At 39.4% G+C, this 72,089-nt stretch overlaps 2 protein-coding genes across 2 annotated transcripts in view; both read right to left on the bottom strand.

Annotated features, from left to right (window-relative positions):
• The window catches only part of znf407 (zinc finger protein 407), a 202,337-nt gene extending 194,931 nt beyond the window's left edge, over positions 1 to 7,406 (bottom strand). The window contains exons 1-2 of the mRNA XM_077527742.1: positions 7,316 to 7,406; positions 4,169 to 4,835 (exon numbers count right to left, since the gene is read on the bottom strand). Of these exons, the coding sequence (XP_077383868.1) occupies positions 4,169 to 4,730 (562 nt within the window). The 5' untranslated portion in view covers positions 4,731 to 4,835; positions 7,316 to 7,406. The remainder of the gene's footprint in view (positions 1 to 4,168; positions 4,836 to 7,315) is intronic.
• Positions 7,407 to 29,877: 22,471 nt separating this feature from the next.
• On the bottom strand, positions 29,878 to 53,266 carry has2 (hyaluronan synthase 2). Its single transcript, XM_077527504.1, has 4 exons — positions 53,209 to 53,266; positions 33,203 to 33,829; positions 30,912 to 31,013; positions 29,878 to 30,807 (listed from the first exon to the last, which is right to left on the bottom strand). The coding sequence occupies exons 2-4, from the start codon at positions 33,827 to 33,829 to the stop codon at positions 29,878 to 29,880; spliced, it is 1,659 nt and encodes a 552-aa protein (XP_077383630.1). The 5' UTR covers positions 53,209 to 53,266.
• Between the last annotated feature and the right edge of the window lie 18,823 nt (positions 53,267 to 72,089).

The raw sequence follows: 72,089 nt of genomic DNA on the forward strand, positions 1-72,089 counted from the left end.
GTGGTTTTGTTCGTACCTCTCGGAGAGAACGCACCGTGTAGTCCATGGCAATGCGACCTCTGAGCTCTGAAACGTTACGTGTGGAGTCCCACAGGGGTCGGTACTTGGCCCTCTCTTGTTTAATATTTATATGCTTCCGCTTGGCAATATTATACGCAAATGTAACAAACTTTCACTTTTATGCTGACGATACTCCATTATATTTGCCTATAGAAATAACAAATCCGCAAAAATGCAGTAATCTGGAGGCATGCCTTGCTGACATTAAACAATGGATGTTGTTTAATTTTTTTGCTTCTTAACCCTGATAAAACCAAGATGTCAGTCCCGCTCGTCATCGGCATCTGTTTACGAACACCTCTCTAAACCTTGATAAATGTACTATTAGCCAAAGCGACTCAGGAAAAAATCTCCGCGTTATTGTTGACCCAACTCTCTCTTTTCAAATGCACATTAAACATATTACTAAAACTGCTTTTTTTCATCTTCGTAATATTGCTACAATTCGTCCTACTTTGTCTGATGGTGAATGCAGAGATTATAATTAATGCATTTGTTACGTCTCGCCTCAACTACTGTAATGTATTACTCTCTGGTCTTCCCATGACCAGGCTTAAAAATCTGCAGTTAGTTCAAATTGCAGCAGCTAGACTTTTGATGCGGACGAGAAAGTTCAATAATATTACCCCGATACTAGCCAACACTGGCTTCCGGTCCACCTGAAATTTGATTTTAAGGTCTTGTTACTTATATACAGTGGTACCTCTAACTTACGAACGTCCCTTCATACGAAATTTTCAAGTTACGAAACTCCTCAACAGGAAAATATTGCCTCTTGTTACGAAAGAAATTTCAGTATACGAAAGGTAAAAATACCGTATGGGCTGCTACTCGCAGCTCCCAGATTTTACTGAACGCAACATACTTACAGCTGCTCTGCCATTGGCTATTAAATTAGCATGTATCTATGTGTGTAAAATAATTATGTGTCTGTGTGTTAATACGTAGATAGATAATAGATATGTTTCTATGTGTGTTAATACGTAGATCGATAATAGATATGTGTGTATGTGTGTTAATACTTAGATAGATAATAGATGCGTCTATTTAGCGTCCTCGTCATTCGCCCCTCAGGCCATGAGGTGTTTAGATAGTTTTACGTAAATGTATTAACTAACGGACGACACATTTGTGCAAAAATTCAAACAATTGGTGATTGATAAAGGCTATGTTGCACAGTAAGTTTTTAATTGCGATGAGACGAGCCTTTTTTGGAAAAAGATGCCTCGCCGTACCTGAAGTTTCCATGAAGTTTGGGAATTTGTTGAAAAGAATCACCCAGAAAGTGTTCACCAGTCGGGCAATCGCTCACTATGATGATGTTTGCTTTGGACATTTTCGAAGGATTGTTTTAAAAAAAAAAAAAAGAAAAAAAAAAAGCAAGCATCCTTGGATCCATTCTTTACAAAACACCAGGCAAAAAACACTTCTGAGAGAGAACATGAACCAAAGAGGGCAAAAAACGATGAGGACAGCAGTTAAAAAGATAAATGACCATCATTTTTATTCTTTATTCTTTGTTTTTTTAAATTATGCACAACTCTCATTTATTGTGCAATAATCTAATTGTAACATGTACTTGTTACATGTTTTGATGCATTTTTATGCTTGATAAAACATTCATCCATTTTCTTGACCGCGTATTCCTCACAAGGGTTGCGGGGGGTGCTGGAGCCTATCTCAGCTGGCTTTGGGCAGTAGGCGGGGTACACCTTGAATTGGTTGCCAGCCAATCGGAGGGCACACAGACACACGCGGGCATGGGGAGAACATGCAAACTCCACCCAGGAAGGCCGGAGCCTGGACTTGAACCCGAGTCCTCTTTATAAAACATTTATGTCTGAATTTTGGGAGGCTTGGAACGGATTAGCCATTTTACATGTAAATTGCTGTTCGTTTTACGATTTTTTTCATTATACGATGACGGGTCAGGAATGGATTAAATTCGTAAGCCAAGGTACCACTGTACAAAGTATTACATGGCGTGGCGCCTTCCTATCTTGTCGACTTAATAGCACCTTACGTTCCGAAACGAAACCTTCGCTCGCAACACATTGGTCTTTTGGTGATTCCAAGAGCCAAAAAGGGGTCAGCGGGTTCAAGAGCGTTTTCGATCTGTACTCCAGTGCTCTGGAACGCCCGACACTCGGAAGTCAAAGCTGCTACCTCTGTAGAAACGTTTAAATCGCGTCTTAAGACACATTTGGCTGAATGATGTGGGCCTGGTGACTGTCGCTGCTTTCTTTCCCTCCCTTCTCCGCGGCTTGTAGAGGGAGTTAGGTGTCAATGACCGTTTTGGATGCTGTTTTACCGGTTCTGCGCTGGTTGGTCGGGATGAGCTGACCATCACCTTGAAGTTGCCACCGTGGAGATAGCTGCCCCGACCGACCGGGCTGGTTTTGGATGATGACCCACTTGCCTGACGACGTCTTCTTGCAGTGCTTCAACTTCCTCAACGGAGGGAGTTTTGCACTATTCTAGTTAATATTTTTTAGTATTATAAACTAGGGCTGCACGATATTGGAAAAACATGCGATATACTTGCTGAACATAGCGATATCGATATTTTTGCGATATTTAACATGTACCTCAAGAAATTACATTTTTATTACCTAATGAAAGAAAAACATTTTTCATGGGGCAAAATAAGCAACCTTCATGTAATCTTAGTTAATTAATTGTAAGTATGTCTTGATAATTTATTTACTATTGATTGGTGATGCACATTTTAGTTAGCATCTGACAGGTCAAATTCATATAAAAAGCATAAAATTCCATATAAAACTTATTGTGTGCCTTTGTGATATGCATATTGCAAGGGCCAATATCGCGATATCGAGACAGTGAAACTTAATGATAGGTTAACTTGCGGGCTAGTCAAGACTCATGAGGCAGTGGACTGGAAAGACCAGCTGCCAATCAGGTAATAGGAGGTGGGATTTTTTTTCCAAGATGTTTGCCCTCACACAACTGTGCTTAACCCGGGCGGCATAAAACACAATCTGCATTGATGAATATACACTAGGGGTGTGAATTGCCTCGTACCTGACGATTCGATTCGTATCACGATTCACAGGTCACGATTCGATTCGATACCGATTAATCCCGATACGAATTTATAAGTCGATTATTGCGATTTTTTTTCATTAAAATTTAGAAAATACTAATCAGTAAGCTTGTAGAGTGTAAGATTTATATGAAAATGTATTATTTATTTATCTGAAATTTCAGTCTTATAGAGGTTGTAATTTGTTTCATGTTTGAACAGCATTGAAATAAAATATTAAGGCTTAATGTTCCGTTCATATAACATTCTTCCATGCTTAAGGTGTGAATCCTAAAAAAAAAAAAAAAATCGATTTTGCCGATTATTGAATCGATTCGAGAATCGCGCGATGTAGTATCGCGATATATCGCCGAATCGATTTTTTTTTAACACCCCTAATATACACACTACTTTTCTAATTCAGAAAACATCATTTTTAGAACAGTCGTAGTATTATGGAAACATTTGTATTTTTCCACACTTTTTAATACCTAGATGATCAAATGTTCCATACCTGATTAGGAATCCTGATATTTAGTGTCGGTGACTGGTTATTTAAGCCTTTAAGAAATATGATTTCTGTGTTGTTGTTTTTTTTGTTTGTTTGTTTGTTTTTTTGTTTGTTTTTTTGCTTGTTATGATGATTTGTTTTCTGTAGTATAAAATTTAAATGAATATTTAATATTTGACACTCTGGGCTTTACATCTTAAGTGAGCCATTCTTTATGGAAAGATTTAACATGACTGAAAATATGCACAATGCAGAAAAAAAAGATTGATGATAATTCATGAATTTAAGTGGATAAAAATAACATAACATGGATAAAACATAAAAAATATTGAACACTTGAGTGGCCCTGTTAATGTAGATACCCTAGCCCTCAACTCTGACAATTCAGCGCAGCTTTTCCCTTGCATTGTGGCATGTGGAGACAATTTTAGACAAAATTCAAAGATACTTGCAGCAAGGAGCCCAAGTTGTTTATGCCGCACTAAAAATTGTTTAAGAAGGTACCGGCATTCAATCAAAGTCAAGACACAATGCACAGAGAAAATACTCACCTATGCGTGGGCTGTCTTTGCTGTGATATCGCTGGACATGAACATCAAGAGGAGATTTATCCCTAAACTCAAGTCCGCAGTAGTTGCATGAATAGATAATCTTGGGTTTGGGGGTTCGTTTGCTCACTCTTCTGGCGTGCGCTTCTTTCGGGTGCTTGTCTGACATTGCAATTTTATTACAACCATCATCGAGAGAAACAGATCTTGGATCATCCAGGTCTGGACATGGATTTAACTCAGCAGAACTTTCTGTCTCCATGTCCATCTCTTTATGAACTTCACCAGGGCCACCATCAGGAATGGTTTGCATGTTATCAGCAGGTTTTCCAGCTTTATCTAAGCTGTTTTTATGTTTCCTTGCATAGTGAATCTTCAGTGATCTTGGGCATTTTGCTGAAAAGTCACAAACTTCGCAACGCGTATTAACATCTTCAGTCACAGTGTCTGCCTGCAGCCTATGAGTTGGTCCCCCATCTTCTTTTTCCGGTGTCATAGTCTTACTGGGTGAGCTGGCTTGTACATCATCCATGTGCATCTTATCTTGGCGACCCCTTTTTGGCATTTTGTCCAAAGAAGCCTCCTCTTTGGTATTTGTTTCTGGTCTATGTCTGACCTTGCTCCATTTACATAAAACTGAAATCTTGGTTTGGATGGATGGATGAATCACCTACACAAAATGAGACGGCACAAAATATCAATTTGGCAACTTTAATTGCCCAAATACATAAGTCAGAGACAAATAAATTAAAACTAGGTAAACAACTGCAGTAAGTACACAGGACAAACCTCCCAGTAGCAAAAACAAACATGTGTAAATGTCGCCATCTAGTGTTTCCTAAAGCACATTGTTTAAAAAGTAATGTAGGTGGGTTCCTTGATCAAGTAAGCTTTTTCTATTTGTTATCCTTGCACGCAATTTCTTACTTAAGACAAATGTATGTATAAGTTCGATACAAGCTTACGAGTGGGACAACTGGCACATTGATGTCGAATAAAAACAAATAAAAAAAATATATATATATAAGGCCTTGTTTGATGCGCCTATACTGGGGAGAGCCACTAAAAGAGCTACTAAAATTATAATTATCATAAACCTCAGCCGCTCTTGATAATCAGTTATGGCAGTTATAAATGTAACACAACCATGTACAAATATATTTGTACAATGCTTTCTGCTGCTCTTTTGAAGATTTCAAATAAAGGGGAAAAAAAAAAAAAAAACGCATTTTGGCAGGAGACATATATCTAACATCCAGACACCCAGACGAAACCGTAATAATTTTGTTGTCGGTTATTTTTTATTATTTATTTATTTATTTATTTAACGTGCAAAATGAGCCCTAGGGGAAGAGTGTTCACAAATTTACTAACGATAAACCCATTGAAGCACAGCTCAAGACATCGTACCGGTTGCTGATGACGCCCAACGGGTGATCCGTTTGATAATATTGTACAGTATGCGTACAGTATGCTGCCTTCATGTGGTATCCACATTATGTATGCCTGTACATTATAGTTATTTTAGTTAACTAAAACTAATGAAAAAACTAAAACTAAAATTTAAAAAAAACAATATTGTTACCGAAATAAAATGAAAACGAAAATGCTTTTTAATAAACGAAAACTAACTGAAACTACATTTTATGTTTACAAAACTAACTAAAACTAACTATAATTATAGCAAACATGTCCTTAGTTTTAGTCTTTGGTAATTAATTTAATACATGAGCCTTTGGGGATGATTTTAAATGTGATTTTTAGAAGATTTATTTTGATATGAACAGGAATAATGACATTTGAAAGTATGTCACACAGAAGTGACGTCATCTAGCAGCAGCCAATAGAAAAGCACCTTCAGATGACGTTGCTCCCATGGTGTTTTTTTAATATTACGCACAAGTAATACACTTAAAAAAAAAAAAAAAACTAATACTAATACGGAAACTAACAAACTAAACTCAAACTAAGCATTTTTAAAGAACTAAACTAATAAAAACTAACTGAACTACCCTGAAGACTAATAAAAACTAACTCAAATGAAAAATTCCAAAACTATAATAACCCTACTGACATATTACAAATACATTGGTTCATACTGTAGCATTTTTCTAAATATGCAAAAGCACAAATAAATCATTTGTACAATTTTTAGGACTAAACACAATTTCTCTTCATAACATTATGTGGCCCTTGCGTCCTTCTGATTTTCTGTATGTGGCCCTCAAATGAAAAAGTTTGGACACCCCTGTTATATACCATATGTCGAGCACTTGAACGCCCCTTCATGTCGGAATTTCGACTGGAGAAGTGAGAATGTATTTTGAGTGAGAGAACTTTTCAACTTTCAGCATGGAGAGCGCCCAAGGATTCGTAAATATAATATTAAGGGTTATGAGGTTGTTTTCGAATCAATACAATTACGTAGCGTACACAACTCAATGTCCTGTCCTTTTCCAACTCTTTATTTGCCCTAATTGTTCGGGTTCAAATGAAAAGACGGCGGCAGCTGCAACGTTTTCGTTTGTTTTTGTTTTTTTTAACAAAAAACAAACGAAAAACACATAAACAGGCCTCAATCAAAAATGTGAGTGGTGAGGGCCAACTTTCCCATAGCACGTGAAGGCAGGGTCACTTTTGATACGACGCCCCATTAGTTGTGCTAACCCTGTTGTCAAGAGCATTAGCTTAAAAAGTAACTTCGAGTTGACCCAACTAACGCCCGATATTTGGAGAACCACGAGACATGATCAACAACCAACACTGCTTAAAACTCATAGCGGTGAAAATAATGTATTTTTTTATTTAAATTCATTATTTTGGCAATCGAATGTAGAAGTCGTGGACCATGGCGAGCTAACAACATATTCCCGAACGGTTATGGAAAGACTAGCCAATCGAACTTCGTCATTGGCCGTATAAACCAATCACAGCGAAGCGAAAGGAGGGTCTTATCATATAAAACGAAGCAAACGACGGCGGCACAGAGGCCCAAAAAGTACGCTAACGTTGGCTGCCTGAAAACGTGCAATAATAGTGCCTACATCGCTGTTAGCAAACAACTGCGGTGCGCTCAGCCAACTCGCGATGTAGGACAGGAGTCACAGGACCATTATTGCTCCAAAAACACCACCAATAAGACAAACTCACCTTTGACTATCCAAATACCGCCACCATCCGCGCGTTTTGTTGCTAGACACAAATGGCGTACCGTAGCATGAGCGTTACGTCACATTAAAGGCGGAACTTCTGCCCGCGTTTTTTCAGACCTCAGCTGATGAAAACAATGCTGCCTTCATGATCATGGGAGAAACAAGATCGTCAAGTGTTCGAACCTCAAACCCATTTTGAAAGTTACAGGGTGTGATGTAATTTGAAATTATGGGAAGGGAAATTACTATTTTATTTTCTCTATTGGTTAAGCAGCTCTCTGCAGTTTGTAGTCGCACATATAGACGGAACTACTCATTAAAAAGATTATCATTTGCAGTGTATTCAATTGTATATCGGTTGAAAAGGCAGAAAAACGTCTTTAAGAAAGAAAGAAAGAAAGAAAGAAAGAAAGGAAGAAAGAAAGAAAGAAAAAGAATAAATCGTAATTGGGGGTATATATGTGTATCTGTAATTATTATTGCATATTGTGTCTGCAGATTTTAATTCCAAGTGCCGAAAGATATACTGTTCAGCTGACTCTTAAAACTTGGATAATGTATTAGTGTATTAAAAATCAAATGGCAATTCAAATCGTTCAGCTTTGATTTTAAATACTGTACAAACAGGACATTTTACGTCCCATCCATCAAATTCTAAATAATCCATGTACAAAATACTAAAACATACAGTTTCTACATAAATTTACTTGTCCCTAGACAAAAAAAAAAAAAAAAGAGAGAGAATTTTTGAAAATAGTTTTAAAACTACCAAATGAGTCTGGATTACCCCACCCTAAATGCTATTTTCCGCTTATCCCCCCCAATCTCAAAAGCTCTATCTTGTGGTTCAGTAGCGCAGATTCCAGCATTATGTATGTATATATCACGTGTGTGCGTGTGTATAAATACTAAAAAAAATAACTCCTTACAACTAAATACAGAAACAGGCAAGAGATTTTTTTTTAATTTTTATTTTTATTTTTTATTTTTATTTATTTATTTTTTTTATGACAGTTACAACCAGTTCAGGGTGTACCCCGCCTGCCTGAAGCCGGCTGGGATAGGCTCCAGCACCCACGCGACCCTTGTGAGGAGTAAGAGGTTCTAACAAAATGGATGAAGGGATAACTGACAGTTACAGAAAGTAACCTTAGCTGCACGTTCCTCCACTAGAGGGCAATGTCTACACATTTATTTGACATACACCACTACACCACATGTCGCTACGTGTAAACTGCCGGGCATTCTGCTTGTCAAAAATGTTTCATGGAAGGGGGGGGGGGGGGGGGGGGGGACAGCAGAGTGATGATGGGGAACTCTTTGACCAAATAAAAAGTGTTCATTCATTTTCTAGTACTTATCCTGTTTAATGGATGACCTGGAGCATGTCCCAGGTGCAAGGGCGGTTCAAGGGTCAGAGGTTTTACGGGTGCTGACTGCTGAGCTCCTGTCTAGGCAAGATGAATTTAACCGTTTTATACTTTTAACACAATCTCATTCATACATTTATGAAAGAGAAGCATACCACTTTGTGTTCATGAGCATCCAATCAAAATATAAAATTTTAACAAAGTACTGTATGTTAATACACTTCTATAGCATGTATACAAAGGACATACATTGAAAAATAAACACATAATATCTTGAAATTTAGGGGGTCTCTATATTGAGAAATATAAGACGAGTAGCACTAGACATTCTGCGCTCCACTGTTATGTGTGGTGGATGTCATCGATATTTTGTCATATGACAACAGAGGTCATCGAACCCTATCAATCATTGTTGAAATAAATTCATTGAACACATTATTGTTATCTGTCACACATAAACACAAACTATCAGGGTGGAAGGTGGTCTCATCTCCTGCTCTGAAATTAAATGGAAAAAGTGGAGCCGCATTCATTAGCCAGGAAGTGAGTCGGCTGTGTTCACTCCCACAATGGTGCAAATACTTAAAATAATTGCTACAGAAACACCAAAAGAAAGAAACGTGCATCCATGCGCACAGTTACACTGCACTTTGCGGAAGACTTACGCTGAGTACAAAAATATAGGGCCCATGGTTTTAAAGCTACTATATGGAGGATTTCCCAAAAAATATCTTAACAATAGCCTTTTTATTTAACCATTTATGATTAAAACATATTCTAATTAGTAGATCAACATCTTAGCTGTTCACAATGGGTACTCCTACAAGCCTCTGCCCAATATTTTTCAGGAAGCACCCGGTCCGATTCGTTCAAATTTCCCGCCCTCCGTCTGCAATGTGACGTCATGCGCGTTCTCGTCCATTGTTTCCTGTAGTCGCAAAGACGGAACTAATACAGATTTCCGCTGCCCCAAACATCCACTGTTACTCCACAGAAGGCTAAAAAAAAAAAAAAAGTCAAGCGCCACGAGAAAAAAAAATCTAAAGTTGATAGTGACCGACGCCAGGCAAGAACGAGAGTGAACATCGGTTTGACATTTCATCGGTGGAGAGTTGAGATCGGACTTGGATTAGAAAAATGATTCACAGCTGGCTTTCCTTCTACTCCACAAGGTAAGAAGCAAGTATCTTGACATTTAGAAAAAAAAATGTGTTGTTTTCAAATGGCAGTAACTTCAAGATCGATCCCTTCTCGGTCGTAACTAGGGTTGAAAGGAAGTGGACGGCAACATTTAGCGTGAAGGGGGCGGCAAGATTGAATTAAATAGAAAAGAATGACTTTATGAAGAACATACGTTCCATTCCGCGGAGTTTCAATCAGGCTAAATGTTGCCTTATTTTCCTCAGTGAAAACAGCCTATTGTAGCTACATTATGCTAGCAGAATGTGAACGCTACTACTGAATGGCGATAACATTCACGGCCGTATCACACTAAGCAGTGAATGGGTCTATATGTTTTTCTCAATCGTCAAAAACCTTTTCAGCTAATGCACAATGACACAAGCCTGGGGGCGACAAACTAATAATAACTCGAATCAGGTTCACGTCTGTCGAGCGGGGTGACTACAATATGTAACTGCATATTAACATCGGAATGAGGTCCAATTAATTGACGTAATTTGCACATCGTTTTGGAGTACAGCACAGGACTGGACTTCGACCGACTAAAGCAATATGATCTGCATGTCCCGTGGACATCAATTGTTTAGTGGTGATTGAGAGTCTCATCCCGTGAAGTGGCCAGCTTTGTATAACAATTATAAAACTTCTTACCTCTGAAAACATAGTTTAATTGGATATGAAGAGCCCAGTCTTCAGTAATGAGGTCGTGCACGTACGAGTGGGCGCAGCATGTACGAGCATACAGTTTGTTTTCGGCCACAGGTGGCGGTAGCGATTTCCATCCATCCATCCATTTTCTTGACCGCTTATTCCTCACAAGGGTCGCAGGGGGAGCTGGCGCCTATCTCAGCTGGCTCTGGGCATTAGGCAGGGGACATCTGGACTGGTTGCCAGCCAATTGCATGGCAGACAGAGACGAACCATCCACACTCACAAGCACACCTAGGGACAATTCGGAGCGCCCAATTAACCTGCCATGCATGTCTTTGGGAGGAGACCGGAGTACCCGGAGAAGACCCACGCAGGCACGAGGAGAACATGCAAAGCAGTAGCGATTTGAAATTTTAAATCTTCCATATAGCTGCTTTAAAGGGATGAAATGATCTTTCAACTGTATAAAACGACAGACTGCAGATTGCAGAATGCACTGCATAAACAGAGCCATATTTAAAAGGCAATCTTTGAGTTTAAAGTACATGCTGGGAGAATCAGAGATGGGAAGTAATGAAGTACAAGTACTTTGTTACTTTACTTGAGGCGTTTTTTTCAGTACTTTGTACTTTACTGTGTATTTATTCTTTAGACTACTTTTTACTTTTATCCGTTACATTTTAACATATCCTTTTATCTGTACTTTTTACTTGATACATTTTCAAATTAAGGTCATTAATTTTTTGTTTTGTTTTTTAATACATGAATACGATTAAGAAGAAAGAGCAGCGTCGATGTCTCTTGGCTCAGCCAATCATATGTGTTACACAGGGCCCCCAACATCCCAGCTTGTGATTGGCTCTACGGCATGCTATCACATGACATGCAATTGACTCGATTATTAGAACAACCCGGTAAATATGAGGGCAATACGCGCCACCACTACAGAGGATCATTTGAACTTGATAAGAAGAACATTGCAGACTGCCAATTAACAACATGAAAGAAGGTTCAATCATGTCAGCGAGTGATACTCAACAACGATTCGATGCAGGGCAAGTCAGAGTCAACTAGCTGATGTATACCCATTTTTGCTCTATTAACTAATATCTTTCAAACTGACGTAGGAGAAAACATACGGTAAAATATACTTTTTACTTTTACTCAAATACATTTCAGAGCCTTTACCTTTTTACTTTTACTTGAGTAATTATTTGAGTGAGTATTTTTACTTTTACCAAAGTATTTTTTTTTACACAAGTAATTGTACTTTTACTCAAGTAGAGAATGTCAGTACTTTTCCCATCTCTGGGGAGAATATACATCTTTAGAAATGTAATCCAGAGTTACACTTGAGACGTCTTGTTAGGGATTATCTGTACGTAAATCTGAAGGTTTGGTTGACAGTTTTCATTTCCATTGTCATCCTCTGCTTTGATATGATTCTATTTTTTACTGTTCTGTGTGTAAATTAACCTATCATTTCCTTACTTGTCTCTGCTACTATGCCATCTGTAGTAAATGACAATCCATAAAGCAAATGAATTGCACATGCAGAATCACTCCCATGGAGTAGTTCCCTTCATCACTTACACATGAGTTAGGATTTTTGCTTTCTACTACATATCAGGGTCAAACTCGGGCTTGGTTTCAGTGTAAATACAACAGCTTTAGGACCTGTATAGATACAGTATGTCAAGGCAAAGACAAAGAAAAAGAATAGGCCACTTCCCCTATAGAAATAACTGAAATAATATATAAGTGGAGTGACTAGATTTGAAAGTATTGCTTTGAGTTCTGTGCTGGCTGGGAGTATCCGAGTTGAAACAATGTGTTGATGGACGCAAGGGAGAAGCGCCTTACTTTTCTGGAATCAAACACAACAGTGCACCACACAGCTGTGGGATACTCCTATAAAAGGGTCACTCTCTGTCTCAACCCCGCCCGCCAACCCTCTCGATCCTTCGTCACTCTCATCCCTCCCGTTTCATCCATTCCTAGAAGCATTACCTCACACCACATTAGGCAGAGCCAGAGGTGTCACCTGGGGAGTTTAGAAGTATACAGTATTTGCGAGCATGAGGGTGAATTACAGAAAACAAAATCTGCTGCTATTTGACATTTTTAGCACAATGGGTGGAGCACCCCAAACTTAATGATTCTCACTTTCATTCCTTGTATCTAAATTACTTAACCAGCAACTTCAAAGCACAACATAAATAGTGATAATATCATGTCGACAAATCAGTGGCACACGTATATAAAGGGCAACATTGGAAAAAGAAAACAAATGACAATATTTTCACTGATAAATCATCACAGGTGTTTTATCTCACTCTTTACTGTCAAAAGTTCAAATACACATAATGCGCATGAAGGGCCGTGTGCATGAATGTCATGTTGAGCTTTTATTAACTGATTTTAATAATTGATTCCACCCTGGGTGGAGTGACTATATTACATAGTATATTCACTTAGTCCGTTATAGTATTTTTCTTGGTCCAAACTATGCACACTCATGCTCAATATATTAAATACATTAACACTATTATTTAAATAAGTGCTATAGTAAGCTGTAGACCAGTGATTCTTAACCATTGGGCCCAATCTGGCTGGCAACCATTCCAGGATGTACCCCGCCTCCTGCCCAGAGCCAGCTGAGATAGGCTCCAGCACCCCCGGCGACCCTCGTGAGGAATAAGCGGTCAAGAAGATGGATGGATGGATGTGCACAATCTAGTGCGCCAATCAAGACCGCCATCTAGTGGGCCACAAAATAGCAGGGTATTTTTTTAAACCGATTATTTTCCCCCCTTCTAGTGTAGAAAAAAAAAAATCTGTCCACACTGCTTCTAATCTTGTCAGCAATCTGAATATCCGCGGTATTTGTTCACAAATACCATGAGAATCCATCTTGTACTGCTCCTGCTGATCCATTTCCAACTGACCTTTTTTAGGTCGGACCAAAAAGGCATTGTTTAGGGCGGGACACGCAGCTGTGACGAAACCAGGAAGTGCCGACGCCGGGGGAAATGAACAAATTTAATAGACGAATAGAATAGCTGGATCTAGTGTACTGCACGAAGTGGACAGAATCAGGAAGATGGAGGATTACTTTATTTGCCTCTAATCAACAGCTAAATTTGAGTTTTCCAACAAGACTATTATCCCAAACACACATCAAAAGTGGTTATGGAATAGGTAAAGCAGCTTCTGGAGACCTCAGCCTTAATTGAACATTTGTCATCTTAATCTAAAGCTAAAACAACTTAAAATTATTAATAGTGTACACCCAATTAATTCTTGCATAGCATTTAAAACTTATTGAAGGTTGTATAACCATTCCATCTTTACAAACAAGTCTGATGACTGATGCTGATGCTCAATATCAGTAAGATCAGAAAAAAGTGAAAAAAGTCTTTTGTCAAGAAGAACCCAAGCTAAATGGCGGGAGAAAATAGTTGAGTGGTCTTAAGGCCTTGTTATACTTCTGCGTATTCTTCTGTACCATTTTGTTCAGAAAAAGAGGAGACTCAATACTGTAACTATACTTATTGTAGTTTATCACAAAGTTTAAAACAAATAATTACTGTATGGTGAAATTCGTGCAATCGAGTATTGAAAAGTGTAAAGTAAACCTGTCATGAGGGAAGAAAATGTGAAATTTAAAAATCTGCTTATTGAGAAATGGTTTTCTCCTGCATCCATCCATCCATTTTCTTGACCGCTTATTCCTCACAAGGGTCACGGGGGGTGCTGGTGCCTATCTCAGCTGGCTCTGGGGAGTAGGCGGGGGGACACCCGAGACTGGTTGCCAGCCAATCGCAGGGCACACAGAGACGAACAACCATCCACACTCACAAGCACACCTAGGGACAATTCGGAGCGCCCAATTAACTGCCATGCATGTCTTTGGAATGTGGGAGGAGACCGGAGTATCCAGAGAAGACCCACGCGGGCATGGGGAGAACTTGCAAACTCCACCCAGGAAGGCCGGAGCCTGGACTCAAACCGGAGTCCTCAGAACTGGCAGGCAGACGTGCTAACCACCCGGCCACCGTGCCGCCTCTCCTGCATCACAATAAAAAAAATAAATAAATAACAGAACAAATAATTGGACGAGGCATCTGACCAATCAAAATGTCGTCTTAGGGAGAGGCGGGGGAGCACGAACATCTTTACCAGATAAAAATGCATGCAGCGCTTCTTGCTCTTCAAATTTACCAACTAAACTTTGATTTAATTATGAGAGAACAGAATTAATTGCAGTGTCCATTCGTCTGTTAGGTTTGTTTGTTTCTCCCTGCATCGGCGCTTATTGGTTTCGTCCCGCCCTAAACAACGCCTGATTGGTCCGACCAAAAAAAGGTCAGCTGTTATCAGCGGATGCAGTACAAGATGTATTCTCCCGAGTTTGTGAACTCCCAAATACCACGATTCATCTTGTTGGCAAGGTTAGCGCAAATCCACTTCCCGCCCGGGAGACCACGTTTGTGTGTGATTGTGTGTGTGTGTGAGACGAGGGAAAAAATAAATAAATAAATAAAAACAAAAAAAACCTCTGTTCTCAGTCCAAAGCTGTTGTGTTTTGGCGAGTGCTTACAGCAACAAATCGACGTTAAATAATTGCCATGGTGATGAGCCAACTCTTCCCCAATTTTGTTTCGTGTTCCGGAAACAAAAAACAAAACAAAAACAAAAAAACAAGAACAACAAAAAAAAAAAAGACTTCCTGAATTGGTCATAAAATGTAGAGGAAACTCCACTCTGTGGCATTCTAGCCAATAGAAGTCGTAGTGACACCCCGACTTGGAGTGAAACTGCAGCAGAACCCGATATGTACTGTGATGTGTATTGCGCACAAGTACGAAGGCAAACGCATGAGCGGTGCTTAAGCCTAATTTATGCCTCCACGTTTGCTCTCGCGTCGATGAGCGCCGTCGATCACATGATCGACGCGAGCCATGAATTTTAAGTGCTCCGTCGCTCGTGGCCGGCCGACGTGCGCACGTCGCCAATCCTTGGACGCACGTCGATGGCGGGGCGTCGCTCGCTTCTGATTGGTCCGTTCGATGGCGTTTTTTCTTTTTTTTCTCTCTCTCTCTCCCCGCCCCCCGCCCAGATAGTTTCCGTGAAGGCAACTGGCGGCGCAAATCGACTTCCCTACTCGGAGACCACGGCTGTGCATGTGGATATGTGCCTGGGACGAGAGGCGGAAAACAACAATAACAAAAAACAAAACAAAAAAAACTGTGTTCGCTAAGCGCACGGCTGTTGTGTTTTGGCGAGTTTACGGCCGACACCGGTGCAAATTGGCAATAATTAATTGCCACGGTGATGAACTTACTCTCCCCCCGGCTTTGTTTCGTGTTTCTGAATTAAATTGAACTTCCTGAATCCGTCATAAAATGCAGAAGAATCGCCACTCTGTGGCGGCCCAGCCATAGCGACAGCGGGACTTGGTGTGAAACTCCAGCAGACACCGATGTGTATTGCGCACAAGTCGGAAGGCAAACGCACGAGCGGAGCTCCAACGTGACGCCTCGACGCGAGCCTCTCGCAGAAGCATACTGAGGCCTTTAGCCGTGTCTTCGCCGTAGCCTGACGCAGAAGCATAACAGCTCCGTGCTGCGAACCTTTCTTTTTTTTCCCCTCGTCACACAAACAAATCACACACAAACATGGTCTCCCGAGCGGGAAGTGGGTACGCGCCGCCTGCGCTGACTGTTGCCTTCACGGAAACTATCCGGAGTCACCCATCTACGGCGTACAAGAATTGGAGATGTGTGCGCAGCACCCAGCCACGAGCTCCGGCATACTTCTCATTCACAACCAGCGTACATCACGTGATTTCCGCTGGTCATTAATGCAAGCGCAAATGCAGAAGTATAAGCCAGGCTTTAGACCCATCAAATGATGCTGTCGGTTATCTAAACAACCTCGAGGTTGTGGTTTATGAAAGTGGCTTTGTATAACATCAGTCAAACAGCTGTGAGTTTAATCTCAGGGACTCTTCAAGCCCACCCAAAGAGACAAATGAAACAAATGGTGAGTAGTTTACATGTTTCTTGCTTTTCATGATGCTGTCCTTACAAGTTTGACCTACAGGTAATATTATAACTTTTTTCTATGTTGTTTTTTCTATGTCATTTTACACACCATCGTTTGATAGGCTCCAAACTCTGTCTCATAATTATGGATTATCTTAAACCTCTGTGTTTTAAGCATATTGACATATGGCAGCATTAATTATAAGTACAGATGCAAATAACATACCCTGTCACATTTGACTAAGGTAAATTCATATTTATGCGCTGTATCCTTGAAGAACTGGATTGTCCCTGAATAGGGCAATTTGGACTTTCCAAACATTGGCTACAACAGTGCCTGTGCTCTACAATGCAATTAATTGAAAAATATTGAAAGACCATGTTAACTGATGTATATTTTCGACTATGTTTACTTTTTTAATGTGCTTATCTTATAGGATCGCGAGTGCGTGCATGTGTGGGGGTGTGCGTGGGTGTGTGTTGGTGATTCATGCCCAAGTGCGTTCAGGTGATTATGGTGTCATAACATCTGCTGGTGTTCGGGCTGAACCGGTAAAAGCATTTAGGCACTCCAACCCCCGCCCCCAAACATAAACTTGCCTGCTTTCCTCACATACATGTACATATATCTGGAGACTCACACAACATGTACACGCACACACGATTCGTCGAAGACTGGCCTTCAGAGAGTAAATTTAGATGTGACTATTGATCCACACCAGTGGATGTGTGGGGAAATGTGTGGAGTAAAGAGCTGCATCAAATGTCAACTTGTTGAAACGTGTATAAAACCATGCATTTGTTTGAAATTCTGACCTTTTAACACGCTTTCCTTCAAAAATGGATTGAGGAATAAGATTTCTTGTGTACCTTACAAGAAAGAGACCAAAGAGAGATTGTGGAAATGAGTCAATTCCAAAACAGAATCCAAAAGAATACAAAGAATATCAGTACCTACAGCACACAGTAAACACTGGAGCAGAAGAGTAACTTGGTGTACTTTTATTAGACCAAATAAAACCTAATACTTGGAAATACAAGTTTCATGGAACGGAACAGTAATTGCACAATAGCTGTTTATCCTGATCATTGAATAGTGCTATTTTAAAGACGACTCGAGTAGAATCTAGTACTGTATCGTTCTGCTTGTTCTCAGAACTGAGAAGCATTGTGTGAAAGCGAAATAGCACCACTCAAAACTTCATGTTATTCCATCTGGATTAGAGAGTTTATAGATGAGCTCAGAGGACATGACACTTGAAATGACTGTGTAGAGACCAAACCGCTGTTTTATTTGGGCTGTGTCACTGTGATCTTCAATCTGAATGACTGTCTAAGCGAACATATTTAATACAGTGTAATATTTTACCAATTTATTCAGCACTTTTCCAGGCCGCACTGACCTAGTTGAGTATGCGTATACTTCACGAGCTTGATGTCTAGGAGGCATGGATAAAAAACAACAGCAACAATAGGGAAGAACACAGTACTTGCTGTGACAGTGAATTTCAACTTCCTTGTTAACATCAGGAATGGACAGGACGTACATAAACTAACAATGTAAAAATGTTTAATATTTAATAATATATTTGTCATATTAATATATTATTTATATATTTATTATATTATTTAATATTTAATAATACACGATGGAAAAAACATGTTTAATGACTCAATCATTAAAGGCAGTGGAGGCAGAGCCTCCCTGTTCCCTCCTCTGCCTGTGAAAAGTATAATAATAATAATCACATTAAATTATTTTCCATTTTATGTGGTCAGTGCTTTACAATGATTTTTCAATGAAATCATTAAAATAAATAAAAAAGCTGAATTTGTGTATCTCTTTTTCAAATACATGGGTGATAAGGGAAGAATCATAGCAACTTTTGTGCCTCACATGACCATGCACACATTAAATGGTACTTCCACCTTACAAGGCCCTCAAAGCGCTTAACGTTTGACTACTCATTCACCTACTGATGATGCATCAGGAGCAACTAAGGGTTCAGTATCTGTGTCTGTGTCAGCCCTTTGTGGGTGAGTTTTAATAAAATGTCTGGACCTGCTGGGAAGGAAGGGTCTGAAAAAGGTCTCTTCTGATGTCACGCACATGCTGATGGAGTTACAGCTGACAAGCACAGGCCTCTGAGAACCTCAGTAACATGTATGCTTGTACACTCAAAAGCCTCATGTGCACTTCCAGCCCTTTAGGAACCAGGAAGTCCCCTTTTTGTTTGTGAAACATCTGGAGCACAGAATCCCTGAATCCCTTGCTCCCCTGGCAACACTAAATCAGCCAGCCCACTGACTGTCTTCAGTGCAGTTTGTGTGAGTGTGTGCAAACTATTCGAACATACAAAGAAAATGAGAATAGGGGTTGTGTGAAGTCGTCACAGATATAATTTGGGGTACCTTGAAAAATTGATTGATAAGTTCGCATATAAAGTATGAGATTTGGCATGAAGATGGCATTGAAGGAAAAAAATATATATGTTGTAATAGAAGTTACGTTGATTTTCAACCATCTTTTTAGGAATGGGTTTCTATGAGCTTCCTGTACGTAGCTGTCAGACAAACAAAGCGTATCTGACCTTGAAGAAATAAATGCTTGCGGGCAATCCTGTTGTCTGCCCCCGTCCCAGCAAACATGTACAGTTAGGGCCCATATGGGCATCACTTAGGCTAGTTGGACCTTGACTGGGCATGGTTTTAGATTGGGCTTTGTTGTTGCGCCCCATTTGGCAGTAGGTGAGGAGTAGATGGGCAGCTAAGCATGGGCAATAAGTGGGCTCTGGTTGGGCTCCACTCCAAAAATATTGAAAATTGATACTTTGCACAGTAAGCATGACCGATGGAACCTGGACTATATTTCTTTACAATTTTTGTTTACAGGTTTTGGGGGGGGGGGGGAAATAAAAAAATAGCCTGTATTTCAAATATGTATTATTTGGTCCTGTTAGGTTTTCAGTCTGACCGGTGAGTGGATCCCAGAAACAGAACAAAGAGGAGGGTGCGAATGTTTTATTCACCAAACACGTGAATATAAAGATAAAGCGCTGGACAGAAGCCAGGGAAAAAGGTTAACAAAAGGTGCTTGCAAATGCAAGGAGACAAATTAAACAACACAAAAAGACCCGAAGGCTACAAACCGCAAACTAAGAAAGTAACAGATTACTATAGCTATGAAAACACGCCACTCAAAGATGGGAACAAAAAGAGACGTAGCAAAACTTACGTAGACCCAAAACGAGAACTTCAGCGTAGAATTGTAGCGAAGACCAAAAAAACCCCAGTAGATACACTAGGCTATGGGTGTGAGGAGACGGAGCAACGATCCGACAGTGGCAGCTTGGATTCCCAGTCCTTATAAAGTCCTAATGGCTGATGCACTGCAGGTGCGGTGCAAGGAGACACGCCCCCCTCATCAACCAGGCACTGTGAGACAAGGAAAACCACACTGAGAGCCCAGCAACATGACAGGTCCATCCTGCGACCCTTATCCCACTTAGGCTAGTTGGGCCTTGGCTGGGCATGGGTTTAGATTGGGCTTTGTTGTTGGGCCCCATTTGCAGGTGAGGAGTAGATGGGCAGCTAAGCATGGGAAATAAGTGAGCTATGGCTGGGCTCCACGCCAAAAATATTAAAAAATTGATACTTTGCACAGTAAGCATGACCGATGGAACCTGGGCTATATTTCTTTACAATTTTTGTTTGCAGGTTTTGAAAAAAAAAATGCATGCAAAAAAATAACCTGTATTTCAAATAAATATGTATTATTGGGTCGATCCCATGACCCTTGTTAGGAATAAGCGGTTAAGAAAATTGGATGGATGGATATTTGGTCCATTAACGGGCCATTTCACACAAGTTTGATTACGCAAGATCGATATTCAAACCTCAAAGAAAGCACTGCACAGCATTCCGAAAAGCTATGGGAAAACCACTCCCCCTTCAAGTCAATTAAAGGAAGCCTGTCGCCCAGCAACATTTTGCCGCCTTCGCTGTTTGCTGCCCAACACACCCATGTGAAGCCCATCTGGGTTAGATATGGGCTGGTGAATGGGATCCACCTGGGCAACTCAGCTGGGTTCCAGTTAATTTTATCCTGGGGTTCCATGGTGGCCGCATGTGGGGAAGCCCAAAAGGGGTCAAGTTGGGCCTCAAATGGGCCCGAGTTAAATAAATATGAGCATGGAATGGGCTGGCGATAAGGCCCCATCTGAGCTGCCCTGCTGGATCCCAGTTATATTTTTTCGGGGATTCCATGGTGGCCCCATGTGGGCAAGATCACACAGCAAAAACCCCAATGCTGAATTAACTTTAGTTGATTTTAACACTTATCAGAGTTTATATAGCGCCACACGTTTGGTGCGCATATTGCGTGGAGAAAAAAATCGCATGACTGATGCAGCCACTTTATCACTCATCATCCACACACCTGACAATGAGGCGCCGGCGGGTTGCGTGTTTGCCTAATGAGTCACACGTATTTTGAGGCTCATTTATTTCCTTCAAGTCAGTGTGGCAGGGATCACCAAAAAAGAAGAAAAGACACTTTGGGGGACCATTTTCACCTCATAATAGCAAATTTCCTCTTCAGTTTCCATGCCTTCTACAGGGTGCAGGTTGCAGGAAGGTGTGGGCCGTTTAGTTCAACGGATACAGCGTCAGCCTATTAAGGCGTTCGCCAAAAGTTGATGTGGTTTTGATCCCTGGTTGAGGAATGTAATTGTGCTTAAAATTCACGGAACCACATCATTATTATATTTTTTGTTTGTTTTTAGGAGTATACAGTCAGTCATTTTTCTTGACCACCCACAGAGATAGAGTTAAATAGTTATCTCTCATCCATGTATGTGTTCTATTGGAAAATTAAACCATCCATATCACAGCCCTAAATCAAGACTGTACTGACTGAAATTTTATGGGGGTTTTTTGTAATTCAAGTGCCATCACCCAGTGGTGTCTTATTCTTCAAACATTTTGTGGTCAACTTCACTCCAAATCATCCGAATGGTTTAAAATGGGGGGAATGTCCATCCTGAGATGGCTGTTTAACAATTTTGTTTAGAAATCAAACTGTCCACTGCAGAGTCAACTGCATCAAAGCCCTATTGATACATTCTTGCTTTTTGAGTCATTCTTTCATCTGACCTCATCATAGGGATTTTAATTTCTCGGGGATTTCAAATCTGGAGTCAATGGACGGAGACCAAAGTGTGGGTTTGCCATTGTGTGAGTCTTCCCCTCTCAGCCTTAGTATGATTGTGTGATTAATGTGCTTGTTTGTGTTGATTAAGAATTAATATACTTTTCCTTACATAGAGGTTAAATACATATGTGAAGACAAATTCTAAAATACTGTCACTTCAGTCTTTTTATTATATTATTATATTTTGAAGCCAGAACACTGGTAAGCAATATTTTACTGTATGCATTCCATATCATCGCACCTTTTCATCTCCCTGCCATAATCTTATCAGATGTCACCTTGATCAATCCTGAGAAAATGAATAGTGTGTTACGGGTGGCCGGGTGAGGGGGCGGCGGGGGCTGGTTTGTGGTGGGTGGCCAGTGTGGGTGGGGATTTTGTGGGGGTAGCGGGGCCTGTTCGGTTCGAGTGTTTTGTTTTTTGTTTTGTTTTGTTTTTTTAATGCTCCTTGGAACTTCCATTTGAATTGCAATTGGCTGTCCTACAACCACTGTTCTACTCATGAAATACCCACATACAATTTGATGACGAAAAGGATTCAAACTTGAAGATACGAGTGCATAAGGGGGAAAGACCAGAAAATTAACAGAATCATGAAAAGTGCTTTTGCAGAGAGAGAGAGAGAGAGAGAGAGAGAGAGAGAGAGAGAGAGAGAGAGAGAGAGAGCGGTAGGTAGGTAGGTAGGTAGGTAGGTAGGTAGGTAGGTAGGTATTGGTGCTTCTCACTTTAAAAACAAACAAAGGCGCGTCTGGACGATGCAACAAAATATTGATGAGTCATGTCTCTTTTTCTCACAAGTCTTTTTTCACAAGAGTTTTGCTACGTCTGTTTTTGTTCCCACCTTTAAGTGGCGTGTTTTCATAGCTATAGTAATCTGTTACTTTCTTGGTTTGCGGTTTGTAGCGTTCGGGTCTTTTTGTGTTGTTTATTTTCTCTCCTTGCATTTTGCAAGCACCTTTTGTTAACATTTTTCCCTGGCTTCTGTCCAGCGCTTTATGTTTATATTCACGTGTTTGGTGAATAAAACATTCACATCCTCTTTGTTCTGTGTTTCTGGGATTCACTCTCCGGTCAGACCGGAAACCTAACAGTTTGCACCAACAATTTTAGTAGTTAGAACAGCCCTCAAACTTTTTTTTTGTTTTTTTTTTAGACCATGAGGCAATTGATTGTACTGTAATAATTTTAACGTTGGTGGGAAAAGGACCTTACATTTACACACAGCGGGCACAAATCATTGTACATATATTATTGCTAATGTTCAAAAACGGCGATCAATTGGTACTAATATTTAAGTGGACATATCTTATTGCCACTTCAACCACTGAAACCTTTATTAACTTCGCCACGCAATGCAATCCGGCGGCTTTTTGTGAGTTGAATTGTTCACAGTTCATTATATGTGACCATCTCTGGTAAAAGGGTCCTCATGTGTCAAAAAATTGAAATTGAGATATTCATATATTTGAATTCTACACTTAATTCCCTTTAAAATGATATATATAATCCATGGACGCACCTAAAGAATTTGGCACGTATAATGACATAGGTGACTTGAGCTAGGCTGTTGTGTCGCTGTGACCTCTCTTGTACTTCACTGTTTTATCTATGGCCCTCTGTGACACACATTCTGTAGCTAATTGAATCCAGTTAAGACCATAAGACAACCTCTTGTGTGGATGAGGCCAAGACAGTATGTGTAGGAAACATTCTGGGCACGTTACACAAGGGGTGTTCAAACCTTTTGCATATAAATAGTACTGGTAAATGGTACTTCATTTTTATGTTTTTTTTTTCCACCTTACAAGGCCTTCAAAGTGCTTTACATTCGACTATTCATTGACCTACTTCTTTTTTTTTTTTTTTGAATGCTCAGTATTCACCCTGGTGTCACCCATTTAATATAGTGTACCTGCAAACTTAGAAGACATACAATAAAACGATGACTTTGTCATTTCAAACAGGCAACTGAGTTTTCTCTTTAAAAAAAAATAATCTTGCTTTTACACAATATGAAAGCATATGCGCTTCACCTGCACTGTAATGGCAAATTAGTGTATCTCATATTAAAATAAAAACTCTATCGCTTGTGGCTCCTGGAGGCAAAGGAAAACACATGGGAGTTTTTAAAACAATTAGCTTTGGTGAAAGAGCCTCATTATGTTGTTTGGGGGTGGGATCAGGAAAGAGGGCAAGAAAAAAGAGAGGTAGCTTGGCTGGAAACATTATTTTTTGGGGGGTTGGGTGACGTTCAACTTACATCACCTAAATGGAAGTAGCTTTGACCCATTGTGAGAAAGCACTCAGGGAGTGTGTATGGAATACATCTCAGTGTTTAAAATACTCTACCCTGACATTTCAATTTGGGAAGTCAAAAGGGCAAGTCACTATCACATGTTCAATTGCTTCTGAGAAAATTCTTTGTACATGGAAAAAATAGAAATGAAGTCTGAAGCCCGGGGAATAAAAAAATAAGCTAAAATCTCATTTGGAATAGAAACAATGAATAAGGATCCACATTATGGTATTTTTCTCACATCAAATTAACATGAAAGGGGATTATTATTTTATGAAATTCAGTGAGTGTTCAAAAAGATTGTAACCTTAAATGACACTAGTAAGTGCCAACGGGAATAAACTGATTTGTACTGCAAACATTTCACAATTTTAATTTTAGTATTTAAGCGAATTAGGGCTTAACAACAGTGTTCATAGTCTCCTATGAAAAATAAGCTTTTTAGCAATTAGCGAACACAAGAACAATATCAGAGTATTAACTGTTAGAATCATCCACGGTTTAATTAATATATAGTGAATTAAGATTTTTGCTCTATTTTTATGTGTCGAACACACTTCTGCATTTCTTGGATCTCTATAAAGTACTTCTGCTAAAATTCTTTCGTGAATAGTTACTGCATGGGTGTGCAAGGCATTCTGTTTCAGCATCACCACTACAATATACACTGGGTTGTAGTCTCTCATAACACAGACAATCAACTGCAGTGTAAATATGATCTACAAATTGCAAGGTTAATAATCATTCCATCGTGAATCAGATTGCTGATAGAGAAGAGTTTCCAGTTGGGAACCATTATTCCAATCAGAAGGGGTATTGACACTATTTCAATTTCTTACTCAATGAAAGAACAGTGATGGCTACATACAGGAAGTAAAATTGTTGTTACCTCAATAGTCAATAAAATAACTGACAAGTAATGCTAATGAGTAATGATAATTTGAATTAATCCTGATAATCAATATAACAACAGGCATTGCTTATTTTTAATAACCCAGCATGGGCCCTACACAGATTCAAAACAGTGTGAGATGAAGCAAAGCAACCCTGGAAGTTGAGTCTCCTCCAACTTTTACAGGTATGCAGAAAAACTTAAATGAGTTAGTTTTTAAAAAATCCTCCACAGCACGTTGAATCATAATGTTTTATTTGGTACAACACAAAAGTGCTTAATAAAAACATCTTCCCTTGACTATCTGGACATGAAACTAAACTTGAGTTTAGTTGGAAAAAACCCCAAAACAAATCGTATGTATGTAAAAATAATCTGTACTTCTTTATTACTCAGTAAAGAACCATACAACTTTAAAACATTATTTGCATACTGAAATATCTGTGCAAATGCTTTTAAATAACGTTATTACATGTTTCTGTCTGCACTGGCTTCACTGTCAGATCATTCACCAAATTTACCACTGACTACAGGAAGCATAATAATAAATCGCTCTGTATTATTCCAACAATGCAAACAATTAGGACATCCAATTATGTTTCGTCTATTGGAAGCATTTATTCCTCCACTGTCAAACCGTTTAAAATAGTGAATGTTATGAAATTAGTGTCATAATGCTCCATAAAGTCTACAATGTAAAAGTATTTTCTCATTTGTATTTTACCATTGTATCCTTATTACCAAGTACATTCTAACACGTAACATAATGTTGTAATATAAATATGCATATTTTCTACAAAGTCACAGATTAATCATCACTCTTGAATTCAATAACTTACCCCTACAAATTGCATTTTTATTGCTGTTATTGCAGACAAAATCCCCAGCTCATATTTTCACATTGTTTGGTCAGATAAACATGTCAACGTCAGAACAGTTGAGAGCACAAAATACATATTCTTTCACAAAAACATGAATGAGAAGTAAAATACAATTTATAAAAAATGCACATACACTACTAGTCAAAAGGATTTAGGCACGGTTTCTCATTAAAAACCGTGTCCAAACTTTTAACTGGTAGCATATGTATTATATATATATATATATATATATATATATATATATATATATATATATATATATATATATATAAAATGCACAGAAATACAAGAAATAATAAGTAAACAGCTACAGCAAAAGACCGACAAGGCAGACTAACCCAGCTTTAAACTGCTTATAAAAAGGCCACTTTTATATTCAACAAACAAATCATAAATTACATGAGCCCTTCAGAATGCATTACTCTTTGGATGGCATCCTGCATGGGAAACCACTGAGGTATTTCATCTTGATTATGCCATGCATTACAGAGGACGATGGGAGAGCCATACTGTCAAAGTGCATAAGAGTGAAACTTCTTCTGGCTTTACTAGAAAAAAAGTTTCATTCCAGAATTCTGTGTCCCTCCATTCAAGTGCCCTTATTCACTTTCATTTGAATCACCCCACTGAATCCACTCACCAAGCCCCATTTAACACTCCAGCCGTCATTCGGTCCTGAAGCAGATACATGCAGTGAAAGGTCACATGACGAAAGGAAGCGAGCAAGGCCATGAAGGCATAATTCACAATATCATTCGATGTTGAATGTTTCCCGATGATTTTCATTAAACTTGGAAAAATGTGTTGACCAACAATATAGTGTTCAACCCACTGTCAAAATATAATCATCTTAAATACAATTCATTGTTTCTGGAAAAAGATAAAATTGTCACAGCAGCAATGATACACAGTCTCTCTTCTGGTCACATTTTCACCTGATCTGGTGGAAATTATATCTACCAATCAGTGATCAGTTTGAGATTCTTTCACTTTGTAAACTTACAAATACTGAATTCAAGTCATATGGGAATCTGAAAACACTTTTAAGTAGGACTCAAATAAACTGTATTATAGTTGAATTACTGGGAAACGGTTCTTTATGAGAACCAGAATCCAATAATCCAATTCCTAGGAATGATTTGCTTGTCTGAAGTGGCTGCTTATGGATTCCTTTTAGCACGTGGAAATATATTTAACAGATTTGTGAATCGGGTTTTGACTAGTTCCATATCTTAGCCTCCATGTGTTGGGAAAGTTCATTTTCTACACAAACTAGTTCAAAGTTCAGTTCACAAATTTTAAAATGAAGTAGTTCATTTCACAGTTGCATGCATGCATGGAGTACAGTGGGATGGAAGAAGGTCCCATTTGAGCTCTCATCATTTTTCACAGCTTGGGAAAAAAAAGTGCCTTTGAGTAGTGTTATCCTTCCTGTGTGTGTGTGTTTCCAAAGCATTTGTGTGTGAATAACCAATATTTGAAGGAATAGCACTACCAAAGTTGATGCTAATTTCCTGTTAGCATTTGAATGGGATCCGCCATCAACTTCAACTTTTATAAACAAAGCATGTTTTGTATTTAAATTTACAATGTGTGCATTTCGGGTGGCACGGTGGCTGGTTAGCACGTCCGCCTCCCAGTACTGAGGACTTGAGGGTTTGAGTCCAGGCTCCGCCCTTCCTGGGTGGAGTTTGCATGTTCTCCCCGTGCCTGTGTGGGTCTTCTCCGGGTACTCTAGTTTCCTCCCACATTCCAAAGACATGCATGTCAGGTTGATTGGGCACTCTGAATTGTCCCTAGGTCTGCTTGCGTGTGTGGATGGTTGTCCGTCTCTGTGTGGCCTGCGATTGGTTGGCAACCAGATCAGGGCATACCCTGCCTACTGCCCATAGCCAGCTGGGAAAGGCTCCAGCACACCCGCAACACTTGGGAGGAAAAGCGGTGAAGAAAATGGATGGATGGATGTGTGTATTTCTTCTTGTGAGTTACATCGGGAAAGCAAATGTCGCATTTTGATGATGTATGTGCCTTGCAACCGTTTGTCAACGCTGGGTTGCCAGATAATGGCATTTCCCACATAGTTAAGGCCCGTTTATGGTGTCTTTACTCTGGTTTTCTAACAAAAGAAAACCTGACAACCATCCATCCATCCATTTTCTTGACCTCTTATTCCTCACAAGGGTCACGGGGGGTGCTGGAGCCTATCTCAGCTGCCTTTGAGCAGTAGGTGGGGTACACCCTGGACTGGTTGCCAGCCAATCGCAGGGCAACCTAACAACCTTGGGGGAAAAAAAAGAATTTTGTTTAAAGCCGTTCATGTACCCCAGAATGAGCTCGTTCACAGAAACATTCACAAAGCAAAGATCCACTACGTTCAGTTCACGTTTGCCCAAAATATTAACGAGTTCAATGAACGGAAGTTCATTAAACTCGTCCAGGTAGAACACTGTTAGCCACTTATCTTGCTGGTTGGTGCACTCTACTCTCAATTCAGGGGATGATGATAATGTGGGTTTAAGCCTCGAGCAGGAATGCATCGGAGGACACAGTATTGATAATGTCACAACTAAATTCTTATCAATTCTCATCCCTACTTCTGCGTGGGATATTAAAAAATCTGTTATAGATGTTGTTATGGATAAAGTGCCCTGTGATTGGCTGGCGACCAGTCCAGGGTGTACCCCGCCTACTGCCCAAAGCCAGTTGAGATAAGCTCCAGTACTCCCCGCGACCCTTGTGATGAATAAGCGGCTAAGAAAATGGATGGATGGATGGATGTTATGGATAAAGAATATTTCTTTTACACAAGCCCAACCTCCATAGCATTTTTGATGAACAAAAGTATTTGTATGTAAACACAGTATACTTTACGCCATAGGTCTCAAACTCTGGTCCTTGAGGGCCACAGTTCTGCATGTTTGAGAGGTTTCTCTCCTCCAACACACCTGATTCAACAGATCAGCTCATCAACAAACTCCAGAAACCTGATACTGATCCTGATCATGGTAAATAGCGCTTTTCCACCTTACAAGGCCCTCAAAGCACTTTACATTTCTGACTAACTATTTACCTACTGATGACGCAGCATCAGTAGCAACTGGGGGTTCAGTATCTTGCTCAAGGATACTTCAACGCGGTCACAATGGTATGTGATTGAACGCACAACCTCTGGGGTGTGAGACGACCACCATACCACTGAGCCACGCCAACCCCGTTCACCATCCTGAATGATGTGATTCAGGTGTGTTGAAGGACTTGAGTTTGAGTCAAGTGCGGTCTTGTTACAATAAAGATCATCTGTTTCATTAAAGTATTTACTTGAAACAACTCGAGCAAAAATGGTAATTTTACAGTATTGTCCCCATATGACTTGAAAACAATAAACGAAAGAAAGCAGCATTCCGTTTTATAGTTGTTTTTGCAACCTTTCGTATTAAAAATGAACAAAAAAATACCATCAAGGTACAGCAATATATAGCCTCTGGAACGACTACTTAGAAATGGATGAGAAAAACAGTTCCACACACCAAACAAAGTATGGGATAGTTTGGCAATAACTGCACATGATCATTTACATTGCTGTAAGGTAGACTCCTTAGAAAGCAACCTGGTAGATGCTGATTGGTACTTGCGTTTTAGTTAAGGTAAAACAAAGGTTTGCAGACATGCTCTGGAGTTCCTAAAGGTTAAGAAAAACCTTAATGAGCGATATCCACAGTTTGATTGGATGATATATGGTAACTTAGTGAAGCCCAGTGAAGATGACAAGTGTAAGAGGTAGCTAGCTATCCATAAAGCCATACACACTTCCTGCCAACTGAAAATGCTCCCTCTTGTCATACTGAGTCATCATGTGAATGAACACAAATCAGTGCTGTCATTTTTGTATTCTTGTCATTCAAGTATGAACATTTTGGTTTTGCCCATTGCAGTTTAACTTAACACAAAACTCCAGAGATGCTCATCTCATCAGAATGTCTCAAAGAAGAGCATCATTAAGGCTTTTCAGTGGTGTTGTAGGCAAAGTCAAACGTCCAGCACCATGTCATAGTGTGCTTCCTTCTTCCTTTTACCACACTTGTTTATGAGCACTGCATACAAAGTCAACAGTATCACCCAATAACTGGCATAGACGATCGCCCCAACGATCAGAATGATCATTTCTGATTCAGGAAAAGATTTTTTACTCTGCAGGATTGTAGTGTAAATGAACCCAATGAAGAGGATGGTGAACCACACCGATATTGGAATGAGACCAATGAAGTTCACCACTATTGTCTTCCTCCCAGAGGTCCCCCATCCAGATTTGTTGATTGTTGCTATTGCAAACATTTTGGCTGGCAACAGGCTTGACATGTACAGTACGGAATAAAAGGACATAAACACCATCACAATGTTGCCTCTGAGGCAGCTGGCGAATGTCGACTTGATCAGTGCCACTGCCTGGACAATAAGAAGGAACAACAAAATATTCCAAAGCCTTCCTTGGTAGAAGAGTTGGATCGCAGTTGCGATGAGAAAAAATGGGAAGAACCCAGTAATCACAGCCTCATAGGTCATCCAAAGATGATGTTTGTGGAACCACATGGAGTTGTAGAGCCATTCTCGGAAATACGACTTACTCCATCTAGTCTGCTGATTGAGCCACCGCAAGTATGTAATTGGTGTCTCTGTTAGGCACTTGGACCGTGCAGTGTACTTGGTTGCATACCCAAGACTCAGAACTCTGTTCGTAAGATGGCGGTCATCCCCAAAACTGCAGTGGGATCCCATGAAGGTCTGATTGTACCAGTCCTCAAGGAACTCATGCAGGAGTGCGTTTCGGTACATTCCTAAAGGTCCACTGATACACTGCACACAGCCAAAGTAGGACTGGCAAGCCCTCTCCACGTTGAAGGCCATCCAGTATCGCACACTACTCAGGAAGGAGATCCACGACTCATATTTGTTTAGAATCTAGGGAGAGATGTGTGGACAAAAAGAGAAAACGATAGGTATGAGAATATCATCAGAACTAATAGAAAGGAATAACGCTTAAAATTGTAGTTTAGTTACCTTACCTGCACATCTCCTCCAACACCACCCACCATGGGGTCCTCCTCAAGAACCTTGACCATTTCCACCGATGATGCTGGATCCAGCATGGTGTCAGAGTCGCACACCTGGGTTAAAAAACAGACAAAAAAACAAAAACATGATAGTATGTCATCCGTTAAAAAGGCTTGCCCTGCTCAGAGTCGCTGCTGTCATTATGCAGAGTATGCATAATGCTTAGGGCACCATCGTCTGTGCCAGTAGGGTGTGGGGCCCCATTTTGCCCGCGGGGACGAATTGCGACATCAAGTGTGCACGTCATGTGTCAAAGCTCTCCGACATACACTTGACATGTCGTTGAAACATGTCGTTGAAACATCTTTTAGCACCCACCCAGTTGTGCCAATGTATCGAAACCCCCCCAAATTTAAATGACTCACCTCCGGAGCGCACACACATTGGGTGCGACATTACCACGCTTGTTTTAATTTAAAGGACATTCTTTTGTGTTTTTGATTTTCAGTAACATAAACAAGGTGTTGCAATAAAGTGCAGAATGATATTAAATAAAGAATAAAGAATGATATTACAACTATTTTGAAATTTGTTTGGATACACCACTTTATTTTATGCCGGGAAAACTATGTAAAATGTATTACAAGTAATAGAGAAAGAGTTTAAGAATCTTATGAAGTGGTTCAACGACAACAGATTTTCTATAAATATTAATAAAACCAGATTTATGATTTTCAGTTGTAGAAATATAGATGTTGAATCAACACTGACTGTGCAAGGTATAGAAATAGAAAGGACAAATGATATAAAGTTTTTAGGTATTATTATTGATGAACATTTAACATGGAAAGCGCATATAGAATATATCAAATCTAAGGTATCCCAAACCGTAGCTGTGGTACACAAGGTTAAAGAATCATTGAACAGGAGTGCTTTGTTATTGTTATATAATTCATTGATTGTTCCATACCTGATCTATTGCATTGAAGCCAAAACCTACAATGAATCCATGTTTCTCTTACAGAAACGTGCTATTCGTGTCGTTTTCGGTTATGGATACAGAGATCATACTAATCCAATATTCATACTACTAAAAACTTTAACATTTAATGAACTGATGGATTTTAACCACCTTGAATTGTGTAAAGCCCATCTTGAAATGTTACCAATTAACATCCATCCTTGCTTTTTAATAACTACTTTTGAGTTTTAGAATTGATTTTAAGATGCTTATGATTATTATTATTATTTTAAAGCACTAAACGCTAGGAGCTGTTAACTCCAAATGTGGATGACAGCTGCCTGAGACCGTCTGTCGGGTGGAGTTTTACTTGCAGTCCCTAAAGCTTGTCTGGTCTACATGGGATAAATACATGGAGACTTAGCAGTTCAACTCTTCGTCTGTGGAACGTTCTCCCTTGTGGCTTCAGATAGGCTTCCTCATTTTTTTGTTTTGCATCTCTTTTGAAAAACCCATTTTCAGTTAACTATTTGTTGATTTATTTGATCATTTTACTCCTGTCAAATTGTTGTTTTTGTGTGTGGGGGTGTGTGGGGGTGTGTGTGTGGGTGTGTGTAATGCACTTGCAACGTGTTATAAGATGTTCTATAGAAATAAATATATTTCTTTAGGGAGCCTATCAGATAATTCCATGTCAGTACTGGGACCCACATGTCTAGCTACAACCAATGAGATCGATTTACTGTCTATATAAGCTTTCTGAGAAATGTGTGTGGTTGCCGGATTATTGCTCCCTGTTCCTCTGTGCTTCTCCGCAACCCAAAGGGGCTTGGCGTCTTGTGATTCTCGATGCATTCTCGTTGCTTTTCGTTTAGTCAAGTTATGTGAATAAATAGTTAAAACCTTATTTGTGTCTGCGCTTTGGGATCCAACCCTTCAGCACACAACAGAATCAATCCACAAAATGGACTCTTATACAGAAAAAAATCCCCATCAAAAACAAAAAAAATTGGTCATTTTGTACAAAAAAAAAAAAAAAACTGGGAGAAAACCTCATTGACCTAAGTAGTGGCTCAGTCTATTATTGACTCAAATTAGGTTAATTTTGACCCAACTGTTTTTAAAGTTGGATCCAAAACAACCCGATTTGAGTCAAAAACAGACTGATCCACTATACCTGTGTCAATTTGACCCAACATTCTGGCTAACCCACATTCAGTTATTGCCTTTTCTGTGATTCCAGTTTCAGATGGACAAAGACACGAAACATTATATAGTGGTCCATTATATACCATTTACATTTTTCCATACATTCAATTCAATGTAATTTTACATTCTCACCTGGACATAGTCAACGCTCCTACCAAGTGCTTTAAAGGCTGTGTACATGACTTCTCTCTTGCCTCCCCACTTCTGCATGATACACACACACTTGTTGTTTAGGACCAGCCTTGAGACTTGCTGAATGCTCTCAGCATAGCTCTCGTCTGTCTCCTCCGGTCCCCTGCTGTGAAAGTTACTCCTCCACACATATGTGACGACATCGTCCCATCCCATGATTTCTCTGAAAATTTCCATCATATACAAGTCGTCTTCGGAGTTCCCGTCGACCACCAAGATGACTTTGATTCCAGGGTACGTCAGCCTCTTTACTGACACTAGACATTTCCTCAGGTAGTTTGGATCCTCTTGATATGCTGCAATGCATAGCGCTAAAGATTTATTCAGTTTAATTGGTGTCTCTAAGGACCGCCTCATATTACGGTGTTCTAAGAGTGCAAAGATGCTCTGGATAAAGAGATGGATAACCAAGATAGCTCCATACAATCCAAAGGACAGATGATTGTGGGCTGTGGTGAAGAACTGGTAGCCCATGATGTATGCTGTAGAGATGCCCACCAGGAGTGAAACACCAAACATTGTAGTCCCAAATATCCGCAGATAGGTGAGGACTCGTTGGCCGCACATCTGGTTTGGAGGGGAAATGGAAAGTAATTATTGACTGTGATTGAACATTTCACTGGTTTTCTGCAAAATAGGTCTAATGGGGCGCAGACATGTTATGCTTAAATATTATTATACACCATCTAAACAACTCATCTTTATTTCTAAAGCACTTAACCAACAACTGCAGCTGTACAAATTATATAAAAAAAAATGAAAAAATAATATTATATAAAAAAAACAACTAAATAAAATATTCCTGCTGATGAAAATATAAACGAGCTCGCTTAACAGTTCCATTTGGCATGTAGCAGTTGTAGAGTTTTATTCCCTCTTGTGTTGTGTGAAGCTGTTAGTAGATGAGAGGAGCACAATAGAAGACGCCAGCGACCAGTATGAGGGCAATGGGGTCATACTGCAGATGTCTATGGTGGGGATACTGAGACTGTAATCTCACAATCACAACATGATTATGTGGAGTTGTTATAACAGGCTGCTAACTCACAGGCACTGCTCAATCATCTAAATTATTTTGAAGATTATATTCAATTAGATTCATCTACGCAAAGGCCTTCTGCACCGCCTCTCACCCAGATGGCTTTGGGTGAAAGGACTATAAAGCACACCCTGGACTGGCTGCAAGGCACTCGACACCCTTCCTCCTCAACCACATCAACTTGACATGAGACCTTTCGTCGTTACGCTACTCAACGTAACTTTATTTATAAAGCACTTTAAAAACAACCACAGCTGCATACAAAGTGCCATCGCCTACATGAACATATAACAAAAAAGGCGGTTAACACAAATTAAGCATATAAAGACATTAAAACAATAAAACACCACAATAAGAAGTACTTAGGGAACTTTCACACTCACATTTTATCCTATGGGCAATTTTGAGTATTCAATTAAGATAAGAAGCAGGAGCGGACTGGCCATTGGTAATTTGCGCCCAGAACGGCACCTCACCCCAATGCTAATGTCGCCGGCCGCCGTGCATACTATCTTCGCCCGGCGACGAACAGCAATTTGTAATCGCTGGAAACAAAAGACTTAATTTAGGGTGAGGCCAGATAAGGAATACAATAAAATATACATTTTCATCAGTGGTGCAGTGGTGGTCCCTGGAGAAGTGGGTAGACTCTCAACTTTCACTAGTTTTTTTTTTTTTTTTTTTAGTAGTATTCCAGATAAGTCAGGGGTCTTCAAGTTGGGTCCTTGAGAGCCCCTATCCAGCCTGTTTTCCATGTCTCCGTCCTTCAGCACAGCTGAATCTAATGATTAGCTAATCAGCAAGCTTTGCAGAAGCCTGATAACGATCCCGATCATGAATCAGGTGTGTTAGTGGAGAGAAACATGGAAAACAGGCTGGATAGGGGCTCTCGAGGACCGAACTTGGAAACTGATATAAGTAGTCCAGAAAAACGTCCTCTTTGAGAAACGGTGACATCTAAGAATAAAAAATCTGTCATTGTACTTGCTCACAATAATAAAATGATCATGACTTGGGTAACACTTTATAATAACTATCCGTTATAAGTATTTCATAGATCATTAGTTGATTGTTAATTAATGAGTTGTTAATGACATTAAATGTTTGTTAACTGTTTGTTAAGGATTTATACTTATGACTATAAACAGTTAATATGTCATTATTAAACTGTTAGTTATTGAGTTATAAATGACTTGTTAACTGTATATTAATCATTTGTAACTATATATTATAAATGAGTAAGACTAAGTTAACAAACTATTAGTAAATGACTTACTAATTACTTGTTAAGTATCAGTTAATAGTTTATATCTGTTATTAGGACGTTATTCTAAAGTGATAGCTATTCCTCATTTATTAACTGTTAGTAAATGAGGAACGGTGGCAACTTTACAATAACATCCCAATAGTATAAATTAGCTACTTACTAATACTTAACTTATATATTAGATCATTCTTTACATAGTAGATGTTAACCATCTACTAATACCTATGAAACTTTGTCAAACAACAAACAGGTGGAACAAGTTGAAAGTACAGAATTTGAAGGTGAAATTTAAAATATAAAATAACTATGCCTAAATATAAATTTTCCGTACCATTGAACTTTTTCCACTCATTTGCTCTTCTACAAAGTTTCACTGGTATAGTATTAGTAGATGGTTAACAAACTATGAACAACTGCTGTAAAGAAGTGAGTTAATCTACTACTTAAATATTAGTTATTACTCTATTTATGTTATTGGGACGTTATTCTAAAGTTGCAACTACTCCACATTTACTAACACGTAATAAATGAGGAATAGTGGCAAATTTAGAATAACGTCCCAATAACCTATACAAACTATGAAGTAATACTTAACAAGTCATTAGTAATTTGCTAATAGCTTGTTAACGATGTATTACTAATTTATAAAATATATTTATGAATAATTAATATACAGTTAACAAGTCATTTAGAGCTCAATAACGAATAGTTTAATAATATATAGACATAATTTTAAAACCTTAACAAACAGTTAACAAACATTTAATAAGTCATTACCAACTCATTAATTAACAGTGTACTAATGGTCTATTAACTAGTTATTAACGGGTAGTTATTATAAAATGTTACCAGTACAGGTAACACTTTATAAGTTATAGTTATAGTTATAGTTATAGTTATAGTTATAGTTATATTTAGTTAGTGAACAATGAACAAAAATAGTCTGGTTAGACATCACTTCAGTATTGTTTTGTGCTGAATCTTAAACTAGTTGTCCATTCTGTGTTTTAATTTACTGTACTTAAAAATCAAGTACCAGCCTATAGCTACTATAAAACTTAACTAGAGCATGTATTTAGTGTGTAACCGGAAAGCATCCACCCCGGGAATTGAACCCACGTCGTGATCAAGTATCCTGTGTATGAAGGCAAATCAGTTGACCTGAGCTAAATTTCTGGGTCACCATTGTAGCTCGGGGGAGCATTTTAAGGATTATTTTCCTTGACTTGACCCGCCTTACTCTGCCTCCAATGGCTCATCAGTCTTCATGCCAAAAAGTTAGCCATTCCAATCAGTGTAGGCAGGGGGTACCAGCCAATTAGAGGGAGAGGAGGGTAGGCCATGGCTGAACGGTGTGGATGAAGGGTGATTTAGAAGAGGGTATAGTCAATGCTGACTGAAAAAGAAGTGGGTATACTCCATATACCCACGTATACCCTGGACTAGATCACCGATTTTCAAACCCTTTTCAGTTCAAATAACACTCCCCATATTCTCTGTCTTAATTTTGGACATTTGAGTGTCACCAATTGTTTCAACTCATTACAAGACTTTTTGATCTAATTAACAGTGAACATGAAACGTTTAGATTTCAAGTCATATGTGAATGTTTTTTTTTTCTTAACTTATTTTCAATTAAAAGACAAACATCTAACACAGGCGTTAATATCTGAATTAAGGTTGTTTGCCAATCAATCAAATTGCTTTTTATGTATGTACCAATAAAGACAAGTCTCTGTTCATTTGTGTCGACTAAAATGACAGATTTCTATGAAATTGCTCCCTTGCAGTCTTCTTTCCAACAAGTCATTATGTTGCTACCTCCATCTGTTTGGCAGATCAGCGGAGACCCACTCAGCGTGGCTCAGCGCACAGCGGACCACCCTGTGATGTCATCTGTTTATATCTCCGTGGGAAGAAAAAGACAAACTCTTTAGTTTTCTAGCGCTGGAAATGTGCTCAGACTCACTTGCAAAGAAAGTGTGATGAAATCTACTGTGCAATGCAGTTATATACTAGCATGTCACAAAGTGGGGTAAACACAGACCGATTTTTAACATCTTCACTGATTTTTCAAATGTGAGGGACTCCATGACGAGGAAATGAAAACCACCGTGTGTGGTCTATAGTTTATGGTGACAGAGCCTTCAGTGCTCCACCTGTGGAACTCTCCCTTCAAAGATTTGTACTGCTGCTTCCCTGAATATTTTTTTTAAAAGTCATTCAAGCATCTATTCACCATGCCATGCATATGTACACAAATACACAAAGGGTATTTTAGTAAATGAAAATTAATAAATTAACTAAAACTAAAATTGAAAAACGATGGGAATGAAAACTGCTGTTTAAAAAGGAACGAACTGTAACTACATTTTATATTTAGAAAACTCGCAAAAACTAGATAGCAAAACTGTCATTTTGTTTTTGTCTTCGTCAATCAATTTAATTGGGGTTGATTGACACTATTTTTTTCAGACTGATACCAGTACAAGTAGTCAACTCTTGAGATTTGTCATCGATACCAATAACAAGTACTGATACAACTTGTTTAAAATTCCCCCCCCCCAAAAAAAAACCACAATGACAGCCAATTTTAAAGAAAGACCTATGTATTTCCCAATATAGCATTTTTCCTTAAAGGTACACTCAGTATTATACAGTGGCATCTAGTGGTGAAATAAAAAGTCATTCATTTAAAAAAAATAAAATTTTGTGTTAGTAGTAAGTAAAAAGATATGTTGTATCGCATAAACATACTTTTTTAAAATATAACGGTAAGTATATAAATCACAATCATCATAAAATCACAATTTTACATGGCCGCGCCTCGCCTGCTAGTGTCCGCCATGTTTCGCCGCCATCTTTCTGCTACGGGTGCCGTCACAGACAGCGCTCCATTTCTTAACGCGTTTTTGGAACGCCTTTGAAGACGCACTTCCGGTTTGTATGGCGACCGCATGTACACGAAGAAGAAGAGTTTCCGGTCCCCGAAGAGAGCATTATCAAGCATCACAATTGCTTTGGGAATTTATTTTATTTCAGCGCGACAAAACAAGAGGTTATATTGTAGCCGCATTTGCCAGATGGAGAGAAATGAGGAACAGACTAGGTTTGGGACGTGCCGGTGCCTTCGACTGCTTTCTACTTGACCGGTAAGTAAGAGTACATTTGTGTTTACGTTTTGAGAGCGAGAGAAGAAGTATGCACCGTACTAATTAATACGACGTTCGTACCATTGTTTTACGATCACTGTAGCTGTTGATTAGCAACTCCACACCACTCGAACGATGTCGTTATGTAGCTACTTGCTTTGAAAAAAAAAAAAGATTCCCGCTGGCACGTTATATTTAGAGTAAATGCGCAAGTTATTGTGTAATGTAATGTAACTGTGATTTCGGAGGTATATTTGCCCATAACTTCAATGGAGAATCTAAAGCATACTGTATTAGTGGAGGAGTTGAAAATTATTTTCGTTGTGGTTGGTGAAAATAGTGTTCTCGAAATAAATTTTCGGCAGGGAATAACTTTCTGGACTTAAATGCTGGCTGTACCGTAAGCACTGCTAGAGTCTGAACTCTCTCACTCAAGTGTGTACTGGTCCATTGTGTAATTGGGTGCACAAGAATTTACAGGCTGCCACGTTTTCCACGGAAATTCGACAAGCAAGCAGCCTTTGCATATTCTATGCAGTATGCAGTCAAGTTACTTTTATCTAGCTAATACAATGTTTTGGGCCCAAAAACTAAAGATCTTACCTCTATTTTGGGGGCTTTGTTGGAAAGTTGGTGACATATAGTAGTATCATCAATTATTTTTTTTTTTTTTATAATTTTGTTTTTGTTTGTGTCACACTAGATCAACAGCCAAACTTGAGGGGTTCCAGAACCATATTCTGATGTATACAAGCATTCATGCACCGTTTAAATACATCACCGACCTGCAAGAAAAAAAAATATCAAGGGGAAAGTCAGCAGCCAAATTGGAATGCCCCGAATAAGGACACTTCGGTTGGAGAACCCCAGAAGGCTTCGGTGTTGTACCACCAGTATCTCCACCTACCATATCTGAGCTGCAACAAACTGAAGTCAGCCGACGTCTTGGTATGTCATTTACATATGGACGGCATTGCACACTACATTAACTTTTTGTGTGAAGCAATACGGAATGGTCACATGTACAAGCACCACTTGTTTTACACAGGACCTGCTGACCAGGTGTCTGAAGCCATGGAGTGACTCCTCCCTCACTTTCCTCAGCAAGCCTTTGAAGAATATGATATCATCGTAGGTGGGAACATGCCCTCACTCCATAACATGTACTTGTGCAGTCAAGGAGCATGTCAAACTTAATAAAACCAGCAAACATTGAAGTGACTTCATTTTTACTGCAGTCTGTTCACACAATCAATGGACAAGCCTTCCTTAATTTTGCCCCAATAACATCATAGAGTAGGCGAAAAGTCGTGTTACAGATCATACTATGTGTTCGGGAGAGTTTGAGGAATGTTGCAATGTTAATGGGGGGCAATGTCAGCAAAAACCCCCCCAAAAAAACAACAAAAAAAACATTGTGGTATTGAGTTAATCAGATATTTTAGCTGTGTACAACACATACCTGCTCTGTAACACTACTTTTGACCCAAACCTGTATGTCTATTTTCCATATTTTGAAATGCACAGAGTATTGGTAAAATTCTGGAACAACTGCAATTCATGTAGCTCATTATATTCTAACAGCATTTTTTTTTTTTTTTTAGTTAATATGTTCATTTCATGTAGACTTTTATTTTACTTTATTTTATTTATTCATTTTCATGTACTGTACCTTACATTCATTGGACAATGAAGAATTTCTTGTCATTGCAAGCATTTATAATAATTCTCCAGGCTTTTGATGTTTTACATTTCTGGACATGTAAAATAGTGTTAGGTTAGGTGTCGAATGAACACTGCATGTTGACGCCAAAGGAAATAGTATTTTTTAGTTATTCAAAATGTACAAATTAACACACAACAACAATATACAAGTTATACAAACTACAACAACCAGTGTCAGACATGGAGTAATTATATGCCAGGTAAAAAACCTTTATATTGTCCTCGAGGATCTGGGAAAGTGTCACTTATTTGCCACAAGTCCACCAAGGTGCTGCAGTCTGGGATCCAGGTACAGGAAATCATGGTGGTGCTGATGTGCCAGCAATGTGTCAAAAAGTATTTCTTGATGTCAGTCTATCAGCTGGACTTGGATATCTTCATGTTCCTCCATGGTCATTTCCTGTACGAGTCTCTGCAAGAAGGTAACAATTGTATGTCAGATGAGGTACCAAACAATGAACTGAAAGTCACTGAGCCAATGAAGTACACATTACATGAGCAAGACTATTTGTGAAAGCCATGTAAATTCCTGCACATCGAAGTACAAGGAAGCTGTTGTATCTTCAATCAAAACTAATTAAGTTGCTTAGTGATATTTATTAGGTAAAATTGTTCAACATGGTGACAAATCGATATCTGAGTAAAGGGTTTCAAATGTTTTTGTAAGCAGCACTTTTCTGAGTGGTTAGTAGCAACAAGACACGGGGGGAGATTGACGAGTCTGAGTTGCAGTTGTGTGGTTCAGTTAACACCATTATTTTTGTACGATATACTAAACATATCAGCAAACGATGTAATCTAAATACCACATATTCCAAGCAAAGGTACGATTTGAGCCATTCACATGCATGCTCGAATGGAATTATTTTTCCATGATGACATAATTGTACGTTACGAGACTCCGCGTTCTCTTCCTCGTCGTCTCCCTCGCCCTCTTTGAGATGGTCCACGTGTCTATAAAACATATAACATAACTGTGTGTTCTCTGTTGCATGGCTTAGTTGCACTAAAAAATATGAACATAGATAGCCATTATCATTAGCTGACGTACAGTATTTCCTAACAATGCCAACAAAAATATTAATTCTGAAATTAAATGACTAAATCACAAATATTAGGGATCTGTACAGTATGTCTAACAAATACAATTCACTTACGTCATCACTCGAGGGAATACCAGAAGTTGTTTGCGTTCTGTTCCGGTGAAATTGGTGGTAGGCTGTTGAAGTAGGGTCTCTCTGGGACGCCGTAGTTCGTGTGCTTAAAATCATTGCATTATCTTGTTTGACCGGTAGATGGCGGTCGTGAGCTACACACTGCGGCTTTAAAATTGCATGAAATTAATGGCAATTTTCTTTTCTTCTACAGTTGCTGATTATAACAGGGGCCGCCATCACAGAGTACCGATACCTTGAAATAAGGTCTGGTATCGGCCATATACGATACCTGGTATCAATCTTCTCTCATTTCATCTTTTGTGCTGGTATTTCTGTATTATAACACAGCCAGAGGACGACACAGTCCTCTGGGTGATGTGATGCGACAAGAGCGACCGAACAATGGACGATTGTCTTACTTAGTTACTCGGTGGGCAGGTTATTAAAAAAAAAAAAAAAAAACAACCTCAGTGCAACTAAAATGGTACTTCATTTATATTGCGCTTTTCCACCTTTAAAGGCCCTCAATGCGCATTACATTTGACTACTGATGACCTAGCATCAGGAGCAACTCTGTGTTCAGTATCTTGCTCAAGAATACTTCAACATGGTCACAATGGCATGGGATCGAAACCACAATTTCTGGGTTGAAAGACAACCACTCTATACTGAGCCACGCTTAACATTCGTGACTTCTGACTTTCCTCTCAAATCTTGTAGAACATCCTATGAGCAGGGGTGAAAGTGGACTGGGACGGTCCGGTACTACGCTCCGGTAAATAAAATAATAATAAGTAAATAGATAAAAGTTTTAAATAAAATAAGTTTCTCATGTATGCCTTGTTACATTCATGTTACAGTAAGTGTAATGCAGTAGCCTAATGCATGTGTAAAACCTCGTGTTTTATTGTGTGTTATAAAGTATAACGTGCCAAACAGTTTTGTTCGCCTTTCAGTGGTTTGAAGAGATTTGACAATCAATCAATCAATCAATCAATCAATCAATCAAAATTCTGGCTGTGCAGTGACCGTTATGTCAGGGATTTCACCCCTGGAATTTTGGACTGGAATTTTCAACAAATGGACCACCTTCTTTCTTCCAGTACATATTGTTATCAGAGCCAATATCCCAATATTTAAGACAACATAAGATATAATGAAAATATGTAATCAAATCAAAGCTAATCATATGATCAATACAGCTATTAAGATAGACCAACTAAACAGTGCCGTAGTAGGAGTCATTTGAAGTTCCTCACAAACTACCTAAATACACAAGAAAGAAGACGGGAGGGGTGAGATGATAAAGACAGAAAAGGGAAGTTCAATGCTGATTGACAGAAAAAGAACAATACAGCAATCCCCTAACCTAAAGTGTGCAACGTTAAACACTAAAAAAGGAGTGAAAAGGCCAACAACAAGCTCTTGGCCCTAAAATAATGCCTTGTTCATTTCATTATTGGAGGAGAAGGCCCCAAGCAGTGTAGTAGGCCTTCTCTGGCACATGTCGAGACTATTAATGTCAGACTCTCTTTTACAAGTCCCCTGAGACACACTCTATTCATGCATGCGTAAGACAAATGCACACATAAAAGTTCATTAGAACAGAGCAAATTGTACGTTTGTGTAAATATACACACATCAACCTAGACCCCCTTCAGCCTTTGTGTATTAGATTCTATTGTATGTGTACAGTGTTTAATAAGACAATTGGAGCAGAATAAAGCCCGTTACCCTTTCTGTTTGGATCAACTTTCAATGAACCCAGCTGGTCGGTGGCGCAAATACACCCATCAAAATAGTTATACCTAATCGAAACATCATAATGGGATAAATGCTATCCATAATCACAAGAATAAGTCAGGACACCAATTTAATTTTCTGATACCACCATGACAGCTCACCACATAGCTGACAAAGACGCATTAACACCTTCAGAGGGATGAGTTTTCCAGTTCACCTCCTCCTTTGCAGGAGATTCTGATGCAAACCACCACAAAACCATAGACGGCATGCAAACTTCGTCATAGTCACAAACACATTTTGTTGTCCTGTGTCTTTCTTGTTTCTTTATGGTCAGCACTTCACAACCATGAAACGACTGTTGAGGATTTTCTTGGGAAAACAAAGTGTTAAATTCCATTTCTTTCCCACAGACATTCACAATTTGCTGCAGGGCCATTGCTGTGAACAAGGTGGCAAACTGCAAGGTGTCAAACTTTTAGGATATGTGTGAATTCAATAATACAGCAAGGATGACACTCTTTGAACTTGCAACTTGTGAAGAGGCTTTGTTCTTTGTAGCATGTCTATGATCCAAACCAAAAGTCAGATCACCAATTGGCTCAGTGTGGAAGTTAACGCAAACAGCAGGCAAAAAAGTAAGTCATTACAGTTCCTCTAAACTTGGCCCAAGTTCCTGTGACATAAAATGAGGAGGATCTGACAGTGAAAGCGTGCGTCAGTGCATGGAGAGAATGTCACAATATGGCTCGCCATCATAAGAAAGTGCAAATTGAAGTGGTCATTAATTCATGTTGATGATATCAGCGCAGCTTATTGTTTGGGTTTAAAATTTGGCACTCGAAAATATTGTCACTTGCTGTGTGTGCATGTGTTGGACGTCTTAACTGTGTCATTCTGATGTCACTATTAGTCCATTGAGTAAAACTCCCTTTGGCTCCATTTCACACAAGGTCACAATAGATCAAACCTTGTATGGGTGGGGAGTGGGTTTGAGTTTGAGATGAATGAAAAACATGAATAACTGAGTCAATGTTAAAAGTTATCTAGAGTAAACTGTGTTGGCTGTTTAAAATAATAACAATGTCAGTTCTCCTGAGATTTCCCAGCCAAGCAACGTAACGACAGATGGATGGATGTGTTTGGAAAGGCACCAGCCTTGACGTTTGTATTGGTCACTGGAGAAATGCTGAGACTTTGAATACCTGCTAAACTGGAGAAATATCAAGCAGTAAACTCCGACATGACAGAAATTTAGAAGTGTTAACCTCTTATATAGCTTCAGCATCATGGTACGCTCATGCAAGTTACTTTTAACTTTTTAAAGCATTAAAAATGATCACTTCAGTGTTTTGACGTGTTTAGACAAATGCCAACATGTGCTGGGATATCATTCTGTTCTATTTCATCCATCTTGACCGCCAGAGGCCAAACTGTAGAATAGCGGTTTATAAGTTGAAGTACTGCACCCTGAGCCAGCATCTTTTTCTGGTAGGGGGGTTTGTGTGAGTTCTGTAAGGCCATACGGAGAATGGATGGAGGAGGTGCTGCTGACCTCAACTTGTGACATCAGTGGGGAGAATACTTCAAAGACCTCTTCAATTCGAATGACATGCTTTCCTTTTATGAAGCAGCGTCTTGAAAATCTGAGGTCCCTATGATGGTTAAAATGCTCCTCGGTGGCACAGGGCTGTGGGTGGATGAGATCTGCCCGGCGCTCTTAGGTTCGTGATGTAGTTTGGCTGTCCTGACACTTCTTTGGAGCATAGTGTGGACGTTAGGGACGGTATCTCTGGATCAGCAGATTGGGATGCTTTTTAAGGAGGACCAGAGGGTGTGTGCACTCCATGCTAAGATCTATTCAAGAATGCAAGAGAGGAGGGTACTTTGGAAAGTCAAATCTCTCAGGAGGAGAGGTGTGGTTTCATTAGGGAAAATGGGATTTAGGTATGCTTCGGGAGTATGGGTGTGGGTGTTTGGGAGAATGGGGCACCGAACCCGCTGATATGGATTTATCAGTCCCTGTATGATAGGTCTCCAAGTTTGGACAGCATTGTCGTTAATAAGTGGAATTCCATTCTGGTGATGGTTGGATTCCACCAAAGCTTCCCGTCATCAACAGTTCTGTTCATAACTTTTAAGGACAGAATTTCTTGGTTCAGCCAAGGCATTGAGGGAGTCCGGTTTGGTGGTCTCAGTATTGCATCTCTTCTTTTTGTAGATGATTGTTTAGTTGGCTTCATCAAGCTGTGATTGCCAACTCTCACTTAGAGCTGTTCACATCTGAGTATGAAGCGGGTGAGATGAGAATTAACACCTCTAAATCATCATTGAGATCATCGTCCTCCAAAGGAAAATGTTGGAGGGGGAGGAGGAGTTCAAGTATTTTGGGGTCTTGTTCACAAGTGGGAAGAATGGAGCGGGATGTCGCCATTCAGTCATGGATCAGTGCAGAATAGACAGTAATGTGGACTCTGTATCTGCTCTCGATTTAATGGCCGATCTACAATTCTACCTTCATCTATGGCCTCGAGCTTCTACAAGCGGCCAAAATGAGTTTTTCCACTGGATCAACCGGGAGTCGCTCAGAAAAGAAATGTTGCTCCTCCACAGCCAGATGAGGTGGCTCGGGCATCTGGTTATGTTGCGTCCTAGACGCCTCCCTGGTGAGGTGTTCCGGGATGACCCAGGGCACGCTGAGAAAGACAATGTCACCCGGCTAGGCTAGGAATGCCTCGGGATACCCACCGGGAGTAGCTTGGGAGAAGGAAGGCTGGGTTTCCCAACCAAAGCACCTGCCCTGAATAGGCGCAAAAAAATGGATGGAAGTTCAAGTATATAAATAACAACAAAGTTTATTCGAGAAACATGGTAATATATGTACATACATTTTTCAGTAAGACTACTTAAAAGCCCGCAGAGAGTGGAACACGTCAGCGTTTAATTGTGCGTGGAGGTTTGGGGGAAAAAAAAGTTAAGTATACAGTCAAGAATCACAATGGAGAGTTCCGGTATGTAGTGCATTACTGCAATGTAAATGTAAAGTGTCCATTTTGCTTCAAAGCATGTGCATGTGGAAGAGCATGTATGTACAGTATGTGCATTGAACACAGTCAGAAAGACATGGTGGAAGCCCTGTTGCAAGCGGATTGAAAGGCCCAGTGGAGGTTAATACTGCATAACAGTTGATCGTGTGTTTACAATGTGTGTCATTCGTGCTCACTATAATTTGTGCTAAGTTTATTTTTATGATGCATACCTTAGTGAGCTGCTAGGACTTTAATGTATATAAAACACCAACTTCCCTATGACTGCTCATCACACAGCCCACTCAGAAGTTGGGTTGGGGGGGATACCTGTAATGGGTAGGCTGATATTCCATGGTGCATGTGCCAGAATTTGCGTGTGTAAGTGTGTGTGTGTGTGTGTGTGTGTGTGTGTGTGTGTGTGTGTGTGGGTGTGGGTGGGTGTGTGTGTGTGTGTGGGTGCGTGTGTGTGTGTGTGTTTGTGGGGGTTGCGTGCGTGCATGCAGGAAGCGTTTTATAGGCATTAAGTGCAGAGATGGGCCTCCTGGCAGTAGATGGATGATGCAGGAGAGTCTAACATGACCCTAAGCAGAAAACGATGCAGAAAAGCAGCGAGGAAATCAACCTTATCGACTGGAGTTTCCTTTCTTCCTTCTGCTGCATTGTAGGATGAGTTCAACTTTTGCATACTGCTGAAAATATTTGGGGGGGGATTTGAGTCAGAGATGGCACAGAACCAATTACATTTGCATTACTGTTCTTTACTGTAACGTGAAACACTCAGTAGAACACACACCTCAGCCAAGAACAGCATTGTAATATGGAACAGAACCAAACTGCATACACTTATAGCCACCAGCCTCCTGACTAGAATTTTGACATTTGTGCATTATTCAGGGTATGTCTGCAATGCCTGCAGCTTGTAATGATCCAACAGAATTGTGTGGGTGGGTGTGGGATGGGCGGGGGTGTATCATTATCCACACCTTTATTCAGATTTCCTTTTAAAACTGGATTTACATGATTTTTCCGTTAAATTGAGTCCATTAGGATAGGATAGGATAGGATAGGATAGGATAGGCAGTGAAAACAAGGCATGGAATTGGATATATTCCAAAACAATATTTGGATCAAAATCTGAGAGCTGCCAATGTGATCAATCAAGCATAAACACTGTGGTATCATATGAGTCATTGAAAGCAAATGCAAATAGTAAATATTATCATTAATAGATAGATAGATAGATAGATAGATAGATAGATAGATAGATAGATAGATAGATAGATAGATATACAAGGCACTGACTTTTCTTTTATGCACTCTTCCTTCATTACAACCATGAGGTTCCAGTGTGCTATATTGTGACAAAACAGGACCACTCCCTTCATGAATGGAATCAGGAACTGCAACTGCCAGACATACAAGGCAATGTTTACACGTGCAAATTAATCTGGTTACTGAAAGTTCGGTCTCTCCCTTTTTTGCACTTCTTTGTGAAGTCCTAGTTCAAATACAGAGGATTAAATTAAATTTTAGATTTGGACAGATTTTTGTCTGCCTCTGAATGGTAGATGGAGAGAATGCTCCTTTCAGCTCATTTAGTTGAGAGGGTTCACCAAGCTCAAGTGGCTTGTTACCACCTGGAAAAAGTTGAGTTGTTGTATAGATACATACACTCATACATACACTTTTTTTTTTTTTTTGTCAGATAAGGATGATCTATCTCTAATCCTGTTATGGTGGCACTCAAAGTAGAGAAACAGATCACAGACTGCTTCTATAGAACTTTAGCAAAATACGTTTCCTACTTTTATGACAACGCTCTTCATGGAAATATAGTATATAAATAAAATATAGTACAGAATATATTAACGAAGTTATATTAAACCATAAGCAGTATTGTGTTTAACATCTTGAGGATAATCTTTACATTTGTTTACTATTTTCATTTGGGTAACACGAGACATAAAAGTGTCCTTGGTTTGGAACAGTCCCATTGAACGTCAGTTCAAATTTATGAATGGAGCTCAATGAACTTTTCTGCACAGGAATATGTTGTCACACGGCACGATCCATTCATGAAGGGAGTGGTCCTGTTTTGTCACAATATAGCACACTGGAACCTCATGGTTGTAATGAAGGAAGAGTGCATAAAAGAAAAGTCAGTGGCTTGTATATCTATCTATCTATCTATCTATCTATCTATCTATCTATCTATCTATCTATCTATCTATTAGGGGTGTTAAAAAAATCGATTCGGCGATATATCGCGATACCACATCGCGCGATTCTCGAATCGATTCAATAATCGGCAGAATTTTTTATTTTTTTTTTTATTTTTTTTTTTATTTTTTTTTTTTTAGGATTCACACCTTGAGCATGGAAGAATGTTATATGAACGGAACATTAAGCCTTAATATTTTATTTTAATGCTGTTCAAACATGAAATAGATTACAACCTCTATAAGACTGAAATTTCTGATAAATAAATAATACATTTTCATATAAATCTTACACTCTACAAGCTTACTGATTAGTATTTTCTAAATTTGAATGAAAAAAAATCGCAACAATCGACTTATAAATTCGTATCGGGATTAATCGGTATCGAATCGAATCGTGACCTGTGAATCGTGATACGAATCGAATCGTCAGGTACTAGGCAATTCACACCCCTACTATCTATCTATCTATCTATCTATCTATCTATCTATCTATCTATCTATCTATCTATCTATCTATCTATCTATCTATCTATCTATCTATCTATCAGTGTTGTCACAAACAAAGGTTTCTTAGTAACGCGTTATTTTAATCTGATTACTTTCCTTCAATAACGGGTTTATTTTTTCAAACCAGTAATCTGATTGAAGTTACTTTTCTAAGTGGCTGGCTATTTTATTTTTTTTATTACCTCATAATGTTTGTAGAATGAAGAATATTGTTGCCCATTTCGAAGATAATTTCGAGGAGAAAATTATCCTCTTGCATTTGGGAGTGACGTCACATCACGTCACGTTTTCTCAGCGGAAGACGAAACGCCGGATCACGTGTACCAACATGTGCGAGCGCAAGGAGGCCAAAACAAAACACTACCTACCTCGTCACGATGTAAACAATGGAAGAAGCAGGAGGACCTCCATAAACGGGTGCATTTGCTCATTGGAAATACAGCCATTACGTCACATTTTTGTCCAGTAAAGATTACAAAAACCTCTCAGTGTTGCAAACTTTGCGCTGGCTAAAAACTCCACATCCAATTTGAAGAAACACAGCACAGCGCGATACAACTCAAAGCAAAGCTAACAGGTAAGGAGAAAACAAGCAGTTCTATAGTTACTTCAGCTCAGCTACCCCGCCGACCCAAACTCCCACTCCGGCATGCAAACAGATGAAGCAGAATTTTCGTAAAAGGGCACCAGTAAGTGGAACTTGAATGAGCTGAAAAAAAGTTGGTCGGGCAATATACAGAGGAAATGTGTCCTATTGAGTACTGTTGACTCGCCCCATTCCGTGCAGTAATAGAAAAGATCCCTACTACCCTACTAGCAAAAATGCTACTTCGAGAAAGAATAAGCCAGAGCAAAAAATAAAAAATAAAAAAGCCTATCCGCATGACTTTAGTTCAGCTCTGGTACTTGAGAAAATATAAAGTTATAGTTACAGTTGCAATCAGCCTACATGTAAATGTTATATTTACAGTTTGTAACCAGCCTGCAGGTGTAATGTGTTATACTACACCAATTTATGTATTGTAAAACCAGAGAAAGAGAAACAAAGAAACATGTTCATGTTTCAAGTTCATGCACTTTCATCATTATTATTTTCGTAACAGTTTTTCATTCTTATGCTGAGGCAGCAAAGGGTGGAAATTGGTACTAAAAGTAACTTTGTTGTCAAAGTAACTAATGCAAGGCTGACACTTGCACGATTTTGTGGCACGAATTGGCACGACTCGAGTCGTGCCAGTGCGCGATCTAGTCATGAAGTGGCGTGAAGTGTGCATAAACCTGTCGTGACTGTGTGCCATGTCGGGGCAAAATTTTTTAAACGTTCACAAATTTTTTCGCAACAAAATTTCACTACCGGGTCGTGAACCATGCGTAAACTGTTCGTGAACTCGTCGGGACGATGCGGGAAGGATGCGCGCCAATGTGTGGCAGTGCGCGGTAATGCTCGCACTGCGCGCCATGCCGCGATTGTCACGAATAGTTTACCAACAGCTCACATCACGTTATATCCCAGTTTGTGCCCCAAATGGTACGACTTGCCACGACAAACAAGTCGTGCATGTGTCAGCCTTGCATAGTTACTCAAAAAGTAACTCAAGTTACTTTTTTAAGTTACTAAAAACTTATGAGTTACTTTTTGAGTAACTTAGTTACTTTGACAACAAAGTAATCTGTAAAGTAACTTGGTTACTTTTGAGGAGTAATCAGTAATCAGATTACTTTTTCAAGTAATCAGTGCTGCTATCTATCTGTCTGTCTGTCTGCTTGTCTGTCTGTCTGTCTATCTATCTATCTATCTATCTATCTATCTATCTATCTATCTATCTATCTATCTATCTATCTATCTATCTATCTATCTATCTATCATTTTTCCGCTGGATTGTTTTAAGGTGCATGTACACAAAAACAATTAGATTGTTTTTCAATCATATTTCTTACAAGTATATCCTATCTTATATTGTACAATAAACTTTTGGTGTGCTAAATGTTGAGAGTGGATTTGTCCCCCCCTCCCCCAATAGGGTCTGAAATTAGTCATATCAACTCTCTTAGATATTACGTGTTCAGTATTTATGAACAAAAATCTTAATGTGTGTAAAACTTTAGACTCTCTCTCTCTCTCTCTCTCTCTCTCTCTCTCTCTCTCTCTCTCTCTCTCTCTCTCTCTCTCTCTCTCTCTCTCTCTCTCTCAAACCATTTCATGCTGTGAACTGTGACTGAACGGAATGTAGCCAATCAAAGCACCCTGACTGCCAAACAAGGAAGCGGCAGTAAAAACACCACCAGACTGACAGTTGTGCTATCTGTAAATGCACTGCTATCAGCATCTCCTGTATCAGCATCAGCTGTTTCCCGCCTACTTAGTCGAAAAATCTATTTATATTGTCTTGTATTATCACAGACGCGAAGAGATAACAGATGTTAGTTACAATCAGTTACACAAGGAAATTTAAATAGCAGCATTTAAAACATTGTTTTTTTTAAATGTTTACTTCTGGGTGTTTTTCAGGAACAAAAAGCAAAGCATTGAGGTGTAGTAGATTAGGTTATTTGACAGCACACTATCACTCTTTGACCTCAGTGGTGTCATTAGTACTCCCTGTGAGACTCAGAATGAGGTAGTGGACAACTCAGATAAAATGTTAGACCTAATTTTCACTGTTAGTGTCTGTGTGCAGTGCTACTTTTCTACTATTTTAACTTAAAAAAAAGAAGAAAAATGTTTATTAGATGCAAAATAGAGGAGGTAGATGGTGATGTATGTTTGGGATGGATTCAAGGCGCCCTCTTCTGACTTCAATAGTTATAATTTGGAAGCCCTGAGGGCTATGCAATGAAGGGCCCTGCACGGGCTCATGGCACATGACTGTTGGGAGCCATAATAGAGACCAGTCATGGAATGCCTTCCTCTCTTAAAAGGCAAACTGGGCAGGAATATGTTCTGCTTTATTTGGATGCACATCCTGTACCACATATTAGCAGTGTTTGACTGTGAACAAGACTTCTAACACTTACTGGCACCGCCTTCTTGTACAGCTTACTAACAGACATCTGCAGTACATTATTGCAAATTTACATGGGGAAAGTCCTCACTTGTACCACTAATCTGCAGATTCCTTGGAGAACTGACATTTTAATGCAATATGTTTGCATTCAGTTTGGTTTGCTCAGTACAAAAGTGAACATAAGGCATGCGCATGTATTAAGAAAAAAAATAATAAAAAAATCGGCACGAGATATGCCAGTATAGTGTTATGTATAGTGCTGACACTATGTGATGATGAATGGATTTAAACTGTGTTAATTACTACTGTATGTTAGCAATAGAGTAGCACGGGAGTGTTTATTGCATGGGATTTGGCTGGATGTGGTTCTGTGCACACGTAACTGCATACTTATATATTTATCAGATTTCTAATCTGTTTTAACAAAAATACAGAGGCATTGTATTTTAATTTAAACAGCTTGTTCTCAACATATTAAGGGTTGTTTGTAGTGCAGAAGGTTAAATGACTGCCATATACATCAACACATTTCTGAACACTAATTTTCTGAAGGAAATTACCGGCCAAACTATGTCTGCATTGTTAAATCTGTTCTATATTATAAAAACCGATGTGATTTCATTTAAATGTTCACTCTAACTGCTCAATTTACCCGCCCCGTCAGTGACGTCAACGGGACCCAAACGAAGCCATCCCATTGGTGCATACAACGAAATGAATGACGTACGTGCTGCTGACGTCTTCGACCAAATGCAATATGCTCTGCTTTTGATTACTGGTTCAGCCGTGTGTGGTTTTACATGAATGAAGACTCATTTAATGCAGGTTTTACGCAGTCCACAAATGGCATCGCACCAAGCAATTTAAATGCCAAACATTAATCGCGCTTTGCAGTTTCTGGAGAAAAAGCAATAACGTCATAATTTCATTGTAAAAGTTAGATGCGCTTTTACGCACGTCAGGTCTCTCAGTCAACTGAAATATGACGTGCCCCCCAAACTTGAAACATTCACATTTACGGTCTCAAATATTACCATTTAATGTTAAATAAATGCCGACACGCGGCAGACTTGGCTGATAGCCATAATGATGCCACCAACCTTGAGGCAGCCGTCTTCCGCTCGCTGGTCCTCGCACGGTCAACTCCGCGGCTTGCGGTACAGCTCCAGTGAGAGGGAAAGTCTCGATAAAGTTTCACAGGACACTTGTGTGATTCTCATGGATCCTCTCAATGTGATGCTTAAAAAAATGAAAACGATGAAAAAGTAATAGTGGCGTTTCCTCAGAATTGGATGATCAAGAAAAATGACCATTTTCTTCTGGTGTGTCACTATCAAGGCACCGCATGCCTCTTGTATAGATAATTATGTCAGGCATCAATGTAAAAAATTATTCACAAAAACTGACTGAATGAAAAATAGTAAGTATTGTTCTCCTTCAATGTGTTCATGCATGGTTTAAAAGCCTTATAAAAAAAAAAAACAGCCATCAGCTTTGACAGCGTCACTCTTAAAAAAAAATAATAATGAAAAATCTTCCAGCAAGCATTAGGGCTCAAAGTTGTACTTGTCAGACTTTTGGGGCATGTGTATGATGGTAGTCTGTCCCAGCAGCCAAGTCTCACAAAGCAGAGGTGGCCACAAGTCATTGGTGCTGTTTCAGCTGTCCCAAAGCCCCTTTACCGGGCTGCACAAGGTTGGCGTGTTGTTTTAATAGGAGGGGGAGTTTTGGGGGGGTTGGGGATGAGGGGTGACGAGCAGGAGTAGGAGGAGGAGAAGAAACAGAGGTGGGGGTGGTCGGGGGACCCACTCATTCTAGCTCATTAAGAGAGAAAGGGGAGGGATGTCTGTTTCTCCATCAGAGCAGAGCAGGACAGTGACTAAATAGTTTTGTTTTTTTTCGTTGAATATCTTAATAATAAATATTATGTATGTATTCTGGCTGTGTCAAAATGTGATTATCGAGTTTCAGTTTGATGCATGATATAGTACTTGGCATTGAAATTGATGCTTGTGATGACAGACTGTTGAATGATCAGAAAAACTACACGGGGCCACCAGCTGGATGTGGGATAAAACATTACAGTCATCTGTGTGAGAAATGCAGCTGGAGTTGTGCAGCTGCAATCGGGTTCTTTTACTGGTGCAGTTACAAGGTTCAATCAGCAGGCAGTGCTGAAATACGCTCCTGTTGTGGGAAGACTCTGTCATAATACAACTTACTGTTCACTGGGAGTCGGCATGCTAAAGGTTGCCAAGTTTGTTAAAAAATAATAATAATAAAATAAAATAAAAAATAAAGAACTTTTAACATTCAAAAACAATTTGAGGTAGACATTCTGTGTCGTCAAGAAAATTACTAAATGAATAAATGAATTTGAGACTCAAGCCAATGCAATAGCTGTAGCAAAAACTATGGATTTAAAACTTTAATGATGGTCATAATGCTTTGATGTAATCACATTTAACAATATGTTCATGATTATAGTAAATTAATTAATTATAGTTACTGTTTGGTGTCTAACTGCGCTGCATCATACTGAGTACTTGCTTGTCCTAATATTTTGGCTAATGACCACTGAAACAAGTTTTATGGACATGTTGTATATGATTAGATTTCATGTGTGGTAATAGGGTGAAATGGTTAGCACGTATGCTTCAGAGTTCTGATATTCTGGGTTTGATTCTAGTCTGCTGTCTATCATTCTATAGTCTTTTTTTTTTTTTTCAGAATACTCTGTTTGTTCACATGAATCAGTGATGATTTATGGCCTTATTCATTTTCGTGGTTGACCCCACAGTCCCGACTGCTAAACACCGGTGGACTGATTGGATGAACTGATGGACAGTTACTCTCTCTCTCTCTGAAAATAAATTACTTTCCTGCTTTATGTTCTCGACCCCCCCCCCCTCTCTCTCTCTCTCTAATTTTTGTGTGTGGATATTTTAGCATGACAAAATCCCAAAACACACAGCAAAAGTATTAACGTTTTGCAGTGGCCCAGACAGTCCAGACTTGAATTCAGTTGAAAATCTGTGGAGGAAACTAATGAACAGGGTGATAAGATGAGCTCATCGCTGAGGATGAATGGACAATAATATCAGCCGAGTTATATAAAAGGATAGGATGTGTTTTATTTGCTCTAATAGCCAATAATAAGTAGCTTTTCTATTGATTTTTGAGAAGGGTATTAATAATTTTGGACATGCCACCTTTTGTTGAAATATACATAAAATCTGAGAAATATTTTTGTCCTCAGTGAAACCTAGTGTACAACATTCTTTTATCTTCTGGGAGACACCTGTGTCATTTCCAACCCAGGAAAAAAAAAAATGCTGCTTGAGTACAAGTAACTTTAAGTCAAAATTTGCTGGAGGCATAAATAATTTCAGGCTTATATACACATAGTGCGACATTATTATTTTTTTTAATTAAAGGTATAGTCCGACGCCCAACAGATTTATTTATTTTTGGCCTGTTCAGGACGTTTCTGGGCGGTGACTCAACTTTTTACCTCCAGCCAAGCAGTGGAGGCAAGCTACGAGCAGTGGCATTTGCAAATGATTTGTTTCACGGACGTGTTAGGAGTTTAATTTATGTCTTGTTTGCATATGCAAATTCGGTTGTGCGAGCCCCTGCTCCTGATTGGCGGACTGGCTTCACAATGGTTCCTAGTTGTCTGCTGACCTCGGCATTCTCAAGTTTCAGTTTGGGATGTTGTGTTTACAAACAGCAGCAGAAATCGTCGGACTAGACCTTCAACTTGCAGTGCTTTCACATTGTTTTTTTCTCTTGAATAACCATCTATGAAATATGTTACCCAATGAACAACAGATAATGTGACTGTGTCGCACAAGGCAGCGATCCGCCTATACACTTGACAAATCGCAGTCCAGAATGTTTCTGGGCTTGATTGACATGAGCTGATCATGTAATTAGCAATTTATCCTCATTGGTGTGTGGCGGATAAGATCCATTTGTAGTTGGTTCCGAGCAGCGGTGTAGTCCGGGGTATACACTGGTATACGGCATCATACCCACTTTTTTTTTCAGTCAGTTTTGCATCTACCTACATCTAATAAACAGGGTGAGTGATCCTTCAAATAATGTCCCGAGCGACGACGGCATTCCGGAGTTTTTGCTCAACCAGAGCACATCGCGCTCATACACAAGAGACTACTGTATGTAGAATCCGTGTAGAATCTGTGGAAAATGGCCCCTTGATGCTCCCCAACAGGATCCGATGTAACAACGTGATTTATACATTAATCAGAAGGTGCATACCGATGCTCGGACACTTTCTGACTTTGGATTGGTGTATTGAGGCCTTATCACTGAGTGAACCTGTTCCTCCATACCTTCACAGTGCGTCGTTGTAATTTGTAGTGGCTTACGGGACAGCGTGTTGGCCACAGAATGTCTTGCCAAGGACAGTGCAGGAGTTCGATGTCGTACCTTTGTAGTTGTAGAACCATTTGCTGAAGGCGAGCAGGTGCACAAGATACCGGCTTCTTCAGTAACAACACAGTGGGTTTATGGTCAGACTCACCGATGACTTCTTGTCATAAACATAGATGTGAAATGTCTTGTACCTGAATAGCACTACAAAGTTCCTTTTCAATCTGTGCACAATTAACCTCTGCTCTGCTCCGGCGGCGAAGCTGATTAGTTTCCATTCTATCAACTTGTTCAAATTACACCGGCTGCGTATGCGCTGCGGATCGACTCCGGCTCAGCTGCATCGTGCCGGAGCCCGCCGCACGATTAGACCTATTTGCTATTTTTATCGGACGACGCATCTGTCGAGCGGGACAGGAAAACCACCGCAGTTTCAAAATAAAAAAAAGTCCAGTTACTTTTCAGTATAAAATACTCGCCAAATCCTATTTCGCAATCATGTTAATCAATGATTAACGCTTAATTCACTGTTTAAGCATCAGCGAACGTGGATGAGGAGAGATTTATAATGGAGGTGGAAAGCCACAAAATTATATATGACACGGCACATCCTTTTAATATGGACAACCTACCAAAGGATGCTGCATGGAATGTCATAGCAGAAGCTATGGGAGTAGATTGTGAGCTCAATCAAAGGAAGTCCACCTCTACTTTTTGCTTCTCTGTTGAGCACAGACTTTGTGTGTTTGTCATTTTTAAAGCCACATGACCGCGCGCGATCACGTGAGACACGGCGGGAAGTTGTAGGCGATGGAGCTGCTGGACCGCAGCTGTGCGCAGCCGGTGAGTATTGACCATAAAATTGACGTGTCTGGAGCACGCAGTCGGAGCGGAGACAACATACACGCATGCGGTGTAATCCCAGGTTACTCTCACTTTAACACACTAATCAGCAGAAGCACTTTAATCAGAGAATGTGAAGTCTATTGATATTATAATACTAAAAAATCTTTTTTTTTTTTTTTTTTTTTTTTTTTTTTTTTACAATTTATATTGGTGGTCTAGGATTGTTCAAGTCAACTTCCAGGAAGTGAAGTTAAAGTAAGTGTGCATTTCCTTGTTGAGAAAGGTGAGGTTTGCATGCAAGTAAACTTTGCCACTTGAAGCTTTGCTTTTTTTTTTTTTTTTTTTTTTTTTACTTGCATGCAAACCTCACCTATCTCAACAAGGAAATGCACAATTACTTTAACTTAACTTCCTGGCAGTTGACTTGAACAATCCTAGACCACCAATATCGTAAATTGTAAAATTAGACCACCAATATTGTAAATTGTTAAAAAAAAAAAAGAAAAAAAAAGAGAAAAGTTTCAAGTGGCCACAAATCAAAGAGCGGGTGGCCCCTGTAATAATATGATCTGTCACTCTGATTGGCAAAGTCTGAAATGGCAAATTGGCTTTTGTAAACAAGTGTGGCCATGACACTGCATCATTTAGAGCTATCCATGAATTCATGTAAAAATCAAACTGACAAACATCTATCCATCCATCTTCTTAGCCGCCTTTCCTCACAAGGGTCGCGGGGGTGCTATCCCAGCTGGCTTCGGGCAGTAGGTGGGGTACACCCTGAACCGGTTGCCAGCCAATCCAGGGAAATTGACAAACAGTCCTACTACCGGTAATTGTTTGTGAACTCCGCTGACATTCTGACCCCACTATTGTTTATTACCATTTCTAGGAAGAGAAAGCGATAGTGTCATTCACTGTTTATTTGCAAATACAAAGAGGAAGTGAGGTCGGATCCCAAGTGGGAACAAAGGATGCTTGTGAAGACACATGTTAATGCCAGGTGTGAAGCATGGCCTCGGAGGCACACAACTCTAAGGAGAAATTTTGGTTCTGATGACTCATTTTTCTAAGAGGCTGTAACGATACATGTTTCTCACTACGACTAAAGTAACCGAATGATCTGACTGACTTTCTTTCTTTCTTTCTTTCTTTCTTTCTTTCTTTCTTTCTTTCTTTCTTTCTTTCTTTCTTTCTTTCATTCTTTCTTTCTTTCTTTCTTTCTTTCTTTCTTTCTTTCACTGTTTTGCGTAATCTGGGTCAGTAAATAGAAGTGGTGTCAAAGTTCGGTCATCGAGTCCTGCATGTTTGAGAGCAGTGGTCCCCATGCACCAAGTCGCGGACTGGTACCGGGCCGTGGGCCACTTTGGACCGGATCACGGGAGGCAGCACAATTAAAGACTAAAAAAAAAACGTTACAGCCTCTTAGAAAAATGAGTCATCAGAACCAAAATTTCTGTTTAGAGTTGTGTGCCTCCGAGGCCATGCTTCACACCTGGCATTAACATGTGTCTTCACAAGCATGCTTTATTCCCACTTGTCTATGTATCATCGTGGGGACTTCTCATAATGCCTTTCCTAACCCTTTCCCTAACCTCAACCATCAAAAATGATTGTCTTCCCCTATTCCGTAGGCCAATTCACACTGGATGCGGAACAGGCGCGGTGCATTCTCCTTACGGTGGCCGTACGGACGCCGCAAGGATAGAACGCATTCAAGTCTACGTGTCAATTCACACCATCTGCGGTGCGGTGCGTCTGCGGTGAGGAAGGTTTCTGCAAGCATTCTACTTCTTCCGGATACCACATGCGGAATTTCATGAAGCTGAAGAAATTACACGAGCCGGACAGGACGTCAGGCGTTTCGCATCAATGTAAATCCGATATATTTCATAATAAAACTGTTTGCGAACTCGTTTTTTTTGGGGGGGAGGGAAGCTACATAGCATGACATGAGTCGGACATTTAAGACAATGATGAGCTCAGAATAAATTAAACATGACAAAATAACACTATTTAAACACAAAACGTACTTACCCATGGAGAACAGCCATGGTAGAAGTCCCAGAAATAATGTCCAAAAAGCATATTGATGTGACAACAGGCAAGCATGGCTGTTGTTTACAAATGGGACTCTATATACACAGTCTGCGGTTTAGCTTATTGCACACGCGTTTGATAGTAGAAGTGAAATTGCTTTTAATAATTGATCTTTTAAAGGAAGGCTCCTTTAATTTTACATGTATGGCTTGATTGGCAGTAAATAGTTAGTATAGCTACGAAACATGCATAAGAGCTGAAGAATACACTCCTATATTGATTTATTTAACTTTTTTCAACATAGAAGTACTTCCGTGTTGCAACGCCCCCAAGTGGTGACGTCACTAGTGTGTATACTCGCTTGGGGAACAGTAGTTCACGCAGACATAACAACGAGGAAGACACAAACGTCAGTTATGCCTTACTGTATTGCAAAATTTTGCAAGGCGTCGGCAAGGAAAAACCCGCGAGACCCCCCCCCAAAAAAAAAAAAAAAAAAAAAAGCTACTTGAGTAGACAATGGTTTGTTTGCTAAGTGCTGTCAACCTCCCGAAGGACAAGCAGGCGTGCGCGCAGCGAACATTTCAGGCATGAGGACTTCGAATATATGTTACAATTTGAGATGGGGTACGCCACACGCCTAATACTAAAGCCCAACGCAGTACCGAGTATCTTTAAAGAACCAGACGTGGGAAATAATCAAGCCGATGGAGGAGCCGCAACTGCTAGCAACACGGAGCCTTCACTCTCACAACAGCCGGCACAAATCGAGGTCTTACTACGGCCACTGAAAGATCTCGGAGAAGCAAAGCAAATTTAAAGCGAAAGGTAGGCATGTTTCGGGGGTGGGGGGGGGGGGGGGGGGGGGGGGGGCATTCGTTATTATACTGCACGGACTGTTTTATTTCATAATTCATTTGAAGGTGGCCAACGCAGGGGCACGTCGGCACGTTACCGTAATGCACAGTATTAACAATCGTTGGGGCGGCTGGCTTGACTTCGTCTTTTCGAGTGGCGGTTGGCCTGACCGCAGTGGGACGCTACGCAAAAAAGAAAAAAAAAAAACAGCTAGGGGAGGTTGGGTGCTGTAACGACGATACATTTAATTTTACTATTTTTTCTTTTTCCTGAAATATTTCGTCAGTTCCACACGTTTTGCATTGCTCGTACTGTGTGTCACTTTACCTGTTGGATATTTGCTCCTCCAAGACTTTTCTTCTTCACATCTTTCATCGCAACCAAAGCTATCCTGAGAATGTCTATTTAGTATTGCCATGTTGAATGTCTGATGTTCCAGGATGCAGTTGAGATTGTCCGCAAGGAACCGATCCTCGAGTTCTTTCATTTCCAGACAGCACACATTCATTAGCGGATTGTCCATTCCTGCAGCTCCCGCACGAGCACCACTCACCCCCCGCCTGATTCACTCGTTCGTCAAAGTTTATTTTGTGCCCGAAAAGACCATCTGGCGCCACAACTTTCACATCCAAGGCAGACTTTCCTTCGGTAGTGTTATTTTGTCGTGTTGGCTCGAAGCGATAAGGTTTAATCCTTCCGGGTTTGACGCTAGATGCACGGCTGCGTTTCATAGTGCTTCCATCGTGTAGCGTTTACACACTAGTGACGTAAACATCCGGTAAACATCCGGGTTATTTAGTCACGTGTAACAAACATGCCGGCGTTCGATTCATTTTAACAATGGTTTAAAAGTTATTAAATGTACATAAAAAAATAATCACGTCACCAAATTAATTATTGAAAAAGTAGCAACTTTTTGCTGCTAAAAATGGATCAATAAGTAAAGTGTCCCTTTAAGTATTTTGTATTATGTGCTTTGAAAAAAACTTGATTAAAATAAAGAACATTTATAGGGTTATCACCTCCTGTGAACCTTTGCTTTTAAACATGAAAGACGCCTTTCTACCCATGTGAATGTTATTGGTCTTTTTTTTTTTTTTTTTTTTTTTAAACCCATAGTGTGAAAATATAACCTTTAGCTTTCACCTGTGTTACTTTCAGCTGTCTTTGTCCCCAATGCACAAATTTACCTTCAGATGATGGACAAAAGGCAACAGATGTTTAGGGGCGTTGAAAGCGTCAAAGGGCTGTTCTCACAATTTTGTTTTTATCACCTTTAATATTGTGTGTGAGTATGCACATGTGTAGCACTTCTGAGAGTGACATGTTTGAAGTTGGTCTCTTTAAAACAATCACTGATAAGGAGTCGTCATTGCTTTTGTGTTCCAGATTTTAAAACAAAACAAATTGCGCTGATGCACTTCACAGCCTCGTCAGATAATTTGGAAGCATCATGAAAGCACATCTGCAACAAAACCAAGTGTCGTCATCCAACCAGCTGCCTCCTTCTAGCCACCCTTAAACTTAAATCTACTGTCTTTTACTAATCTGTTGTTGTTTTGTTTTTTCCCCCATTAAGAACATTTATAACCAGCACCTGTTTTAGGATTGGCGTCTCCAGGATGAGTGTGGGGCACTCATAATTATGTTTTATTATCATTATGTTTTATTATTCATCCATCCATTTTCTTGACCGCTTACTCCTCACAAGGGTCACGGGGGGTGCTGGAGCCTATTACTGCCAACTACGGACCGTAGGCGGGGTACACCCTGAACTGGTCGCCAGTCAATCGCAGGGCACACAGAGACGAACAACCATCCACACTCACAAGCACACCTAGGGACAATTCAAAGTGTTCAATTAACCTGCCATGCATGTCTTTGGAATGTGGGAGGAGACCAGAGTGCCCGGAGAAGACCCACACGGGCACGGGGAGAACATGCAAACTCCACCCAGGAATGCCGGAGCCTGGACTCGAACCCGAGTCCTCAGAACTGGGAGGCAGACGTGCTAACCACTCAATCACCGTGCCGCTTGTTGTTGTTGTTGTTGTTATTATTATTATTATTATTATTATTATTATTATTATTATTATTATTATTATTATTATTATTATTATTATTATTATTATTATTATTATTATTATTTAGCACTTCCTCACCAAGCCGCCGATTGAAACTTGTCAATGTCTGTGCAGAACTGGGGCTTGGCACAGTTGGACACATAGCCAAACAGAAAAATGCCCCTTCCCCCACCACATCAACAACTAATCTAATTTCACACTGCATGGGTGGGCAAGGCAGTCCAGAGAAGTATGCCCTTAAAGCAATTTAGAGGTCACTTTTCCTTGTTCATTACCTTTCTATCATTTTTTACGTACAAAATGATTATTTTTTAATTTTTTTATTTATAGAAGCAAGTGCTCATTTTATTTTATTTAAAGTTTGAAATTTTCTTTAAAGGTACATTGTGTAAAAGTTGACCTCTAGGTGTCACAAAATAATAGAATACATGGTAACTCAGGGAGACCACACTTCGCAAGTCTACCACTAATATTATTATTTGATAGGACTCCAGCAAGTCGATATGCATATGACGCATTAATATTCCCATTTGTTCAGAAATGTCATTCTGGTGTTAAATGCATTTAAAACACTTTGGTGCACCAACAGTTAGATGGCACGTACTGTATAAACATGTCTGCGATGTTGAATCATAAATCTGCTCTGTTTCCAGGCGTGCTTTTTAAGCGCAGGAATCGTCGACAGCTCAATCAAGAAGACTCCAAAAACAATCTGTAGATTGGACGATGGTGGCAGGTCATCTGGCCACGTTACAAACAGCTCACATATATAAAAGGATTTGAATTGGGTGTGACACTTGCATAGACGAGACTTTCATTTTTCTCTCTTCTCCTTGCGGTTGAAAGTCTTACATCACGTGTCTGAATTCAATAGTTTTTCTACTACTACTACTAATACTACTACTTTCAGTCCATGATTACTTAATGCCCCCATTAAATCTCTTCAGCAAAAAATAAATATCCCAATCATCCCAAAATACTAAAAAGTCTTAAGGATGGAATCACATTGATGAGGTAGGTCAAGAGGCAGATAGGGTGACAAATGATTAAAAGAAAAACACAATTTGAAAATATTTAGAAGCCCTTAATCAAAGGTATATAAGGATTTTTTATTTTTTTGTTTTAGCCTGGATTGAAAAAAAAAATCATTTACACTAGGGGCTGACTTTACTACTCTTCAATTTGTATGCAGCATAACAGCTAAATGTAGCTTCACCATGTTTACTTTTAACTCTGGGTTCCCCTAGTTGTCATTGACCCAAGTCTACAGATCTCAGAGCCCTACTGGGTTTATATTCAATCTTTGATCTTTATATTCAATCTTTACTTTATGTGTTGTATGTAATTCTCGCCAGTGATAATAACATGTGTTCCTATCCCTCAAAATTAAATTCTTGTCCAAAACATGCAGTGTCACATTTTCAAATGAAAAGCTACTGCATCGCAATAATGAGGGTCACATACAGTCTGTTCTGTGTCTGAATGAAAGGCATACTGAATGAAGCACACAACATTTAAAGCATTCTTCCACAGCGAGCCAGTTGAGGTTGAGCTGTGGCAGTAATGGATAGATTTAACCCTTGACCCGGAGAGGGAAGCACCTTTCACATCCACGTCCTGTGTTCCTCTGGGATCTGTTTCAGAATTTCCACAAGCTGCACAGCATCCTTTTGGTCCACTTTTGAAAATGCAAAGAAAGCAGAGGAATGATGATAATAGTTGTGTTGATTTGCTTTGAGAAGGTTAACTCCCATTAGTGGGGCTGTGGTAGGAATGTATGCTTCAGTGCAGATTGTGTCAGTGTGTGTGAGGCGTGTTAAAAGACAGACACAGATACACCCCACCCTTCTTGTTGTGGTATTGTTGCCACGGTGACAACTAACAGCAGCCCATTGTGTAGAACTGAAGCAGTTTTATGGGATAACTTTCTCTCTGCTTTGATTTTTTTTCTCACCTCCTTTCCCCCAACACATTGGTCTCATGTCTGGGCAACTGCTGAGTGTTATTTGAGGTCATGTCAACGTCTGGACCACATGCATTCAGTCGCCCAATATATATACTTTACCACCGTGTGTTTGCAAGCTGGTAGAATATTACAAAATAAAACCAAATAAATCCTCAAATTCTTTACTTAATGTTTAATATTAAACAAAATAAGATGTTGTCATGACGCAGTAGTAAAATATTCCATGACAGGAGTTATTTGTAAGCATAAAGTAAAAAAAGAAAAACAGTTCATTATGATTGTATTGTGCCACATGACGGTGTTCACCCAACGCATGAGTGTTACCATGTTCATGTGACATGCATTCCTGTGTGTGTGTACATCATCCCACACCATTAGCAAATCTTCATGGATTGTTTTGCTTTCTGTGAGAATTTCAGCCGTGCTTGCTCGTGCACAATACACTACGCAGGCACTTAACTTGGACATGTTTTATAAATAATGTGGTCGGTCTTCTGGTTAGTTAATGATGATTACCGCCAACTTGCCAAATAGAACCAATTCACACAATTAGGCCACCGTGCATGTGCTCAGGAGAATGAGAATATGCATGACAAGATGGCAAGGCAATTGTCAAATGAAACCAATTCTCTGTCTCATCCCATCAGTTATTAATTTTAATGGTACGCTGCATTGAAAAAAAAAAAGGGGGGGGGGGGGGTGGACTACACCAAAGCACCGTTAAGAAGTGGTGACAAAGTTACAAAGATTTTTGATGAGGCCGAGCGCATAATACATGCCTGCACTGAAAAAAAATGATATTTTTTTGGCCTTGTAGATATTACCTTGGTTTCAAAAAATTATATTTACTATTTTTTTTCGAGTATTTACAGTTAAATAAAAACATTAGGTATATTTCAATGTGCTACTTGTTTTCTTTTGTGTAATGTGATTACAGCAGATTTTGTAATACATTTTAAATTGAATGAATAATTAAGATTTACTCAGTTAATGTTTAATTTTAGAAGTGCTAAAAAATGAGTAAATTTTACTCAAAAGAGAGAGAGGGAGAGAGAGAAAGTAGTTTCTATAATTTGACGTTTAAATGCTTTACATACTGTGATTGGCTGGCAATCAGTCCAGGGTGTCCCCCGCCTACTGCCCAGAGCCAGCTGAGATAGGCGCCAGCACCCCCCGCGACCCTTGTGAGGAATAAGCGGTCAAGAAAATGGATGGATGGATGGATGCTTTACATACATTATAATGCGTGTTAGATATAATTACATTATTTATGTCACTAACCACTAATATAATAGTGTGCTTTTATTAATTTAATCATTATTGAATAATTTTCCCTGCTGAATGCCATTCAGGAAACATAGAACTTTGACTGTATTATTCAGTCCACAACTTATATAGTGTCTTGCTTAACACTTAAGTAAAGATTTAACCTGTATAATTTGTCATTTAAGTTCATTTTATGTTTTCTTTTTTTCCCACTGCAATTTGGTTAATTTATTAATTATTAAATGAGTTATAAATTTGGGGTAAGTTGTTTGTATTTTTATTTTGTAATTTAAATCACTATTGCAGTGACTGTTTTGGTTTCAGAACTAAACAAAAGGGCTTTCTTTAACATTATCTCTGATTGGTTTTCTAGCGGCGTGCTGGGTAAGTGGTTAGCACGTCTGTTTCCCATTGCAGAAGATGCCAGTTCAAGTCCAGGTTTTGGCCTTCCTGGGTGAAGCTTGCGTGTTCTCCCCGTGCTTTCCTCCCACATTCTGAAAAACATGCATTGTAGTTTAAATGGAGTGACTAAATTGTCTCTAGGGGTGATTGTGACTTTCTATGGTTGTTTGTATTTATTTTAGCAAAATTTAGTCCAAGTACTAAAATGTTTTGGTTTAAGAGTTCAGTATAGTAAGTGAAGTCAAATAGAAAAAGTTAAACAATAACTTATTTGCTTCATATTGGTAATCAATTCATGTTTTTAACATTTACTTAATAAGCAATGCCTATGACCTAATTACAATAACTACATATTACTACATTACAGTAAGGAACTTTATAATTACGTTTAGTAAGAGTTACTTATTTTTTCCCACATGTAATCAATCTTTAGTTGCATGTAAATGTTAATTCTGTTGAGCGTGATATGCTTAATATTGAGCAGTAGAATTGACTTAATTGGAGTGAGTGCAAATACTTGCGAGATTTTTCAAAAGTAAATCTTATGAGTTTTTTTTTTTTCCCCAGTGTGGTTTCATTGCAATTTCCATTCCCCACAAGTTAATATAATAGTTTACACAGGTGTTTGTTTTACAATTTTATGCAATCAAACAACACATTTTGATGACAAAATGATCTTAAATTATAAAGTATATCTGACCTGTCTGATCTCACAATGCCGTCAAACAGACAGATATCTAATTTTCATCCACATGCAATTGACCCCTAAATTCTGAGATGATCCAATTGTATGTTTTTCTGGTTTCTGCCAAGATTTAAATCTAAATGTGGCTTTATGAGAGATTAAAAAAACAAACAAAAAAACAAAAACAGAATTGAGTTGTAAATGCAACTGAAAGGTGATAGAAAACATAACAAATGCCATAATTTTCAGACTGTAATCCGCTACTTTCTTCTCATGCTTTGAACCATGCGGCTTAAATGTGACACTGTTCATTTGTTGTTATTTATTAAGGACATTTATGCATCCAAAGGATTTATTGATAGTCTTGTCACATATGACCAATGAAATTACCAAACACGTCACAGTGGACCGATTAAACTGTCCGGGTCCGTGCTCATACTGAATATTCATAGTTTGTGTAATTCAGTGGGAGACGTGATGAAATATGTCGACTTGAATTGTGTATCGTCCAAAATTGTAGGATAGAAAAAAATTACAACCATCTTAGATCATCCAGTTGCATTTCCAGACTACAGAGCGCACCTGATTAAATGATGCAACAGTTAAATTTTGCCATAAAGACAAATAATGCATGTTTATATTGTTTTTTTTCCCCCCAGATTTTGTTTTTATTTTTAATTTCCTTATAGCTGTAAATGCTTTTATCCAAACAATGCTATACAAATTTGCAGCCGAGCTTGTGCAGTCGTCTTCCTCACACAGCAGTCCGAGTCGTTCAATGTTTACCGTAGTAGTGTTGAATAAACAGGGCCAGCAGGTTCCCTCCAAAAGAGGATGAGTTTCTGCGTGTGTTTGTTCGAAGAGAAAACAGTTACAAATACACAAGGCACAACTCACATCACTGTCAACAGTGTAGCTTGCTGTGTGCACATTGTTTATAAACACTCTTCAACAGATAAAAACACAATTCTCGGTGAACCCTCCCTCGTAATCCCCGTTGTGACACCATACATCATCACTGTGTTACCATGGGAAGTCGAATCAAAATTTCCTTTACGATAGAACGTTCTATACGGCCAAACTAGTAGTCTAAACACAGTATTCTGATATAATGTTGCATTTGTGAAATATGAATTAAGCAGCAAAATCCAATCGTCGTGTCCATCCAAACCAGGGCGACCATTTTTACCACTTGCCGTCGACTGAAAATGACGTCACAGCTGCCCAGGGCTCAGTTAATGACCAAACGTGGCTCAGCTTGTGAATGTCACATGACCAAGCACTGAAAACAGGTTGGATTCATCAAGCCGTAATATTTAACTGGCACTGGAGCAGTTCAATGAGAATCAACACCTCTATGTTAATACGAGGTCATGCTCTTCAGTTGGGTGGAGTGCTCTCCCCAGGTCAGGGATGAGATCCTGCCTCTTGGGACAAGAATGGCGCCGGAGATTGTTGGGCAGATTGCTGCAGCATCTGCAATGACCGACTGTGTGATGTAACGTTCACCCGTATACTATTTTGATCGTCAAACCACTTGTGTCATTTACGTTAATGATGCTGCTCGTCTCCTTACTGGTGCCCGTAAGAGGGAGCACATAACCCCTATCCTGGCCTCTCTTCACTGGCTGCCCGTGAAATTTAGAATCCATTTTAAGATTCTTCTATTTGTTTTCAAATCTCTCAATGGTCTTGCCCCACCTTATCTCACTGAGCTCTTGCACCTCTACGCACCTGCCCGGTGCCTCAGGTCAGCAGACCAGACTCAATTGGAGGTACCGAGGGCTAAGCGGAGGCTTAGAGTAGATCGAGCCTTTGCTGTTGCCGGTCCCTCCCTTTGGAACGACCTTCCACTAAATATTAGGCAATCCCCCTCGTTATCCTCTTTTAAAACACATCTTTAAACACATCTGTATTCTTTGGCTTTTGGCGCACCATGAGACTTGTTCCTGGTGTTTTGTGGTGTGTATGAGTTTGATGTTTAGTCTACTTATTTATGTATTTATTTATCTCTTTATTCACTCTCCTACTTCTTATTTATTTACTGATGTAAAATGTATTTACTTGTAAGAAAAAACAACAACTTGTATTCGCACTTCAAAATGTTTGCTTTGTTCTTGTTTTGTTACCTTTACTTACCTTTACTGTGAAACTGATATTTATGTTTATGTACAGCACTTTGTATACAGCAATGCCTCTTCTTAAAGCGCTGTATAAATAAAGTTGAATTGTGAGTTGAGTTATCTAGAAAAAAAAATCCCACAAACTAGGGGAAAATTGTAAAAAAACAAATAAAAAAATAAAAAATTTGGAGAGCTTTTTGCAAAAGGAAAAAAAAAGGTCAACTGAGGAATCAGGATGGTCTATGACCAAAAGGTTTCTTTTGACAACACGAGGTGTCATACAAAGTAGTTATGGCTTTATTTTTATGTTTGTATGTTGCAGTTTGGGCGCACAACACTCCTGACCTGAACCAGTGGTTTGAGAAGGGCTATTGACAGTGAAACACACACACACGAGCGAGCACCAAAGACAGGAAGTGTGCTGGTGGTTCTTTACAACCACTGCTTTCCTGTTCTTGGCTTCAAAGAGTCGCTGTTATCAGAGCGCCCTGTTAATGTTTCCACTTAACACAGAGTCCCTAGTGGCTTTAAATTGGGGGGGTTGATTGTAATGGTTCTGGTTTGTTTAGTTTTGTCTTGATTTTCCTAAATTCACTTTCTCCATAATAATAATATATTCATTAAATGGTACGAATTTGAATTTGTTAGCTGTTAGCAATTCCCAGTCAGGTCTTCATTACCAAATGTTACATATTGCGTTCCATAGATCTTCTTTCCACAAAGAAATGTATTCTAAATACATTAAGGCATTTTTAACATAATCATGACTACAATTTGTGAACTGCTGAATACTGCCTAAGCGCTGCATGACATCCAGTCTAGTTGGAAAGCTCTCCAAGGCATAGGAATGGCGTTGGTGGCTCTGATAGGTAAATGAGCCTGACAACATTGTTCAGAAACAGCAGCAAATGGGCCGTCAAAGGATATTGAAGAGAAACAGGCCTGGCTTTGGGCTGCTTCATGTAATGAATGCCACAAAACCTGATAAAAGTCACTTTAAAAAAATCAAAAGGTGATTATGTGTGACATGACATATTGATCATTGATGTGTTTTTCTAGGCTACTTCTCTGAAAATACAATACTGAGGAATAGTATTGTTCTTGGTTTTATTGAATTTGCTTTATAGAAAAAGTTTGGTTTCTGCTTGAGGGAAACATGCAGTGGGGAACAAAAAATGATGAGTTAGATTTTTATGCTGATTAAAACTAAGATTGGCACATTGGTTCCAAAATTGTAGTCAGTTTTTTTTTTTTCTCTTTCCTCGTTTTAGCTCGACGTAGCTGTTTGTTGATCATGAGCTCTGTATGTATAGATCCTCTGTCAGGAATAAATTGGTTAAGCACATACTCACAAAAAGAGCGAGAGAGAGAGAGAGAGAGAGAGAGAGAGAGAGAGAGAGAGAGAGAGAGAGAGAGAGAGAGAGAGAGAGAGAGAGAGAGAGAGAGAGAGAGAGAGCAATGATGATAAGATGTTGAATCGGAAAGACTGCCGAATGAACAATTCTGAGCTCTCACTTACAAAAAAAATAAAAATAAATTAATGCAAATATGTTAGTGCACTTATATTGAGACCCTTGTTACACCATAGACATTTTAATAATATTGATTTTGTGTGTGTGTGTGTGTGTGTGTGTGTGTGTGTGTGTGTGTGCGTGTGTGTGGGTGTGTGTGTGTGTGTGTGTGTGTGTGTGTGTGTAGCATTTAACAGGTGAACATAGTGAAGCAAATATTTAGTTTTCAGTGTAGTATAGTTAAACCAGTATTATGCACTTGAACTTAAAATAAACTACGAATTGTACTGAAGCTGAATTGTTGATTTAAATTCAAAATTTGAAGGTACTCAAGCAGATATACTGTTCAGCAGTGCTTTGGTCCTTTTACCACCCGCACCCTGTACATATTTACCGGTTCACAAAGCACCAGACGGCATGGTGGAGGACTGGTTAGCACATCCGCCTCCCACTACTGAGGACTCAGGTTCGAGTCCAGGCTCCGGCCTTCTTGGGTGGAGTTTGCATGTTCTCCCTGTGCCCGCGTGGGTCTTCTCTGTGTACTCCGGTCTCCTCCCACATTCCAGAGACATGAATGGCAGGTTAATTGGGCGCTCCTCTGAATTGTCCCTAGGTGTGCTTGTGGGTGTGGATGGTTGTTTGTCTCTGTGTGCCCTGCGATTGGCTGGCAACCAGTTCAGGGTGTCCCCCGCCTACTGCCCATCGCCAGCCGAGATAGGCTCCAGCAACCCCCGCAACCCGGTCATAAGCGGTCAAGAAAATGGATGGATGGAAAGAGCCAGTCCCTGGCGGAAAAAAAGGATGAGGACCACTGTTATACCGCATTATACATAACAAATCAAATTTGTTACTTGTAAAAATGTACATTATTGTTGTGGAATATTAAAAAAAATAATAAAATAAGTGGAATAAATTGGTTGGCTTCTAACTGCTTGTTGTTATTATAGTCCCTTCACGAAAACGAACACGCTTGGAACCTCGAAAGTTAATAGGCTATTTAAAACACAGGTTCCTTTACTTAGCTGTAATCAGAAAGACACGTAGCAATGATTTGTGTGGTAGTTGGATATTAATCTGATACCATGCATTCATCTTGCATCTGTTCCCAATATATGTACAGTTCACACTATGCTAATTCATATCCAACTATTTTTACTTAGTAGAAAATTATTGAAATGTTTTCTTGCCACATCTTATGTCTTTAGGCACACCAACATTTATCTCACTTGACATATGGAGAATTTTTAGGACCATTATTAATCCCAAACCTGGTCATGAACTGTACATGAACCTGAGAACACAAGCTTGTATAATGTGCACCGAACACTTCTATAACACACCATATTGTTAATTTATGTACGTGCTTTTTTATTGAAATTAAAAATTGGGACTCTTACACAATTAGCCAAGATGTCACTTTTTATTGATCTTATATTCATGTTGTTAATTAAATTATGGGTCTGAAATTACTTTAATAAAAAAGCATATCTAATCTTCGATATTATGCATAATCCTGCTGTTATGTTTTGAAGGTGTTTGTACATGATAGGTTGGAGTCAAACTCTTACATTGTCACAATACATTGCAGTTTGATCCTTCTGAGGGTATTTACACATCAGCCTTATCTTAAAACAGAACATGAATTGAACATGTCTAAGAACGGGAGAACAGTGGGTCAAGGTCTCACGAAGATGTCCATGGACATAAGGTACTCTACGCCCATCATCAACATTTAATTTCCTTTTGATTGTTAGTTGATTTGTTGCTTACAGCTTAAGAAAACTCAAATAGCCTATCTCAAAATA

This window comes from Festucalex cinctus, chromosome 7 (genome assembly GCF_051991245.1).
Source record: "Festucalex cinctus isolate MCC-2025b chromosome 7, RoL_Fcin_1.0, whole genome shotgun sequence".
NCBI classification, from domain to species: Eukaryota; Metazoa; Chordata; class Actinopteri; order Syngnathiformes; family Syngnathidae; genus Festucalex; species Festucalex cinctus.

Coding starts and splice junctions, on each gene's coding strand:
- has2 (XM_077527504.1), bottom strand. CDS start 33,829: ATGTGCGGCCAACGAGTCCTCACCTATCTGCGGATATTTGGGACTACA. Junction 31,014..33,202: donor GGAGCGTTGACTATGTCCAG/GTGAGAATGTAA, acceptor TTTTTAACCCAG/GTGTGCGACTCTGACACCAT. Junction 30,808..30,911: donor GTGTTGGAGGAGATGTGCAG/GTAAGGTAACTA, acceptor ATCTCTCCCTAG/ATTCTAAACAAATATGAGTC.